Here is a 72,089-nt window from a genome sequence, read left to right on the forward strand (position 1 = left end):
TTTATAGTGTAGATCAGGGGTGTCAAACTCATTTTGGTTCATGGGGCCACATACAGCCTTATTAGATGTCAAGTGGGCCAAAGCAGTACAATCATAACATAATTACCTATTAATATTAATAATTATAATAAGTCCATGTTTTTTTCACTTGTTTCATGCAAAGAAGTACAATTCCATTAGAAAATCTTCATATTTAATCAGATATCCCTTTTCAAAACATATAACAACTTTTGCTTTCTTAATTCAAGTGTTGCACAAATACAAACAACTGACAACATAGTATTGCACTTTAACATTTATGGCATTGCACGAACAATAGGATGCCACCAAACCAAACTAATTTGTAGTAAAGCTGTTGACTTACATTAAATTTTATATTTTTGAACTTTTTCTACAGCAAGAATTCATTTTCACAGAACTGTTTACTTTAGTTGGCGTCTGAAGCAACATCTCAGATTCTAATCTGCAGTGATGTTAATATAACCAGGGAGTGATGCAGGGTCACGATAGAGCTGTCCGTCCACGTAGAGCCCTTATTAATGAAGACTTAGGAACAGGACATTGCGTTGCTCCAGGATCTCTTTAGGGAAATGGTGGTTTATGCTGAAGTCCAAGTTGACGCAACTCTTCGCTGGTCTTTCTATTTGAAATGTCCGAATTTGGCCACAACAGGATGCTGTCTCCCGGCACCCTCTTAGGTCTGAGACGATGGACTCGATCGCAGCTTTTAATTAGTTGCTTCTGCATCCTCTTCAGCAGAACCCGAGATACCAGAAAACACATAGTTTTCTCTCATACTACAGGCCTGCATTTATTTTCTGTATTATGATGGGTCACATTCTCAGTTACAGACTTAACTCAGTCCCGTAGCGAGGACTTTTTAGCAGCGACCATTTCCACCTTATTCTGGCTGAAATCCAGAGATTTTTGCAGGGATTTAAATTGCTGGTGTAAAATCTTCAGCAGGGACAACATCGCATCCAAGCTGGACCATCGCCTATCAACTGACTCCAGGAGTTCGATAAAGTCGTTGTATTCTTGGAGAGCGTCTAATTTCTCCTCCCTGTGCTCCAGGCTGTTGGAGATGATTATACAAATTTGGTTTATTATTTGTCAATTGATTGTATACTATAACTGAAGCTTTGTGAGCTAACATTTAGAGGTTTTTTTTCTTGTCAACTCTCCAGCATCTAATGTGACCTACGGCATTTTCCGTCACTTCCCTCTCCTTACCTGGGTGAGGTAAGGAGAGGGAAGTGACTCATTACTTCCACAATAGAAGGATCTCACTTTAATTATAATCAGACAAAGTCAATCAAATGCAAACAACCACAATTGAAATATCAGAAACATTTCATATATGGAGTTGAACATGAATCATTGTTTAAAAATATATTTATTGTTGTCATAAAGAATCAACTGGGCAACAACAAACTGCTGCTCTCACTAAACACATGTCCGTCCATATCCCAGCAAACTAAATCGTCTCCATGTATTTCTTTAACTTCAGGAGCATTTTGAAACTGAACCTGACTGGATGCTGTCTTGTCTGACTAAAGCTAACAGACTACAATCCAGAGGAAAGTGGGATCAACTATTACAAACTCCTGCATTATCAGCCATGATGGACAATTTGTTTATGGTGTTTACACTTATTTGTGAAATATTGTTTCGTATTAACATTATTTATATTTTATCTTTAAGCTGGGCTATCCTGAGGCTCAGTGCATCTTTCGCTCTTAAACTCCTCCTACAAACTCAGACTGAGTTTGTAGGAGGAGTTTAAGTCTCTTCTCCTGCAAACCTCAGGTGGGCTTTGTTTCAATCTGGCAAAAGAATATTTGAATGTTTTGCATCTCTTTGTGCTTTGTGACATTTTTCTGTTGTGAAGACATGTGAGACTTTTTGAGTCAACTATAAAAACAGTTTAAGGCAAAATTACACTTCACTTTAGATGAGGTCACAAAAAAATGCTTAATAACTTGTAACTGTGGCAAACAATGAATTACAAAATTATATTTTAAAATAAGCATTTATAACACATTTATTAACACACAGACATGAGCTAGATGTGCATCTAAATACTTTATCACTTATTTAAAAATGATACAATGAACATGTTATATGGGGCTGTATTAATCAAGAATAAACATTTAGAAATGAACAGTAAGGAGAATTAATGCTTTATAAATGATGAAATAAGAACTTAATAATAGCTTACTAAAGCTTAATAGTTCACACATCAAATAGAAACATGAATCACTTGTAATGATTAGAAACTTGATAGAATTTCAAATCTAGTTTGGGGAGTCATTCAGTGAGAAACAGTGAAATGATTTTCCATGTGAAAAGGTGGACAGCAGAAACAGAAAGAAACAGTGAAACTAAAAGAGAAACAAAGAGCTTTGGAACAACGAGGCAGCAGGAGGACAGCTGCAGTTTAACAGCTTCAACTGACTGACAGGAATTGAAGCTGTTGGAAAGAAAAAAAGCGTCTGGACTTCTTTGAGTTGCTTGAAGACGTTTCACCTCTCATCCAAGAAGCTTCTTCAGTTCTAAGGCCAAATGGTGGAGAGTCCCAGATTAAAACCCTGTGGGAGTGTCCCACCCACTAAGAGGGACAAAGGACCTTCTGATGATCCTCTACCTAATCACATGAGCCAAGGTATGAAAGCGGGTGTGGGTCACAATCAGCCAGGGTTTCGGGTGAGCTCATTGTGAAACCTGGCCCCAGCCTATCATGCGAATTCCTGAGATCAGATGGCCCAGGATGTGAGTGGGCGTTAAGGCGTCTGGGAAGGAATCTCAAAACTGGATTATAGATGGCAGAGAGTTGGTGTCGTAAACCCCCGCCTCTGTTCAAAGATGGTCGCTCACAGTGGACATAGATGGCTTCTTTCACTCCTCTTTCAAACCATCTGTCCTCGCTGTCCAAAATGTGAACGTTGGCATCCTTGAAAGAGTGTCCTTTATCCTTAAGATGCAGATGGACTGCTGAGTCTTGTCCTGTGGAGGTGGCTCTTCTGTGTTGTGCCATGCGCTTGTGAAGTGGCTGTTTGGTCTCTCCAATGTAGAGGTCTGGGCATTCCTCACTGCACTGTACAGCATACACCACATTGTTAAGTCTGTGTTTTGGCGTTTTATCTTTCGGGTGAACCAGTTTTTGTCTGAGCGTGTTGCTGGGATGTCGTGCTTGGAGAAAACTCTCCTGAGTTTTTCTGATACACCGGCTACATAGGGGATGACAATGTTGTTGCGTCTGTCCTTCTTATCCTCCCTCGCTGGTGTCTGGTCTTCTTTCCTGTGCATCTATGCTGACTTTATAAACGCCCAGTTAGGATAACCACATGTTTTAAGTGCTTCCTTTACATGTGTGTGTTCCTTCTTTTTTCCTTCAGGTTGAGAGGGAACATGTTCTGCCCGGTGGTGTAGGGTCCTAATTACTCCAAGTTTGTGTTCCAGAGGGTGATGGGAGTCAAACAGGAGGTACTGGTCCGTATGTGTGGGCTTCCGGTAAACTTCGATGTTGAGGTTGCCGTTCTCTTCAATGTGCACGGCGCAGTCCAGGAAAGGCAAACAGTTGTCCTTTGTGTCTTCCCTGGTGAACTTGATGTTTTTATCCACAGCGTTAATGTGCGCAGTGAAGGATTCCACTTCTTGTGTCTTGATTTTTGACCCAGGTGTCGTCCACATATCTGTACCAGTGGCTGGGTACTCTTCCTTTGAAAGAGCCAAGAGCCTTTCTTTCCACTTCCTCCATGTAAAGGTTGCTACAATAGGTGACACGGGGGAGCCCATGGCACAGCCATGTTTTTGTCTGTAGAAGCCTTCGTTGTATTTGAAATATGTAGTGGTGAGGCAGAGGTCTAACAGTGACAGGGAACAACATTAGAAATATAATCATCCTCAACTCATCTGCCCCACTCACACTGAACCTTCAAAGGCAACACTTTAGCTTTATCGTAAGTGTTAATGTATGGAAACATCCTGTGAGTGAAAGTGTGTGTGAAGGTGTGTATGTGTGTGTTAGTATCAGGATCAGAGAACGTCAGCTGTCCTCTGTTCCAGTCCAGATTCACTCTGATCCTCTGGAGCTTCTTCTGGACTGAGAGATCAGTGATAGCTGATGGTGAAAGTGTGTAGTATTTACTTGCACTGCACCCTATTCTCCATAAAACAGACCCTATGACTCCCTTCCTCTGCCCAGACTCTGCAAATACACCCAGTGCCCACTGTATACTGTCTCCAACCTCAACATCCCAGCTGTGACTCCCTGAGTTAAAGCCCTCAGAGCCCAGGACACAGCAGGAATGATCAAACCTCTCTGGATTATCAGGAAGCTGCTGCTTCTCTCCTCCTCGTCTCACACTGGTCAGATCTTCAGACAGGATGAGGTTTGGATTTGCAGTGTTTGGGTCCAGAATGAGAGGAGTGTAGGAGACCATGTCCTTCATGTTGTTCCAGATGTTGAAGGTCAGGTTGCCCAGGTGTTTGGCCTGGTCTATCAGAGCTCCTGAGGGCAGCTGTGGATCATCCAGCAGGGGGCAGCGCTGGACTCTTTCCACTGCAGCCTTGTAGTTGTGCAGGAATGAGACGTCTTCAGCTCTCAGCTCCTCCTCTGTGGCTCTGACTGTGTCTGAAAGAGCTGCTATCTCTCTGCTCAGAGCCTCCATCTTCTCCTTCATCATCCCACTCTTCTGCTCCTCTTCCTCCCTCAGTGCAGCCAGCCTGGCCTCCTCTTCCTCTGCTAGAAACTGGTGAAGCTTCTTAAACTGCTCCTTAATCTGCCTCTCTGTGTGTCGGGCCTGGACCTTAATGTGTTCTGCTGTTTGATCAAACTTCACTTGAACTTCTTCACAAACCTTTAACTTCTTCTTTAAGGGCTCCAGAGTTTCCTGAAGTTCCTTCTTGTGTTGTTGTGCAGCTTCATCGATGGGTCTGAATCTGTGATTGGTGTGTTTTTCTGAGTCTCTGCAGACGACACACACTGGCTGCTGATGGTCCAGACAGAAGAGTTTGAGTTTCTCAGAGTGCAGACTGCAGAGATCCTCTGAAGCTCTCTCCTGTAAGAACGACTCACACAGGTTCTTTAAAGCTCGGTTTAAAGGTGGATGCTTCTTTGAAGATATTTCCTTACAAACTGGACACTCACGTTCCCCTTTCTCTCTCCACCATCTCTTCAGACAGTCTTTACAGAAGCTGTGGCTACATGACAGAAGAACAGGATCTCTGAAGACCTCCTGACAGACCGGACAGCAGAGAGCCTCCTCTGAGCTGGAAGCCATTGAGTCTGTGAGTGAAGCTGAAAACAGCAGACAGGAAGTACAGTCAGTCCTGGTTCCCCTCCCTCCTCTACCACCTTCACTGAAACTTGCTTTGAGTCGTGTTTTTGCTCAAACTCACATTCAGTGTGTGGAGCGTCAGCAGCTTGAAGCAGCAGTGTTGGAGTTTTCCACTTTTCTCTCCTGTAGCTGGACTCACTCAGAGGAAGCTGCTAGTTTGGTCTGAGCTCAGTCTGATCGTCTGTGCGTCTCTCTGCACTGAGGACAAAGAACGGCCAGTTTCTTCTTCTTCTTTCTTACAGTTGTACTGGCGGTTGGCAAACAATTGAAAGGTGCATTACCGCCACCAAGTGGTATGGAGTATGGTCTGGAACGACGCTCGAAAAAAAAAAAAAACTTTATATAAGCAGGTCCTCTTAGCGTGGACCCTCATTTATAAACACAACTTCTCACCTCACAAATACCTCATCTGGAACAAAAGAGATATAAAAATTAATCACTTTTCCTGGAAACTTGGGTCCAAAATGGGATCCTATTGGTGGCTCAGCTGGTTAATAAAGAGGGACAACTACTTACTTACAACGACTTTATTGCACTATATAATTTTCCAATGAGTGTTCAGGAATTCTCAATGGTGCTTGGTGCCATACCCTCATTGACTTTAATATTATATAAAAACACTGACAGCTCAATATCTGCCTCAGTCACTCTCCCTGATCCAGCTGAGTCACCAATAGGAAAAATCTGCTTTTCACAGGAACTTGGTAACAGCAATAAGAGAATACGTAGTTTATTCCAAGAAGATATCGTCTCTCTCCCATATATAATATCTTATTGGAACCGATATGTTCCAGATATCAAGTGGAAGACAGTCTGGATGGTCCCCATAAATATTTGATTGTAAATAAGGTAAAAGAAGTCTCATTTAAAATTCTACATAAATGTTATCCAGCCAGTCACTACATGGTAAAATTTAAAAGGGACATTAATACTAATTGTACTTTCTGTGGGGATCATCCAGAAACTGTGACACATCTTTTTTGGTACTGTTCTTTTACACAGAGATTCTGGAAGGAATTTAGCAGGTTTGTTATTGTCCATATTTTAAGGGAGTTTTCTTTACGATGGGAAAATGTTTTATTCTGTTTCTTTAAGTTCCCCAAGAAGTATGATAAATGTTTTTATATGATAAATTTGTTAATACTTTTAGCTAAATTTTTTATCCATAAATTTAAGTTTACTAACAAAACACCATATTTCTGTCATTATTTTAAGGATGTGGAAATGTACATACAATCAATATCAGACTCCACCAACAAAAAGGCTCTCAAAACAATATATGTATGTGAATTTTTGCGTGTATTCTTATAACTGTTACCTTTTTCTTTTACCCTTGGCTTTTTGTGTTAATGTTCTGTTGTTTTGTATACTTCATCTGTTCGTATGTTGTATACTCATTGTTTGTTAAATAAAAAAAAAAAAGCCAGTTTCCTGGTTTGTTGCGTGTTAAACACGTGGGGGGGGGGCGGAGCTTCATTCAACTTCCTCTTATAAATGTGTGAGTGTGACAGCAGAGCGCAGACTGTCACCGCAGGTCAAAAATTAAACATTTTGTGAAGTTCAGAAAATAAAGCATGACTCAGTGTTGCAGCTGTTTGGCAGTTTTTCTTTCAAACTTTCTTCTGATTATTAGAAGGGCTCACCCCGCCCGCAGACTGTGGACCAATAGGAGAGCTGGCCCACTGTAGACTACCAATCGTCTGTCGACGGAAGTTGCGTCACCAGAAAACAACAACGGCACCTCCGCTATGTTTGGAAAGTCGCTTTTCGTTTATCTTTACAGTAAGTTATCCACTTTAAGATATTTGGATCTGGATTTAGCTGAAATGACACCAGGATGAAAAGCTCATTCAACCCTTTACGTCATGGCCAATATCTAACCTATTACTGCCATTTCTAGTCTTTTCAGTGGCGACACCAGCAATTCGCGTTGTTAATCCCGATGCACGTCGTCACTCGGCCCTACTTAAGACAACCAAAGAGGCACGTTACTGTGGGAAGTATGGTCTTCTCCAAACCTCCACTGGAGCTGCTCAGCCAAATCACTGCGTTGACTCACGCAGAGAAGCTTCTCCGAGCAGATTGTATCCACGCGCCTTCACGTCAGCAGTGTCTGGGAGAGCTGGTGGTGCCATTAGGACAATATGAAAAGGCACCGCTTCGGTGGCTCGTTACAAACGATGTCGGATATATGAAGTAGTAAGTGTATCATATATTTAATATCATACTAGGCAGGATTACTAAACCATTAATACTCATTTACCTGAGAATGGCTATTGTCAGCATATGTTGCTCGTTGTAAACTTTCTTTAAGTGTGTAACATTCACGATGATATTGCTGACGGTATGCATGATTCCAGCATACTTGACAGGCGCAGAACGGAGCTGACAAATAGTGATGGGCAGATGAAGCCTCATGAAGCACTGAAGCTTTTCATCCAATTGGTTCACCCCAACGCGAAGCTTCATGAAGCTTCATTTGCTCTAGTAGGACACCTACTGGACGTAAAAATATTAGTTGGCATGAATTTGAAGAGTGTGGCATTTTGCACACAGCCTGTAAATGTCAACAACAAAAGGAGTGTGTAAAACACCTATATTGTAGTGATGGCAGTATACTGTGTATATTTATGCTGGCAGTATGGAAAATGATCATTTGCGGCAAAGTTCGAACTGCTTCCTGAACCAGTCACGTGGTACAGCCGGGCAGCGAGGCTTCGGACGTCATCATTTTCAGCTCCTCCCATAAATGAAGCAAGCCTCGATACGCGCTTCGCGGAAACGCCCCCTCCATTACTCGACACACGCTTCGAAGCCTCGATACAGAACGTCCCATCACTACTGACAAACCCACAAAGAAACGGAGAGATGGGGAACCACCTTTTTCTACAAAGTAATCGTAATTACAAAACTACTTGTTCATCCCATTTATAGATGTACTAAAGTCCCAACACTCCTCGTCCTGGAGTGAAGTCTGACAAGCGGGGAACTGGGCAGACCTCAGCTTTCCTGTCCAAGGAGTTTGAGACCACTGTACAGTCACATCAAAATAATTTTGAGTCCACAGAGGCTGCTGTACGGTCCAAAAACATGACACAGTTTGACTGAGTGAGTCACCTGCATCCCAGGGTCATGATCATGCCATACAATTACCTTTGAGTCACTCACCTGTAAGTGCTGTTTATTTGAAATCCAAACAATTTCAGTTAGAGCATTTGTATGTGTGTGTTGTATTCTATGTTTTCTGTGTGTGTTTCAAGTGGAGACAGAGGGATGGGCGTGTCTCTGGGAAAATCCTGATATATCCCATCTGGTGACTTTTCCTGGCTTAAAAAGGACACTGACAGAGGGCTGTTCACCCCTGTTCAGACATACAAGGACACTACTGTTGTGTTAAAGAGGCGACGGGTGATGAAATCACATCACATTTGTTTTTACCCACCAGAACCTCCTGAGGTAGGGATGCACCGATACTGTAAAATGTGTGTGTACTCATACTCGTAAAAGTTAACCGATACCAACTTATTTCATTAATCAGAGGGTGGCTTGTCATTTTTGTTGTCGTTTTTTAGATTGGCCACTAGGGGGACATCCCGCGCTAAACAGGCACAGGGTTAGGGGAGTGAGACTGACGGCTCCAGATAAAAAAGAGAAACTGGAGGCTGCTGTAGCTAGGCTAAACAAAATGTCAGCAGTGTGGACCGGAACAGCCAACTTTAACTCAGGTTTTGGAAAAGCAATGAAAAATGTCAAGAGAGAATCCACGGGCAGTTAAAATAACAGAGGCTCTGACTCATTTTATCGCTGAAAACATAGGATTGCACCATCTTCTCAGCATACTCGAGCTGCGATATGAAATTCCCAACCGCCCATACATCAGGGAGATAGTGGTGCCAAAACTTTCTGAAGAGGTAAAGACAAGCAATGTGTGCGCGACGGCACAACGGACGCCAAATACTTTCGTTATTTTGTTTGTTTGTTTACAATATGGACACTCTGCAACAATTTAAAAGTTTATTTTATTCTCAAACCTTATTTGTATTTCTTTTATTCCAAACAGAAGTGTTTATTTATTATTCTGAAAGCTCGAGACAGTGCCAATAATTCAGTGATATTTTGTAAAATTACAATGTGGAGACTCTGCAATAATTTAACAGAAGTGCTTATTTTCCACTTGAAAATTTTTTGTGGTCATTTTTATTAAGATTTTATTTTTTATCGGCATGGAATATAATAAAACCTGTCTTCCAATTAATTGTATTTGTGTGTGTGTGTGGTAGAAGTATCGATTTTTGTACTCTGTATCGGCAAGTACTCAGATCCAAGTATCGTATCGGTTTGAAAAAATTGGTATCGTTGCATCCCTATCCTGAGGTGCTGTGATCAGTGTACAGCTCTTTTTTTCACAGCCGCATATTTTTTGTGGCACTCTGTTGGAGTGTGAAAGTGCTCCTAGAAGTATCCTCAAGCTGATGAGTGTGAGGAGGTTCACCTATATAAGTCTGGCTATCACCACCGTGTAATTTCACATTAATATTTTACTCCAATGTAAACAGTAAAACCCCTATCCTGGATTCATATTTACATTTTCCCTCTTTTTCCTTATATACTTAAGGTACGTCACACCTGTGATGTGTCCAACTGGTGCATGATGCTTACTGAGGTCCTGTGCTGCGGGCCATGGACAAAGGCAGAAGTGGCAGAGGAGGGTTGGTGGCTCGCCTGGAGTTCAGGAATTTAATCACAGCTCAGTGAGGGACATCAAGCCATGTTCCCTGCCATCTTGACTAGCAAGTGAGTAAAATGACCATCATGTTCATGTGTATTTTAAAAGCTTTAAGTTTTTTTTAATTTTTCAATCGCTCACTCAATTTAACATCAAGATCTTAATTGTGAGAGTCCTTGCAGGCGTGGTGTGGATAAGAATGTTGCACGCCTTCTGAGAGACAGAACCGGCAGATAAAGAGAATCACATGAATCGCACTTTGTGCTAACCTGTGAGGAGTCCTTTGACAAGCTGGAACCAATGTGATGTGGAGTCATTGAGAGGTTTCACTTGGCCAATCAGCCTGTTCCCAACATTTTGGATGCTTGTTGTCGTGCAAAGGGACCATCAGTAGTAGAGGCCTTGTTTCAGCCTCGGGTGGACTGTGGGATGGTTGTGTGTCTGGACATCTTTCACTGGATCCCCTGGTTTGACGCAGCCATCCGTACAGAGTCTCATGCAAAGTACTCAGCATTTAAGTCTGCACTAGCTGGGGCGCTGCTGCCTTAAAACCGCGAAGACCTCGAGCTGCTTATAAGGGTCGCCAGAGCAAAGGACCCAGTAACAATGCAGTCTGTGTCTGCAGTTGTCTGCCTGTACATTTCCAGGGACAGGTAAAACAGCATGTGCGGAGGGTCACACTGACGCCCGAGGAAACATTTCGGATCATCCATTTGGTTATTGAGGAGCTGAAAGTTCCAGCTGGGCTGGATGAGGGTGGAGTGAGTCTGTTCAAAACACCTGGTAGGAAAGTCCTCATTCCAGAAGGTTATTAAAACAAGAATTTAAATTGTGACAAACTGAAGATCACATAAAGTTTGTCTGTTTATTTCCAGGTGTCATTGTTGAGGGCAGCACAGCAGTGACACCTGGAGTGCATTCAGGACCCAGCAGACACAAACATGTACAGGGTGGGTACCACAAGAAAAAACAACGTGGATGTTCCCGATTAAAAATGTCTGCGTGGAAGCAACAGCCTGGAAGGTTTTCACGAATAACTTCCTAACATGATTTCAGGTACACGGCTGTAATCTGTATACTTGTGACAAATTACACTTGTAGTCATGTCATTGACATTTCCATTATTATTGTTGTTTTCAGGTCCTCACTGATAAGTGGCTTTGCAAGGTGGAAGGAGGAGCTCAGATGCTGTATTTGGTGGTAAAGGATTTACTCTGCAGCACTGATCAATTGCCTCAACACTTGCTGTCAGCAGCTGTTTGGAGAACCTGTAGAAGTAAACATCTGTGGCCCAGCTGATCTCACATCCACTGAATTACTCAGACTGGAGTACTTGTTCAGCCAGAGCAGAGGAGACTGTAATTTTCTCTCTGTAGGACATCGTCAGTGATGGACCTGGTTCTGAGGAGGAGGTGGTTCAGCCTGAGCAACCCGAGCCAGATGATCCCGGTGAAACATTGCAGAGTGACGAGGAGGTATGTGACACTGTGCTGCATGCTGTCCTTCCCCACATTACACTCACCAATTATAACCTCCACTGTTCACCCTCCAGTCTGTGTGAGTAGCTAGGTTTACTTTTTATATGAGGGACAACATTTTTACATTAAAGCAAGGATTAAAACACACACTGCTTGTCTGAAAACAAAGACAATTGTTTATATATTTACCGACCAAGTTTGTATGGGATTCATTTTACAGGAAGATGCCTGCAGTACAAAAGCCATCCTGGATTTGAAAAGCTGGAAATGTTCTGCTCTGTGTTTGTGGAGATTAGCCTGATAGAGGACAAATTATCACTTACCGCTGAGCAGAGGAACAAGGTCCTTCAGTGTGGAGGGGCATGACAAGCAGCCACAATAGTTTAACCAGCTGTACAAGACCCACTGGGACAACACCCTCTACTGCCACACTGACAGGGATGACCTCGTTGATGCTGCTCTTATACAGAGAGTAAAGATGACCAAGTGCTAGGGACCCGCACAACGTGACATCAGCACTCGGAGCAACAGTTAAACTAAACACTTGTGGTTATGCTCACCTCAGGGTACTCACAACAGTCCAGAGAAAGTCTCTATTTTAGTGGACGGACAGCTGTACCGCGACCCCGGCACCACACCGTGGTTATACTGACTGCACTCCAGATAAGAACCCGCTACACTCTTTTCTTATTCATTCACACTTTCTCCTTTAAAATGTGTTTAACCTAGTAATATCAGTAGGATGTCATAGCAGATATAACACCGTCACCCTCCGTCATTGCTTTAATTGGAATGTTTCCGTTTCGTTTCCTTTTTTTTTTTGTTGTCGCTCACAGTTCATGTGGTTTCTTTCTTTCTCTTGTCTTTCACTGCTGTGGTCACCTACTTCCCCACTCACCTACAAACAACACCCTCTATTTCTCCATATTTTCACAACACGATCACGCAAACACATCAGCTCAACGGCAGCACATTCACAACAGCCTCACAGCACGCACAGACTTGCAGGACACATAAGCAAGCCACGCTTGTTCATATTAGTGAATATTCACACACATAGTCAGACTTATGGAGTCTCTCACCACACTTCTTTTTCTCTTTCTATTTACAAACAAGGGATGTTTCCATATTCTCTCCACCTGTCTAAACGAAACACCCAGCATACATCATTAAACATACACGCACAATTAAGGGCATGCTGAGGTTTGTCACATGGAATGTAAATGGAGCTGGCACCAGAGGAAAGAGGTTAAAAATATTTAACCAGCTTAAAAAACTACAGGCAGATGTTGTTTTATTACAAGAAACTCACAAACCTGTCACAGGTTTAAATGAACTTAAAACACCTGAGTTTCCTAACGTGTTTGCAGCCGGTTATAATTCTAGACAACGGGGAGTAGCAATTTTAATACATAAAAATGTTAATTTTACAGTACTCGATACAGTTATAGATCCAGAGGGTAGATTTCTAATTATTAAACTATCAATATTGAACAAAAAACTATGTATTGTTAGTATATATGGTCCAAATGTTGATGAACCCTCATTCTTCCACGGTTTTTTTAGTGCACTCTCTGAACACCTTGATTGCACACTCATTCTTGGCGGTGACCTCAACCTTGGACTAAATGAAGAAATGGATAGGCTCAACACAACAGGAACTCAGCGTAATTGGCAGTCCACAAATATAATCAAACAGTATATGAACGACTTTGGTCTTTGCGATGCATGGCGCTCTCTTCACCCCACCAGTAAGGAATATACTTTTTTCTCGCATGTTCATCACTCTTACTCTCGTCTGGATTATTTTTTGGTCAGCAGCTCACTGCTGTGTGACATTTCAGACACTGAGATTCATCCTATAGCTGTCAGCGATCATGCTCCTGTATCTTTAACACTAATGCACAAGAATAATACTACGCCAAGTAAAAACTGGAGATTTAATATATCACTACTTAAAGATGAAGACTTTATTAAATACTTTAAAAAGGAATGGACTTCATATTTAGACTTTAATGACACTCCCGGAATATCTGCTTCTGTTCTATGGGAAGCAGGGAAAGCTGTGATGAGAGGTAAAATAATTTCTTTCTCATCACACAAAAAGAAAGAAGAAAACAAAAATATTCAGGAATTAGAAAAAAACATCAAATCACTAGAAGAAGCCTACGCGTCCCACCAAGATCAGGAAACATTGAACAAAATATGCAAAACAAAACTAGAATTAAATGAAACTATTAATAAAAAAACACAATTCCTTATACAAAGACTTCGCTTGCAGAATTTTGAACACAGTAACAAATCAGGTCGATTTCTAGCTAACCAGCTAAAAATAAATAAAGAAAAAACAACTATATGTGCTGCTAAAGATTTATCGGGGAACACAATATATGATCCTGGAAGAATAAACAACATTTTTAGGGATTTCTATGAAACTTTATACTCACCACAAATAAACCCATCTAAAAATGAAATTGATCTGTTTCTTGACAACGTAACTCTTCCAAAATTACTAGACAGTCAAGCAATGGAATTGGATTCGCCACTGACGCCAAGTGAACTCCAGGAAGCCCTGATAAGTATGCCCAATAATAAGGCTCCAGGTCCAGACGGCTTCCCTGCAGAATTCTACAAAGAATTCTGGACAATTTTGGCACCAGTATTCCACAGCATGTTGCAGGAAATCGAGGAAAAGGGCAGACTACCACCAAATATGAATTCTGCCAACATTAGTCTCCTGCTAAAACCAGGCAAAGACCCTTTATTTCCCTCAAGCTATCGTCCAATTTCTCTTTTAAATGTAGACCTTAAAATAATCTGCAAAGCTCTCTCAAAGAGATTAGAGAAAATGACCCCCCTCTTAATTCATCCTGACCAAACTGGTTTCATAAAAGGTCGGCACTCCTCAACAAACACTCGTAGATTACTTAATTTAATAGACTACTCATACGATAAAAACATCGAAGCCATAATATTATCTCTAGATGCAGAAAAAGCATTTGACAGAGTTAATTGGAAATTTTTATTCGCAACTTTACACAAATTTGGTTTTGGAAACTCTTTCATAAACTGGATAAGAATATTATACAATTCCCCAACGGCTCGTATCAGAACAAATGACCAGACATCCTCCAGCTTCTGTCTCCTGAGGGGCACCAGACAGGGATGCCCACTCTCCCCCTCACTTTTTGCAATTTTTATCGAACCTCTAGCAGCAGCATTTAGACAGGCTACAACAATTAAGGGCATAAAATGTAAGAACATAGAACATAAAATCAGTCTCTATGCGGATGATGTGTTGCTTTTTCTGCAAAACACACAAACCAACCTCTCTGAGGTAATTACTTTAATAAACTGGTTTTCAAGAGTTTCAGATTATTCAATTAACTGGCCAAAATCTACAGTTCTCCCCATTAACTGCTCCTTCCATAATTCTTCCTCTGCCCCACTGCAATCCGGAAATATTAAATATTTAGGTATTAATATCTCTCCTAAGCTTTCAGACTTAACTAAACTAAACCACATCCCACTTCTAAAGAAAGTAGAAGGCGATCTGACTAGATGGAAATCTTTACCCATATCACTCATGGGAAGGGTCGCCACTATAAAAATGATGATCTTGCCAAAAATAAATTACTTATTTTTGATGATCCCTAACAAACCATCACAAGATTGGTTCAGATCTCTGGATTCATATATTTCCAAATTCCTTTGGAAAGATAAACCCCCGCGTATTAGCTTAAAAACGCTACAAAGAACCAAGGATAGAGGAGGATTAGATCTGCCTAATTTTCACCAATACTTCTTAGCCAACAGGCTTCAGTTCATCTCAGAATGGTTAAAACATACCTTCTTAGTTGAGCCCTGGCTAGATGTTGAACAGGCACTATGCAAGGATCTAGAGATTTCAGACCTACCATTTATTAGCTCAAACATCAAAAGACATGAATGCTTTAAAAGTATCAACATCAGCTTTTCTCTAACAGCATGGTGGGAGTTTCTAAAAATAACGGAGTCTTCATTAATTCCATGCAAACGTACACCTATCTGGAATAACCCTGACATATTACAAAACAATAATATGATTAATTTCCCAGAATGGAGTTGCAAAGGAATTAAATACTTAGAACATATATTAGAGGGAACAGAATTTATTCCATTTGACAGACTAGTTAAACAATATGGGATCAACAAGACAAGGTTTTTAGAATATCAACAAATTAAATCCATAGTAAAAAAGAAATTTAACCTCAGTCAAGTTGAATTACAAACACCACTAAGTGCGGCACATTTTCTTACTCTTAAATCCCCCAAATTATTATCTAAAATATACAGAACACTTTCTAAATTAGATGAATCAATATCCCTTCCTACTGCAAAGTGGGAAGCAGATTTATCAGTCAACCTAGACCAAAACTTCTGGTCTCAGATTTGCTTAAAAACTTTTAAATTAATTAAAAATCCCAGTCTGCAATTAATACAATACAAAATACTTCATAGAGTGCACTATACAGGTCATCGGATGTTCAAGATGGGCTTTACATCTTCCAACAACTGCTCACACTGTCAAGGCAATACACCAGACAATTACATCCACGCTCTTTGGTTCTGTCCACCAGTGCAAAAGTTTTGGCGCGAGATATGTGAAGATTTATCAAAATGTCTGAAATGTAACATTCCAACCTCCCCCTTAGTGTGTTTGTTGGGCAGCTTAGATAATGTCACTTCAGAAAAGAATATAGCCCATATGATCTTCACTGCCCTATGCATAGCCAAGAAAACAGTCCTCATGAACTGGAAAAATAAAAATAATCTTAATTCTAACCAATATAGAAATTATCTATTAGATTACATTAGTCTTGACACAGCCTCTGCCACCACATCAGATCAATTGCTCTGGGCCCCTTTTATCAGCTCCATCACCTAGTGGGGGTGGGGGGTCATAGTTTGGTCCTACCTTCACTGTTGTGATTGGTGAGGGGGTAGGGACAGGCTTAGGGCGTCGGGGGGTTCCCCGGAGGCATCTTCCTTGGGGGGCTCAACCCGGGGTAGCGGTCACGTCCGGTTGAGGGCTCTGTTGGCTCTCAGGTGACTGTTTCCTCGCAGCTGCGTGCAGCGGGGCTAGGGGAGGGTCTGTGCTGACGGACGTGGGTTACTGACCTGGCAACCTGGCTGCCCCTGGGTGGGTCCGGGATGGGCGTGAGGTTCTGGGGGTGCTCCGTCTCTGGGCGGGGGCCCGGGCCGGGCCTCGGGGGCTCGGGTCCTGGTTGGTGTGTTGCCGGGGTTGTGGGCGGGTGGGTGCATGGGGGCCCGGCCCTGGAGCAGGGTGCCGCCGGTGCATCGAGCCGCCTGGGGGGCTCTTCAACTGGTGGGGGGGATGGTCACATCTGGCAGGAGCTTTCTTCTCTCAGGAACTCTCTGCAGGAGGGGGAGATACAGGAGAGGTGGAGGAAGATCTCAGCCTGGGCGTTTACCGTCTTATGTAGTCTGGAAGATGTGTGGTTGGTGGGGTGGGTGCAGTTTTCTCTGTGGTGGGGTTGGGTGGACTGTCCAGGGCTCTGTGGAGCCGGGGGGCGCTACTGCACTGGGCCCCGGTCTGATGGGCCTGGGCCCCCCTTCCCTGGCGGGTCGCGGAGGGTGGGAGTGCCTACTGGGGTCAGCGGGGGAGCTGGCCCCAGGGAGGGGTTACCTGCCCCTCCCTTCCTTCCCTCCCCATCTCCAGCTGCCTCCCTCTTCCCGCTCCTCCACAACCACCCACACATGCAGGGCCTTGGAGTGGGGGTATGTCACCAGGGTGCAGAGGAGGCTACCCCCCCCCCCCCCCCCCCCTGTCCCCTTCTGGCTGCCTCTGCCTCAATTTTATCCCACAACTTAGACATTCACATTATTCACACTCTCATTACACATACATATAGGATCTTGGGGGTGGGCACAATCACGGAGTCCAAATCACCATCAGGGTGTATACCTCACCCCTGACGTCGTTGCCCACCTCTCAATTTTAAATACACTTAGTCATTGAGGGTTAGCAGGAGGGACTATGCGCTTACCTGCTGCTCCTTGGCAGGTAGCTCCATGCCCTCCTGGGTTTTAATTGCACCTTAGAACACATATGCATCAACACTACAATGAGCGGGTGGAGGGAGGTTTGGAGTCTTCTCCCACCCCCATTCTCTGCGGCCTGCTGGAGCGGGAGGGCTAGTAGGAGGAGTTGGCCGTCCGACTGCGGTCTGGGGTGTGGGGCCTCCCTGCTGCTGCGGAGTCGGGGTGGTCTGCCTCTCCCCACCGCAGGGAAAAGGGTAACACCACCTGGGTCTGGGTGCAATTCCCCCCTCCAGGGGCAAGGGTACCTAGACCCGGTTTGTAGAGTACGCTTGGGGAGTGTGATTGTGTGTACAGCGTCTCTTTATGTCTGTCTCCACGTTGGTTGAGTGTGGAGTGAGTGCATATGAGAGCATGAGGGTGGGAATGGATGTTTGTGTCTGTGTGTGCCTGTATGTCTGTGTCTATATGTCAGGTTGGGTATCAGACGCCACCTCTCTGGGGACACCTCAGGCCCTCCAAGGTTTGGAGGCCTATCTCCACCCACCACCACTTCCCCTGCCGGTGGCGGACTCCCTCAGGTGTCGGTGTGTTGGTGGTTCTTTGTGTCTGGGGGTGGGCGTCCGGGTACACACCGGCTCACTCCTTGGCGGCCGCTTGTCGGGGCCTGGGGCCTGGGGCTCGCTCGGGCCCCTTTGGAGGTGGGGTGCCCCCGGCCTCTCGGCCTAGGGCTCGGTCACTCAGGCGCAGCTGGGGGCCGGCGGAGCTCACGGGCGCGTCACTGCAACCCCCCCTGGCTTCTGCTCCGCGGCTGCTGAGTGAGCCCTCATCTGGGACTCTCCTCAGCTCTTACTGGAACAGTGGCGCGGCTGCCCCTCTGTTGGTCTTCCATGGTCTCTTGTGTTCTGGGGGCCTCTGGATGTCTGGAGTTTTGATCTCCTCCATACCCGCTTCACACCCTGGAGGACGGGGCTGTGGCCCCCCCACACTCCCTAGCAGATCATTACATGGAGAAACCTTTGGAATGCAAGCATGCTGATCCACACAGGTATGCACACATGGGTATTCACAGACGCGGACTAAAGCTTTCTTGGCTGCTGCCTCAAAGCACACTGTGCGCTGTCTATCTTGCGTGCTGCACAATATCGTTTATTACTTAGTAAATACTGATATTTATGACTAGCTAGTTTATTGTGATGGTGCTTTGTTTTCTCTATTATTATGTTGCTCTTTGTTGTTTGCTGTCTCCTCTGTTTGTTTGTTTGTTTGTTTGTTTTTTCTCCATACAGGTGACCCAGGAGTTTTTTTTTTGTTTTGTTTTTTTTTGTCTCTCTTCCCCCCCCTTCTCACCGTCTCTTCTCCCCTTGGGTTTTCTTTCTTTCTCTCCCCCTCTCTCTCTCATTCATTCCCCCTGTCCTATTTATTAAAAAAAAAAAAAAAAAAAAAAAAAAAAAAAGTCTCTATTTTAAAGGCCTGTGAGCGAATCCAGCATCGTGTTCTGGTGGAAGATGCGGTTCTTTCTAAAATAAACATCAAGACTATGCGGGACTTCAACCATCAGCAAGAAACTATCCTCAATCTGCATGCAAGAAAACATACATAGGATTCAGTGCATGAATAAGTTCCTGAATCCTTTATCATCCACAGCTAAAATGGTTGGAAATCAAGTGCAATCATTTTGGACAGGTCTTTATCAATTAAGTTCTGTCTTGCTGGGGTCACAGACCTCTGCAAAAACTTTCTTATAGAGCTCTGGGTTGGTTTAGGTGGTTGTGGTGGTATACTGCATGATGCTGTAGATACTGCAGCAGCTAAAGTTGCAGTAGACACACTGGCACCTTCATTAATATCACTCTCATTTGACTGTGTTTTATCTTCCCAGTGCACTGATGGGTGGACTGTTCTCAGGTCTCTGTGCAGGTTGTTTGAGTTCTGTGATATCTCTGTGAAGGTTCTCAGTCATCGTAGTCAAAGGAGCTTGCAAAGAAAAGCATCTGGACTTCTTTAAGTTACTTGAAGACGTTTCACCTCTCATCCGAGAAGCTTCTTCAGTTCTAAGGTCAGAAGGATAAAGGACACTCTTTCGAGGATGCCAATGTTCACATTTTGGACAGAGAGGACAGATGGTTTGAAAGAGGAGTGAAAGAAGCCATCTATGTCCACTGTGAGCGACCATCTTTGAACAGAGGCGGTGGTTTGTGACACCAACTCTCTGCCATCTATAATCCAGTTTTGAGATCCCTTCCCAGACGCCTTAACACCCACTCACATCCTGGGCCATCTGATCTCAGGAATTCGCATGATAACGTGGGGCCAAGTTTCACAATGAACTCACCCGAAACTCTGATTGGGACCCACACCTGCTTTCACACCTTGGCTCAGGCGATTAGAGGATCATCAGGGGGTCCTTTTGTCCCTCTGTGGGGGGATACTCCCACTAGGTTTATATCTGGGACTCTCCACCATTTGACCTTAGAACTGAAGAAGCTTCTCGGATGAAACGTCTTCAAGTAACTTAAAGAAGTCCAGACGCTTTTCTTTGCAAGCTCCTTTGACTCTATGTGATATCCTTTTCTGGCACACTCTACACTCTGCCTTTGTATTGTCAATAAAATTGAAGTGGTTTCAGATTTTGCTTCTTTTCTTGGTGTCACTTATTTTCTTTATTATACCTTTCTAATGTGTCGATGTTGTCTCTTGTTGTTGCCCCTGGATCCCTCTCTATCTCGATCTCCTCCTATGAACGTAACTAACACCACTGGTGATGTTTTTTTTTTTTCCAATTCAGGAATGTTTTTGTTCTTTTTTTCATTAAAAAAAGAAGAAAGAAATAATTTTACCTCATCGCAGCTTTCCCTGCTTCCCAGAGGACAGATGCTGATGTTCCAGTCAGGTTATTATAGTGTATATCAGGGGTGTCAAAGTCGTTTTAGTTTACGGGGCAACATGCAGCCTAATTAGATGTAAAGTGGGCCAAAGCAGTACAATCATAACATAATTACTATGTTATGCTATGTGGGGGAAAAAATCGATACTGTGTAGTATTGTGATATTTTGTTTGCTAATAATGTATCGATACAGGGACAGCAGAAATCGATATTTTGTTACAAAAAAGGTTTTTGTGCTCTGACTTCAGAGCGTGTTGATCCTTTTTCTGAGAAAGGATCCTGACATTCCTTCACTGTCCAAATGTCAGTTTACTTATTTTAATTTAAGACACGTTTTATTTTAATTACGTTTAAAAAAATTTTATTTAATGTAAAATTATATTTTGTTTTAATTTACTTTCAAATTCTTCAGTTGCTGAATGGGCTGCATAGTTTTCATAAATTGCATAGTTCAGAATAGCTATAATTGTACCAGATGGTTGCATTCAGTTAAGTTGGACTAGACTGTAATACAAACCGTTCAGTTTGTCAACAATAAAACTGACTGAAATGAGAGAAAGACTGAGTGTGAGACTTTGATATTAGATAAATGAATTTTGATAAAGTTTACCTTTATGTACAGAATCTGAATATCGCTAAATATTTTTAAAAATTGCAATAATATCGTAACGTGCGTAAGTATCGTGATAATATCGTATCGTGGGACGTATGGTGATTCCCACCTCTAATAATTACCTATAAATAATAATAATACGTCCATGTTTTTCACTTTGATTTTATACAAAGTACAACAGCGTTACAAAATCTTCATATTTAATCAAATATCCTTTTAGTGAAGCTGTGAATATTGAATATTTTTCAACTTTTTCTACAGCAAGAATTCATTTTTACAGAACTATTTTCTTTAAGTGTAGTTGGTGTCTGAAGCAACATCTCAGATTCTTATCTGCAGTGATGTTAATATAACCAGGGAGTGATGCAGGGTCACGATAGAGCTGTCCGTCCACGTAGAGCCCTTATTAATGAAGACTTAGGAACAGGACATTGCGTTGCTCCAGGATCTCTTTAGGGAAATGGTGGTTTATGCTGAAGTCCAATCCTTTCACCTCCTTGATGCAACTTTTCGCTGGTCTTTCCACAACAGGATGCTGTCTCCCGGCACCCTCTTAGGTCTGAGACGATGGACTCGAGCGCAGCTTTTAATTAGTTGCTTCTGCATCCTCTTCAGTAGACCTCGAGATACCAGAAAACACATAGTTTTCTCTCATACTACAGGCCTGCATTTATTTTCTGTATTATGATGGGTCACATTCTCATTTACAGACTTAACTCAGTCTCGTAGCGAGGACTTTTTAGCAGTGACCATTTCCACCTTATTCTGGCTGAATTCCAGAGATTCCCGCGGGGATTTAAATTCCTGGTGTAAAATCTTCAGCAGGGACAACATCGCATCCAAGCTGGACCATCGCCTATCAACTGATTCCAGGATGTCAGTAAAGTCGTTGTATTCTTGGAGAGCGTCTAATTTCTCCTCCCTGTGCTCCAGGCTGATGGAGATGATTATACAAATTTGGTTTATTATTTGTCAATTGATTGTATACTATAACTGAAGCTTTGTGAGCTAACATTTAGAGTTTTTTTTCTTGTCAACTCTCCAGCATCTAATGTGACCTACGGCATTTCCCGTCACTTCCCTCTCCTTGCCTCACCCAGTTCTCTCAGAATTGGTAACTCTCGTAATCCTTGATGAGTGACAAACTACAGATAAGTGTGTAAGCACCAGTGATCTACACACTGCTTCTTACACTTTGAAGTCTTCCTATTAAGTTCATAAGAGCTTGTACTGTCAGTCCATCAAGTGTTCGTGAGCTCTCTTAAACACTGTTAAACTTTCATGGGTTTCTGTATGTATGCGTTCTTAAATTGGTCCCAATTCATATTGTTGTAATGTTAACACTTCTAATATAGAGGACAAAAAAGAAAACGCCTGAAGGTTCAAAAAAAGCACTTGATTTTTTTAAATTTTTTATTATTATCTCTTTTATTGGGACAGCTGTTGAACATAACAGTAGTTTGCCTTTTTACATTTTCTTTGCTGTCAGATTTTAACTTATAATTGAAAAATAAAGAAGACAGAAAAAGAAGAGAAAAGAAAAGAAAAGAACAAAAACAATCCCCCCCCCCCCAAAAAAAAAAACAACAACAAACAAACAAACAAACAAACAAAAAAAACTAGGGTTAGGAGGCAGCAGGGCAGGTAGGTTTACGTAGTACTCAGGGTTGTAACATCATACACAAAATCACACCTCATATGCTTAACATAGTCTGTCCATTTAGACCATATTCCGTAGAAGGTATCCCTCTGAAGTTTAAGAGAAAATTACACTTTTTCCATTGTATAGATCCCTTGTACAGAATGTATCCAGTCTTCTATCGTTGGTGGTTCAGGCTTAAGCCATCTTCTCGTAAGAGGCTTTTTACTTGCGACCAGAAGGATATACAGGAGTCTTCTGTCGTTGGAATTCAGTTTATCCACTGGTGCATTGCACAAAAAACGATCAGAGGAGTATTGGAAGAAGAATGGTGCATTTTATGGACGATTTTGGACTACTAGATGTGTGGAGAGATTTACACCCAAATGACAGAAAGTATACCCACTTCTCAATTCCGCACAACGTATATTCTAGGCTATATTATATTGTCATGTTTAAGAATGACCTATTTAGAATTAAAAGCTGTGAAATAGGCGCTTGTACCATCTCAGATCATAACCCGGTTTATCTTGAGATCTGCCCGAATAGCAAAAATAGATCAACCTTATGGAGGCTGAATACAAACATTTTAAATTATCCAAATATTAAAGAGAGTTTGAAAGAGGAAATAGAAACTTATTTAGAGTATAATGAAAATGAGGAGGTATCTCCAGGAATATTATGGGTTGCATTGAAGGCAGTAATTAGAGGAAAAATAATTAGTATATCCTCTTACCTGAAAAAATCTAGGTGGGAAAACCGTTGTCAATTAGAAGACAAATTGTTAGAGCTACAACATCTACATTCTGTGACGCTGGATGATGATATCAAATCTGACATAATAAAACTTAAGAAAAAAATAGATGATTTAAATATGATGGATATACAAAAGAAAATCGTTTTTATTAAACAACAGCAATGCGACGTAGGGAGGAAATCACTAAGACTTCTGTCTCTTAAACTTAGGAAGCAACAAGCAGAGAGGACTATACATAGAATAAAGAATCCTTTTAATGGACAAATAGAAACTGAACTGGGGAAAATTAAACTATGCTTCCAGAATTACTACAGAAAACTTTACTCCCAATCTCCTGTAGATAACAACTCTAGTGTCAATATTTTCTTGTCAGGTCTAAAGTTGCAAGGTGTGACAGAGGAACAAAATAAAATGCTGTTGTCCACAATAACTAAAGAAGAAATTTACTTGGCAATTAAAAGATTAAAGGGAGGGAAAATGGCGGGGCCAGATGGGTTCGGCCCTGAATGGTATAAAATAATGCAGGATCATTTGATCCCCACCATGATAAAGACATTTAATTGGGTAATGGAAAAGAAAATTATCCCTCCTTCATGGAGGGAAGCAATAATTTCCATTATACCAAAAGAAGGAAAAGATAAATTAGAATGTAGCAACTATCGCCCAATCAGTGTATTGAATATTGACTACAAGTTGTTCACATCTATTATCTGTAAGAGACTAGAAATGATATTACCTAGGTTAATACATAATGACCAAACGGGTTTTATTAAACATAGGCAGGCCCAGGACAACATCAGAAAGGTTTTGCACATATTGCGGCAAGTTGACAAACAAAAATTAGAGACCTTAGTGTTAAGCTTAGATGCCGAGAAGGCGTTTGACTCAGTGAGATGGTCCTTTTTATACAAAGTGCTTGAGAAGTTTAATTTTGATAAATCTATAATTGATATTATCTCAGAGCTATACAACAAACCAACAGCTAAAATCAAAATCAATGGGGACCTCACCGAATCATTTATACTGGAACGAGGGACACGACAGGGTTGCTGCATTTCACCGCTGCTTTTTGCTTTGTTTATAGAACCACTTAGTCAGTGGATCAGGCAGAGTCAGCATATAACAGGAGTACAAACGCCAGGAGGGGAACAGAAATTAGCATTATTTGCTGACGACTTACTTTTAACATTAACCTGTCCCTCACAGGCACTCCCCCATCTCATGGAAGCACTATCACAGTATGGTTCTTTATCGGGATATAAGGTCAATATAAATAAAACGCAGGTATTAACTTTAAATTATGAACCACCAGTCGAAATTAAGAATCGTTATAAATGGAAATGGGATGCAGATAGCATTAGGTATTTAGGGGTGGTAATACATCGTGACTTCACAAAAATGTTCAATGCCAACTATGCCCCTCAAAATGAATCCATAAAATCAGATATACAAAGATGGAACACTATTCCATTTCTGGACCTACACTCCAGGATTGAATCAATCAGATTAAATATTCTTCCCCGACTGCTGTATTTGTTTCAGTCTCTACAGATTACCATACCACAAAAACAGTTTGTGGTATGGGATAGAACATTGTCAAAATATATCTGGAATGGGAAAAAAGCTAGAGTTAAATATAAAATGCTTCAATTAAAGAAAGAAAAGGGAGGTCGTGGGCTTCCCTGTCTACGAGAATATTATTGTGCAGCTCAGTTAAGACCACTGATTTGTCTCTGTTGTCCAAACTACACTGCCGGATGGAAAGATGTTGAAGGAACAATAGTAAAAGAAATACCAGTTTCAGCTTTAATATCGGACATAAAATTGCAGAATAAAATACATATGGCAGATAAACCTATACTACAAATAATGATATCAGCTTGGAAAGAAGTAATAAAAATTGGTGGTTTGGAAAATGCCTCTAAGGTTTTAAGATGGTGTGCATATTATTCAGATTTTACTCCAAATCAATATGATAATAGATTCAAAAACTGGATTTCAAAAGGTATAACCAATTATTATTCATTTGTCCATAAGGGTGCATTTCAAAGCTTTGAATCTTTAAGGAGTAAACATGACTTGGGATCTGATGATTTTTTTTAGATATCTACAGATCAGAAATTATTTTAATCAAAACTTAAAAGTGAACCTAAACGAATTACAATTTGTAGAAACATTCTTATTACTAACCAAATCTGAAGTGCAAAGCAAAATTATTTCTAAATTATATAACAGCATCCGGCGGTGTAAAAACGACAGCACTCTGTATATTAAAGCGAAGTGGGAAAAGGAGGGTAATTTGACAATTACAGAGAAGTGTTGGGCTCACGCATGCAAGATACAGTGGGCTACCACTGGGTCTAATGTTTGGCGTGAATTTTGCTGGAAAAGCATTATGAGATTTTTCATTACCCCTGCTCAACAAAGATATCGAGGAATAGGTGATAAATGTTGGAGATGTGGGGGAGATGGAGCTAACCATTTCCACATCTTTTGGGACTGTAAAGATATTCGCCAGTATTGGTCTCTAATCCATGATAATTTACAAAATGTTTTTTCATTTGTTTTTCCTTCAACTTTTGAGACCATGATCTTTTTGTTTTTTAAACAGGTTTTGCCTAAACATGATTTCATTTTCATTTTGCAGTTTGCTGACTCATTACTTCCACAGTAGGAGGATCTCAAATTCATTATACCGTAATTGTCGGGCTATAAGCCGCTACTTTTTGCACAAGCTTTGAACCCTGCGGCTTTTAGTCAGGTGCGGCTTTTCTATGGATTGTCCATGAGCGGATTTGTTTTGTTTGTTCCGCTGTTGTACGGCACTACGTTGCCTGGCGGAAGGATTGGGGTTCAAGAGTGGTGTGTTGGTCACATGTCCATCCGCCAGGCAACGTAGTGCCATACGAAGTAGCGCGAAAAACAAACTTCAAAGTAGCGCTACGCGTTCAGCTCGAGGCGTGGATGATGAGCGGCGATAAACTTGCAAAAAGCAAGTTATGCCCAACTCCACCAGTGGATTCTGACAGCGTGGAAAAGTGTGAAAACATCCACGATCACCAACTGATTTCGAAGGGCTGGATGCAAGTGTTACTGGCTGCTGCATGATGGAGAGGAGGACACCGCCACGGCCCTTCTGAGGGTGTTCGACTCTGACACTGACAACGAGGATTTCTTTGGTTTTGAAAGTGACAACGAAGGAGAGAAGCTGAGAGTGGATGACGAAGCCACCCTGAGCCTGTTCGTATCCGACACTGGAGAAGAGGACTTTGGTGGTTTTATTGCGCAGGAAGAAGAGAAAGATGGTGAATGACTGACTTTTCTTCTTGTTAAAGCCGTGTCACTGCACCTGAGCCTAATGGGTAGTCCAAATCTATTTTTCTGGTGTGCTGTAGGTTATTGTTATGTACTACATTTGTTACTCATTTATGAAGCACAGTACATGTTTCGTACTTGTAATTACCGCTACTTGTACATATACCTAAAAAGTTATGCAAATATGTACCCATAACTTGTTTTTCAAAATATTAATAAAAGGGATGTCTCCAAACAGCCATCTCTTTCCTGACAATTCGCTTTGTGCATATTCTCTTACATATGATAAGTCAACATTGAAACACCTGCGGCTTTTAGTCAGGTGTGGTAATGTATGTACAAAACAGGATTTTCCCCTGATTTTAGCTTGTGCGGCTAATATTCAGGTGCGCTTTGTAGTCCGGGAAATACGGTAATCAGACAAAGTCAATCAAATGCCACGATGGATCATTTGTTCATGGTGTTTACACTTATTTGTGAAATATTGTTTCGTTATAACATTATTCATATTTTTAAGCTGGGCTATCCTGAGGCTCAGTGTATTTTTCGCTCTTAAACTCCTCCTTTTTGAGTCACGAGCTACTTTTATTTTCATTAATAAAAAAACAGTTTATGTACTTAATAACTTCTAACTGTCGAAAACAATGAATTAAAAAAAGATATTTATAAAATTAGTATAAAGAATATATAAAGAAGAGTATATAAAACATTTATTAACACACAAGCTTGGAGCTCATATGTTTTAATTAAGCTCCATATAACTCAATAGACAGACAGATAAAAAACATGAATCACTTGTAATGATTAGAAACTTGATAGAATTTCAAATCTAGTTTGGGGAGTCATTCAGTGAGAAACAGTGAAATGATTTTCCATGTGAAAAGGTGGACAGCAGAAACAGAAAGAAACAGTGAAACTAAAAGAGAAACAAAGAGCTTTGGAACAACGAGGCAGCAGGAGGACAGCTGCAGTTTAACAGCTTCAACTCACTGACAGGAAACAACATTAGAAACATCATCATCCTCAACTCATCTGCTGCACTGACACTGACACCTTCAACGGACACACCTTTGCTTTACCAACAGTGCTAATACATGGGAACATCCTGTGAGTGAAAGTGTGTGTGAAGGTGTGTATGTGTGTGTTAGTATCAGGATCAGAGAACGACAGCTTTCCTCTGTTCCAGTCCAGATTCACTCTGATCCTCTGGAGCTTCTTCTGGACTGAGAGATCAGTTTTAGCGGATGGTGAGAATGCAAAATATTTACTTGTATTGAACACTATTCCCCAAAATCCAGACCCTATGACTCCCTTCCTCTGCACAGACTCTGCAAATACACCCAGTGCCCACCGTATACTGTCTCCAACCTCAACATCCCAGCTGTGAGTCCCTGAGTTAAAGCCCTCAGAGCCCAGGACAGAGCTGTAATAATCAAACCTCTCTGGATTATCAGGAAGCTGCTGCTTCTCTCCTCCTCGTCTCACACTGGTCAGATCTTCAGACAGGATGAGGTTTGGATCAGCAGTGTTTGGGTCCAGAATGAGAGGAGTGTAGGAGACCATGTCCTTCATGTTGTTCCAGATGTTGAAGGTCAGGTTGCCCAGGTGTTTGGCCTGGTCTATCAGAGCTCCTGAGGGCAGCTGTGGATCATCCAGCAGGGGGCAGCGCTGGACTCTTTCCACTGCAGCCTTGTAGTTGTGCAGGAATGAGACGTCTTCAGCTCTCAGCTCCTCCTCTGTGGCTCTGACTGTGTCTGAAAGAGCTGCTATCTCTCTGCTCAGAGCCTCCATCTTCTCCTTCATCATCCCACTCTTCTGCTCCTCTTCCTCCCTCAGTGCAGCCAGCCTGGCCTCCTCTTCCTCTGCTAGAAACTGGTGAAGCTTCTTAAACTGCTCCTTAATCTGCCTCTCTGTGTGTCGGGCCTGGACCTTAATGTGTTCTGCTGTTTGATCAAACTTCACTTGAACTTCTTCACAAACCTTTAACTTCTTCTTTAAGGGCTCCAGAGTTTCCTGAAGTTCCTTCTTGTGTTGTTGTGCAGCTTCATCGATGGGTCTGAATCTGTGATTGGTGTGTTTTTCTGAGTCTCTGCAGACGACACACACTGGCTGCTGATGGTCCAGACAGAAGAGTTTGAGTTTCTCAGAGTGCAGACTGCAGAGATCCTCTGAAGCTCTCTCCTGTAAGAACGACTCACACAGGTTCTTTAAAGCTCGGTTTAAAGGTGGATGCTTCTTTGAAGATATTTCCTTACAAACTGGACACTCACGTTCCCTTTTTTTTCTCCACCATCTCTTCAGACAGTCTTTACAGAAGCTGTGGCTACATGACAGAAGAACAGGATCTCTGAAGACCTCCTGACAGACCGTACAGCAGAGATCCTCCTCTGATCTGGAAGCCATTGAGTCTGTGAGTGAAGCTGAAAACAGCAGACAGGAAGTACAGTCAGTCCTGGCTCCCCTCCCTCCTCTACCACCTTCACTGAAACTTCCTTTGAGTCGTGTTTTTGCTCAAACTCACATTCAGTGTGTGGAGCGTCAGCAGCTTGAAGCAGCAGTGTTGGAGTTTTCCACTTTTCTCTCCTGTAGCTGGACTCACTCAGAGGAAGCTGCTAGTTTGGTCTGAGCTCAGTCTGATCGTCTGTGCGTCTCTCTTTACTGAGGACAAAGAACAGCCAGTTTCTTCTTCCTCTTTCTTACAGTTGTACTGGCGGTTGGCAAACAATTGAAAGGTGCATTACCGCCACCAAGTGGTACGGAGTATGGTCTGGAACGACGCTCGAAAAAAAAAAGCCAGTTTCCTGGTTTGTTGCGTGTTAAACACGTGGGGGGGCGGAGCTTCATTCAACTTCCTCTTATAAATGTGTGAGTGCGACAGCAGAGCGCAGACGGTCACCGCAGGTCAAAAATTAAACATTTTTGTGAAGTTCAGAAAATAAAATATGACTCAGTGTTGCAGCTGTTTGGCAGTTTTTCTTTCAAACTTTCTTCTGATTATTAGAAGGGCTCGCCCCGCCCGCAGACTGTGGACCAATAGGAGAGCTGGCCCACTGTAGACTACCAATCGTCTGTCGACGGAAGTTGCGTCAGCAGAAAACAACAACGGCACCTCCGCTATGTTTGAAAAGTCGCTTTTCTTTTATCTTTACAGTAAGTTATCCACTTTAAGATATAAGCTGGAGGAAATAGACATGAAAGGAAATATTATATGGTGTGGGCATTTTAATGCACACCATTCGTTATGGGTGAGTGAGAAAACAGACAACAATGGTAAAGTGTTAGAGGAATTTCTGCTTATATGTTTATTATATGTTTATCAAGGATGCAACGATACCAATTGTTTCAAACCAATACGATACCGATACTTGGATCTGAGTACTTGCCGATACAGAGTACAAAAATCGATACTTCTACCACACACACACACACACACACACACACACACACACACACACACACACACACACACACAAATACAATTAATTGGAAGACAGGTTTTATTATATTCCCTGCCGATAAAAAATAAAATCTTAATAAAAATGACCACAAAAAAATTTCAAGTGAAAAATAAGCACTTCTGTTAAATTATTGCAGAGTCTCCACATTGTAATTTTACAAAATATCACTGAACTATTGGCACTGTCTAGAGCTTTCAGAATAATAAATAAACACTTCTGTGTGGAATAAAATAAATACAAATAAGGTTTGAGAATAAAATAAACTTTTAAATTATTGCAGAGTGTCCATATTGTAAACAAACCATCAAAATCACGAAAGTATTTGGCAAACTCCTCATCAGTCCACTGTGCCGTTAAACTGAGGACTGACATCGCGCACACACTGCTTGTCTTTACCTCTTCAGACAGTTTTGGCACCATTATCTCCCTGATATGTGGGCGGTTGGGAATTTCATATGGCATCTCGAGTATGCTGAGAAGATGGTGCAATCCTATGATTTCCACGACCGGCATTGGCTGGTCATCCAGAGCGATAAAATGAGTCAGAGCCTCTGCTATTTTAACTGCCCGTGGATTTTCTCTTGACATTTTTCATTGCTTTTCCAAAACCTGAGTTAAAGTTGGCTGTTCCAGTCCACACTGCTGACATTTTGTTTAGCCTAGCTACAGCAGCCTCCAGTTTCTCTTTTTTATCTGGAGTCGCCAGTCTCACTCACCTAACCCTGTGCCTGTTTAGCGCGGGATGTCCCCCTAGTGGCCAATCCATGAACCGATACCAATTTACTTCATTAATCAGAGGGTGGTTTGTCATTTCTGTTGTAGCTTTTTGGTATCAGTTAACTTTTGCGAGTATGAGTACACACATATTTTACAGTATCGGCCCAGATGCTAATTGTATGAGCCACTTCATAGTGAGTTTAAGTTGTTGCCTTCCGGCCGCGTACCTGTGAGGAAGACCAAAAGACTCCAGGTTTCTTTTATCCCTACTGCATCCCGTCTTCTTAATGGCAAATAACCATCCTGTGACTTTCTATTACTATTATTGTCATTATTATTTTATATTATTGTTTTGTCTACTTTTATGTTGGCTGCTGCTAAACTAATTTCCTCTTGTGGGACAATAAAGAATTTAATTTAATTTAATTTAATTTAATTTAATTTAATTTAATTTAATTTAATTTAACTGACAGAGGGCTGTTCACCCCTGTCCAGACATACAAGGACACTACTGTTGTGTTAAAGAGGCGACGGGTGATGAAATCAGATCACATTTCTTTTACCCACCAGAATCTCCTGAGGTGCTGTGGTCAATGTACAGCTCTGTTTTTTCACAGCCGCGTCTTTTTGTGGCACCCTGTGCTGGATGCTTTCCTTCCCCACATTACACTCACCAATGATAACCTCCATGGTTCACCCTCCAGCCTTTGTTAGTAGCTAGGTTTACTTTTCACATTAGGGACAAAGTTTGTACATTAAAGCAAGGATTAAAACACACACTGCTTGTCTGAAAACAAAGACAATTGTTTATATATTTACCGACCAAGTTTGTATGGGATTCATTTTACAGGAAGATTCCTGCAGGTTAGGGAGGCAATGTTGGAGGTGAACTTGTTTCTATTAACAGAGTCCTATGAAATAAGTAAAAGCCATTAAAACACAGAGCCAGATACACCAGCCAAAACCTGAAGTCTATTAAGTAGGATTTTATGGTCAATATTACAGAAAATGATTACAGATAAAAATCCCTGCATTTGAAGCCATTAAAAGATCATTACAGACCTTCAAGAGAGCAGTCTCAATGGTTAGGACTGAACATGCAGTTTGCCCTTCATGCCTGAGGGTCATCACCTCCATAAGGGGAGCAACTGGAGGAGATTTGGGATCTCAAGTCAATCAGCTTGTGTAAAAATGGTTTGAGAAATGTATCGCACTCATCATCAGAGAGAAACTCATGATCCTGGGTCTTTTGACCCAGCGTTTTAAGTTTTAGTTTATGTTTGATGTTCATGGTTTATTTTTAAGTTCATTAGATTATCTAAGCTCATTTGTCTATTTCGATTCCCCTTGTGTCTTCTACCCCTGTGTTTTAGTCTCCCTTTGCCCTTCATGTGTTCAAGCTGCATGTCTTATTTTGTCAAGTTTGTATTATCAAGTTTATATGTCTGCACCTCATGTTTCCTGTTTCCTTGTGAAAGTCTGTGTCCTAGTTCAGCATAGTCAGCTTTGCTTCCTGTGTCTCGTAATGTCAGATTAGTGTCAGCTGTTTCCCCATGTGTTTCCACTTCCCCTAATCACCCTTATGTGTATTTAGTCTGTGTGTTTCTGTTCATTCCTTGTCAGGTTGTCTGTTCTTCACATCACGTTTTCCATGCCTTGTTTCCAAGTTTCATGTCCAAGGTTTTTCTCATCGTTTATTTAGTGCTCCCTGTTTAGGTTGATGTTAGTTTACTTCAGTTTGCCTTGCCCTTCCTTTGTACCTTTTTTACCGGCCTTATTAAACGGCTCGCTTTTTGTTGATATTCAAGTTTTGGTCCAAGTTCCTTGTGTCTGCATTTTGGGTCCTCCATGTCAAATGCTCCTGCAGACTGTGACAGTAACACAGGATGCTGAGGTGGAGGAGAAACAATACTTCTGACTATTTATGATTTTATTGAAATAAGAGGATCTTGCCTCTTTCACTGACTCATTATAAAAGTGAAGAAGCTCTTTGAAGTATTCACGATGAAAAATCAGACCCGTGGACTTCCATAGATGTTCTGCTTTTTGACAGGAACATCAAAGACCACAAGTTTAATTATTTAACCATAAAGAGTTTGCAGGAACTGACAAAGCAAAGCTGGTTTTGTACAGAGCGACTTGATTGACAATTGGAAGACTGTGTTCATTAAAAGAGTTAACAAGGAGTTTAACGTCACCAGAAAACGTTGTAAAAATAAAATTAGAAATAAAATGTAGAAACTTTAGAATTTTTTTAATGTCTTTTATTAAATTAAACATTTTATATATCAAACATCCCATCCTGCACCACACACACCACTACATGTCTCATCAATACACTGATTAGACTTATTTTTTGATTTATCTTTGATTAATAATAAATGATTTTTACAAAATAGAGAAAAGCTCTGTTTTAGCCATTTTTCCTCACAGAAGGCGAGATATTAAGACCTTCAGCTGTGATTTAAAGGACACCTGAGGGAATGCAATCTCTTTCTACACCAGGTGTCATGACAACAGTAACATGGAGCAATTTTAAGTAATAGTTTAGTGATACACTAACAATGACATCATTGTTCCAGCAGGAGGCAGTGATACACTAAACTGCACCTGTTGTGCTGAAAAGGTGTGAGCATGTGCAGTAACCCAGTATGTTACCTGAATATCTCACACACACACACACACACAGACTCTGCTGTTTCTGTATACCTCAAATTCTTGTGTTTAGTAAGGTTTACTAAGAGATGATGTTCCTTTGGTGTAACTGAGCTGCTCACACATCTTTGATTTTACAGTTTTTCTCGATTGCTTGAACATATTTCTTGGAACTATGCCTAATATTCCCAAAACAGTAAACACAAATCCATAACGTGTCACCCAATTTTCCAAACATCATGTTAGGTCAAAATGAAGCTCTACACTCAAAACCATTCACTCTTGCTGAAAAACCAAACTTTGCCCACAGACATCACACACAAGGCCTCAAAAACACACACACTACAACATAGTCCTACACATCGCTGCAACAAATATTAAACAATATTCCCAAAACTGGCAAGTTATGTTGCTTGTGGTTCTTCCCTTCAATAACCTTTTCACATGATGAACACAAATCATGTAACCAATGTACATACAGTGGCACGTTTTTATTCATGTACCATACAGTACAACACACATCAAAAACATTATTCCACCTCAGCATCCCGTCTGTGATCTGAGTCAGGCTAGAGAATCTCATCCACATCACAGGCTGTATTGGTCCTGGCCAGGCAGCGGGGTTAAAATCCTCTTGCATGCCTGATCCACCCCTGACATGCATCTACTGATATGTCTATGCAGGCTTCTTCCATGACCTGGAGGAGGTGCACACGGACATAAGGTTCTCTATCGTACACCTTCCACCGCCAAGTCAAAAATAACTCCTCTATCGGGTTTAGAAAGGCCGAATATGCAGGCAGAAAGATATTAGAAAACCTTGGGTTATTGGTAATCCAGTCATGAACCACAGCAGCGCGATGGAAGCTGACGTTATCCCACACAACAACGTAGTGAGGCTGTCTGGCTGTGCTGGTTCCCTATAGTCCCGCTGGATCATATGTTGTCTCAGACCATCAATAAAAGCAAGGAGAAGCATAGTGTTATAGAGTCCTAGAATGGCATGGAGGTGGAGCATCCCTCATTGGCTGACGGCTGCACACAGAGTGACATTCCCTCCACGCTGACCAGGGACATTTAGACAGGCCTCTTCCCTTCCTGTTTTTAAGTCACTCCTGAAAACTCACCTCATTACCCTGACCTTTGACACCACGTGACATGTTGGTTTTTATTTTTTTTTAGTTTTATTTCAGTTGTTTTAGTTGTTTCTATGCTGTTTTATCTTGTTTTCTTTTCTTTTTTTTTTCTTTTACAGTTTTTCCCAATTGTTTACACAATTTTCCTGAAAGCATCCTTCATATTGTCAGAACTCTACACACAAATAAAAAAAACGTAATGTAAAACACTGTGGCCACTTCTTCTCCAGTCATCCTAATGAGTTACTGGAAACCTTTTCTGTTCAATGTTACACTTATGAAGACAGGACATAGGCCTACATAAGTGCATTGTGAAAGATTTCAGAATGTTTGTATACAAAGAGACAAATACACGGTACCAAATATATTTTACTATATTTTTCCCACTAAATCAATGTACACAATGTTCATCTCAACCAACACAAAGTTGCACATACCATGGTCTACATATACAAACAACAGAAGAATTTACTGACTACAGTTACAGTCAAAACAAAACAAAAAGACTGCATCCTCTCTTCTGTTTCCATCTGGCCACAGCACACAAGCAACTGATCAGCAGGGCAAATGTTGCCTAGCAGGACAAATCCAGCCATGAATAGCATCAACTGCTAAATCTCCACATGTGTCTTCCATATTTTGGGGCAGGGGTATATGTGTGTGTGGATTTTGGTCATACACTTTCCATCTCCAGACAAAAAAAGATTCTTTATAATAGGATTGAGGAATGGAGAATATGGGGGGAGATAAACAACTAAAAAGCGTGGCTGGACAGTGAACGAGTGACGGACTCTGAAACACACATGATAAGTAATACAGACTTGGAGTGGTCTCTATTGTGAAGCATAATCAGAGTACGATTACTGTACAGTACTGTAATTTATACAGTGTTGAGAGTTTGCATCAATTGTGGGATTGTGTGGGACTTACGTGCACATAGTTGTTTTGTAATTCTTTGACTCTTTCTGAATTGCATTCTAATGGCGCCCTCTAGAGCTGCTTCATCCTCAGATTATTTCTGTACAAGAAATGATCCACTGTTGATTAGCTGACCCTATCAATATTTTGAAATATGTTGAAATATGAAAGATGTTCCCGACAACCTCGTGTTGGTAAACTTTCAGCTCTGCAATACAAATAGTATATTGTAAAATACTGTGAATAGAAATCCTGTGCGGGAATACAAAGTAGGAATACATTTCCCAAATACGTGAAACATACTTTACAGTATTTTCACGGTCTACAGAACACAGTCTACAGCCACATAGTCAACCAAAATCCCACAATTGATGCAAACTCTCAACACTGTATAAATTACAGTACTGTACAGTAATCATACTCTGATTATGCTTCACAATAGAGACCACTCCAAGTCTGTATCACATATCATGTGTTTCATGTGTTGAATGACAGTGTGTTCCTTGTGCAAACAAGAGATTTTCTTCCTGTAAATTGTGCCAAATGCAGAAAATTTGTGTAGTGTTTTGAAAATAGTGTTTTAAAACTGCAATTTGAGTGTAAAGCAGGAATTGTGCTTCTGGTTTAGCAGAATTGGTTCAGGGAGTCGGTGGATCAGTTACATGTTGTAGTCATTGTGTCTGAAGTACAAGTAATTGTGTGTAAACAACTGGGAAAAACTGTAATATGGCTGTTTTAATCTTTATGTATTATGTGTTTTATTTATTTATTTTGCTGTTTTCTGTTATTCTATTGTTTTTAAATTATTTTCTGCACAGCTCTTTAGTCCTGTACTACATATTTTAAAGGGCTTTATAAATAAAATTGGATTGGATTTAGAAAACCTCAATGTCCATTTATGTTCCTCCACCTCCTCCACGCTGGTGTCCTAGACCTCCTTCCTCTCCCTCCACCTCTTCCTTTGCATGTCTTTGGAACCATTATTTCAAAGCTGACTTTGGCTGTTTTGTCTCTCCATCAAAGTTTCAGATTGGTGTGTGATACGATTTGACTCCCAGTGTTTCCACTTCATTAATTGTGCTAATTTAGCTGAAGCTGTGCTGATGTGAGTTAACATTATTAACTGCTAGTGCTTTCTAAGTGACCACATGGCGTCAGCACTGAAAAATTTAGATATTTGTGTGTAGAAATTTGCAGTAACAATTCATCACATCTGACTCATGTGGTAAAGCAGGAGCATAGCGTTTATAGTTCATGGAAATGGGTGTTCATTTTGGAAAGTGGCATTATGGTTTCGAAATTCGGTTCACAACACTGGTTAAACAATCGATAAAAGCTGTAATAAACAAACTGATTAGAGAGAAATACCAGGTGACTCAAGACTTTTGCACAGTAATGTCTGACTTACAGTGATTTTTCTGGGAAGAGCTCTGTGTGAGGAAGTGTTGTAGATCTACACCTGTGTGTGTGGATTGTGATTATTGATGTGTAGCTGGGCCCAACATGCAGTGAACACACCAGTCAAACAAACTGAAGGTCAAAAGAGCTCGAGCACAGATCAAATCAAAATCAAATCAAAAATATTTATATAGCACATTTAAAGACCGAAGTACACCAAAGTGCTTTCCAGTAAAACCATGATACAGAGAAAATCACAATATAAAATATATAATAATTACATAATCTAAATGCAGAGCCAGATGTAAATCACACTAATTAGCCTCAAATGAAGACTTAAAACAGAAGAGAAGAAAAGAAAATCTAAACATTACACAAAGAAAATAAAAGAACTAAACTCTATAAATTCTAAAAATGTCTTTTCTTCTGGCACTCAGTACAACAATTGATGTTCCTTCGGGTGGAAGACAGCTTTTGAAACAAAATAAAGCATGGATGATTTTTATGGAACGCCAGGACTGCCATAATGAATTAATTAAATATACCATTAAATAATTAATTAAATGTGTCAATAATTAATTAAAATTGGAATTAATTAATTAAATATGTAGTTATGACACATGCAATTAATTAATTATTGACACATTTAATTAATTATTTATGCATTTCACATTTTAATTAATTATTGACACATTTAATTAATTATTTATGCATTTCACATTTTAATTAATTATTGACACATTTAATTGATTATTTAATGATATATTTATTTATTTCATTTTGGCAGTCTCTGATGACCTCTCCTGGACTGCAAATACCCCGGCGGTGGTAAAAAAGGCCCAGCAGCGTCTCCACTTTCTGAAAGTGCTCAGGAGGAACAACCTGGAGGAGAGGCTGCTGGTGACATTTTACAGAGCCACCATAGAGAGCATCCTAACGTACGGCATAACAACATGGTATGCAGGGTGCTCAGCTGCAGACAGGAAAGTACTGCAGAGGGTCATCAACACAGCCCAGAAGATCACTGGCTGCTCTCTGCCCAGCCTGGAGGTCACTGCAAACTCTCGGTACCTCAGCAGAGCTGGCAATATCATCAAGGACCACTCTCACCCCAGCAACCAACTGTTTGAACTATTACCGTCAGGCCGACGGTACAGGTCACATAAAACCAGGACAAACAGATTCAGGGATAGCTTCTTTCCCAGAGCTATCACCGTAGTAAATAAGCACAAAAACAATTGAACCTATTCCATACCGTCACTGTCATTATATTAATGCTGCTATCCTGTATATATTGTACATACTATTGTTTGAGTACTTACGATTGTCTTTTTGTACTTTTTATATTTTACATTTATATTTATTATTGAAACTTGCACCAAGGGAGTGGCACTCCAATTTCATTGCACTCTGTACAATGACAATAAAGACTATTCTATTCTAAACTACAGATAAGTGTGTTCAGCCCAACTAGTTTATCTCATTACAGCAGTTTGATGTTTCCCTTTGAATCCCCCTGAAGATCCTGACAGTGAAGCACGTACATAATACTCCAGCCTTTCAACTCTGAGCTTATTTAGTTCTATTAATACACTGAAATCTCATTTGTGTCATGAAGAAAGTCTTTAATCAAACAGAATTCAAAGATCAGAAACATTTCATATATGGAGTTAAACATGAATCATTGTTTCAACAACATATTTATTGTTGTCATAAACAGACAAGAAGACAACAACAAACTGCTCCTCCCATTCAACACATGTCAGTCCATATCCCAGCAAACTAAATCATCTCCATTTACACATCAAATAGAAACATGAATCACTTGTAATGATTAGAAACTTGATAGAATTTCAAATCTAGTTTGGGGAGTCATTCAGTGAGAAACAGTGAAATGATTTTCCATGTGAAAAGGTGGACAGCAGAAACAGAAAGAAACAGTGAAACTAAAAGAGAAACAAAGAGCTTTGGAACAACGAGGCAGCAGGAGGACAGCTGCAGTTTAACAGCTTCAACTCACTGACAGGAAACAACATTAGAAACATCATCATCCTCAACTCATCTGCTCCACTGACACTGACACCTTCAACGGACACACCTTTGCTTTACCACCAGTGTTAATGTATGGAAACATCCTGTGAGTGAAAGTGTGTGTGAAGGTGTATATGTGTGTGTTAGTATCAGGATCAGAGAACGACAGCTTTCCTCTGTTCCAGTCCAGATTCACTCTGATCCTCTGGAGCTTCTTCTGGACTGGGAGAACAGTGAAAGGAGCTGATGGTGAGAGTGTGTAGTACATACCTAAACTGCACACTATTCCCCATAATCCAGACTGTATGCGTCCCTTCCTCTGCACAGACTCTGCTAACACACCCAGTTCCCACCCTGTACTGTCTCCTACATCAACATCCCAGCTGTGAGTCCCTGAGTTAAAGCCCTCAGAGCCCAGGACAGAGCAGAACAAATCAAATCTCTCTTGATTATCAGGAAGCTGCTGCCTCTCTCCTCCTCGTCTCACACTGGTCAGATCTTCAGACAGGATGAGGTTTGGATCAGCAGTGTTTGGGTCCAGGATGAGAGGAGTGTAGGAGACCATGTCCTTCATGTTGTTCCAGATGTTGAAGGTCAGGTTGCCCAGGTGTTTGGCCTGGTCTATCAGAGCTCCTGAGGGCAGCTGTGGATCATCCAGCAGGGGGCAGCGCTGGACTCTTTCCACTGCAGCCTTGTAGTTGTGCAGGAATGAGACGTCTTCAGCTCTCAGCTCCTCCTCTGTGGCTCTGACTGTGTCTGAAAGAGCTGCTATCTCTCTGCTCAGAGCCTCCATCATCGCACTCTTCTGCTCCTCTTCCTCCCTCAGTGCAGCCAGCCTGGCCTCCTCTTCCTCTGCTAGAAACTGGTGAAGCTTCTTAAACTGCTCCTTAATCTGCCTCTCTGTGTGTCGGGCCTGGACCTTAATGTGTTCTGCTGTTTGATCAAACTTCACTTGAACTCGTTTGCAAACCTTTAACTTCTTCTTTAAGGGCTCCAGAGTTTCCTGAAGTTCCTTCTTGTGTTGTTGTGCAGCTTCATCAATGGGTCTGAATCTGTGATTGGTGTGTTTTTCTGAGTCTCTGCAGACGACACACACTGGCTGCTGATGGTCCAGACAGAAGAGTTTGAGTTTCTCAGAGTGCAGACTGCAGAGATCCTCTGAAGCTCTCTCCTGTAAGAACGACTCACACAGGTTCTTTAAAGCTCGGTTTAAAGGTGGATGCTTCTTTGAAGATATTTCCTTACAAACTGGACACTCACGTTCCCCTTTCTCTCTCCACCATCTCTTCAGACAGTCTTTACAGAAGCTGTGGCTACATGACAGAAGAACAGGATCTCTGAAGACCTGCTGACAGACCGGACAGCAGAGATCCTCCTCTGATCTGGAAGCCATTGAGTCTGTGAGTGAAGCTGAAAACAGCAGACAGGCAGTACAGTCAGTCCTGGCTCCCCTCCCTCCTCTACCACCTTCACTGAAACTTCCTTTGAGTCGTGTTTTTGCTCAAACTCACATTCAGTGTGTGGAGCGTCAGCAGCTTGAAGCAGCAGTGTTGGAGTTTTCCACTTTTCTCTCCTGTAGCTGGACTCACTCAGAGGAAGCTGCTAGTTTGGTCTGAGCTCAGTCTGATCGTCTGTGCGTCTCTCTGCACTGAAGAAGAAAAACAGCCAGTTTCTTCTTCTTCTTTCTTACAGTTGTACTGGCGGTTGGCAAACAATTGAAAGGTGCATTACCGCCACCAAGTGGTATGGAGTATGGTCTGGAACGACGCTCGAAAAAAAAAAGCCAGTTTCCTGGTTTGTTGCGTGTTAAACACGTGGGGGGCGGAGCTTCATTCAACTTCCTCTTATAAATGTGTGAGTGTGACAGCAGAGCGCAGACTGTCACCGCAGGTCAAAAAGTAAACATTTTGTGAAGTTCAGAAAATAAAGCATGACTCAGTGTTGCAGCTGTTTGGCAGTTTTTCTTTCAAACTTTCTTCTGATTATTAGAAGGGCTCGCCCCGCCCGCAGACTGTGGACCAATAGGAGAGCTGGCAAACTGTAGACTACCAATCGTCTGTCGACGGAAGTTGCGTCACCAGAAAACAACAACGGCACCTCCGCTATGTTTGAAAAGTCGCTTTTCTTTTATCTTTACAGTAAGTTATCGACTTTAAGATATAAGCTGGAGGAAATAGACATGAAAGAAAATATTATATGGTGTGGGCATTTTAATGCACACCATTCGTTATGGGTGAGTGAGAAAACAGACTACAATGGTAAAGGAAGATAAGATAAGATAAAACTTTATTAATCCCTCGGTTGGGTTCCTCTGGGAAATTTGGTTTCCAAAAGCACAGCACCGACAGAAGTTACAGAGCGTGAGCAGAATATTATATATATATACACATATATAAATACAGAGACATATATAAATAAAATATACAAAGAGGATAAACAGAATAAATAGGAATAAGAATACAAGTGAATTGCACATTTCAAGTATTGAGGTCTATTGCACCGTTGATTATTAACAAAAGTATTGCACAAAAATTATTGCACAGTGAAGTGAAGAGGAACTACAGCTTAGTTGTTCCCCCCTCCTTTGTCCTCCTGTCTCCCCTCCCTCTCCCCTCCAGAGAGGAGTTAAACAGTCTGATGGCGTGTGGGACAAAGGAGTTTTTAAGTCTGTTAGTTCTTATCTTTGGGAGAAGCAACCTGTCACTGAACAGACTCTTCTGGTTGTTTATGGCCGTGTGCAGAGGATGCCCAGCATTGTTCATAATGCATAGAAAAGTACTCCAGCAACCACTGAACTGCGTATAAAGTAAAGGCTTTAAAACAAAGTAAACGCTGAAAGTACAAACATCGCTAATGTCACATAACTTTGCCGGCATGTGGCCAACAGTAATGTTTTAATGTTCTTCATTATTAAACATTTGCGATTAAGTGACCTTAAATGAATGCCGTCTTTTTAATTCTGCTCCGGACTCGTGAATCTCAACCCAGCAGCAGCGGTAACGTTTGCACGTCCTTTCCCGTTAATGCGGCAGGTAAATAATCAACTGATAGTGCTAATAATACTAATAATAATAATAATAATAAGGGGCAGTATTATGTTAGCGCGACCTGCCTTATTACACAACCTGCCATTACTGTGCATTTAGGTGACCATGATGAGAGAGACAGAGTCTGGCTCAGATGCTGGCAGTTTTCGCTGCAGTCTACCGGTAGAGTCTCCTTTCAGGCCAGGATGTCACCGAGCAGTGACTAAGTTTGTGGTAAAAGGCATTTGCCACAGCAGATGCCCCCGATTTCCGGTAAGTGAATGTGTTTAATTGTAGGCAGGGAGATTACTGGATATTCTTGTGTAATTGCTACAGAATAATTTATGTTATACTTTGTTATTGCTACAGAAGAATATTTATTTTATTATTTTACATATACATTTTTTTTCCTGGGGACCCTGTGACACCCCATTGAAGAGCCGTAGGCTGTGGATCTCTTAAGATCTCACTGTTGGGTTTGTAAGGCCATGTTACTCCTAAATTTCTATCTCGTTCAAAGAGAAGATATAAAACAAAGTTCTAAGCTAATCAACCTTAGTGTTCTCCTTTTTCAAAAGAATCGATAAAGAATCGAATCGTTAAACAGAATCGAAAATGGAATCTGAATTGTGAAAATCTTATCAATACCCATCCCTAGTACTTACTTTTGAAAGTTTACTCTTTGGCCGCCCCGCTTCCACTTCTTTGAAGTGTCTCCCAGTCCCAGTGCACTTGTTAGCATGTTTTGGTTCATGCAACTGGTCCGTCGGGTTATTTTCTCCCCAGAAACATTTCCATTGTGTCTTGTGTACTTTTGCAGCATTTTCCTTTTTGCAGCGTTTTTCTTTTTGCAAGTGTTTTTCTTTTTCTGGGGCTCAGTCACTCAGGCACAGCTGGCTGCCGGCGGAGCTCACGGGCGCGTCACTACAACTCCCCCTGGCTTCTGCTCCGCGGCTGCTGAGTGAGCCCTCATCTGGGACTCTCCTCAGCTCTTACTGGGACAGTGGCGCGGCTGCCCCTCTGTTGGTCTTCCTTGGTCTCTTGTGTTCTGGGGGCCTCTGGATGTCTGGAGTTTTGATCTCCTCCATACCTGCTTCATACCCTGGAGGACGGGGCTGTGCCCCCCCACCCACACACACCCTCTAGCAGATCATTACATGAAGGAACCTTTTAAAAACAAGCGCGTCCATGCTCACAGGTGTACACACGGGTGATCACACCCACAAACTACACCCTTTTTGGCTCCTACCTCAAAGCACACTGTGTTCTGTTGATCTTATGTGCTGCACAATAATGTTTAATATTTAGTATTTACTGTCATATTCCCATATATCATTGTGATGTTGTTTATTCTATTACTCTTGTTTTCGTCTGCTTGTTCTCTTTTTTCTTTCTCAACAGGTGATCCAGGTGATCGATATATGCATTTTTTTTTCTCTGCCCATTCTGTTGGTTTTTGTTTTTTGCCCTTCTCCCCCGTCCCTCTTCTCAGCTGTTTCTCTTTCCCTCTTTCTTTCTCCCCTTCTTTCCCCCAGTCAAGTCTGTCCCGTATTCAGCAAGTGAAAATAAAATAAACAATAAAAGGTGAATCAAATGGACCATTATGGCAAGGCTGGGATGGTCAATTTGGTAAAGTAAATCCGTTGGGCATCTTTCTTTGCCTTTAGACAATAATTCTGATGGCAAAAGAGCCAAACGGGACAGGCAAAAAAAAAAAAAAGTGTTTTTCTTTTTGCAAGTGTTTTCTGAAGTTGCAGTCCGTTTGCCTCTCAGGGCCACCGTAGGAATGCAGTGTGGCATGATTAAAGTCTCCAGATATAATAATGAAAGTGTTAGAATTTCTGCTTGTATGTTTATTATATGTTTATGTTTAAAATCTTATATATTTAAACGACGGGAAGAAGACAAGAATTTATATTAGCTCTGGCAAGGATTCCATATTAGATTTAACTTTTGCTTCTAGTTCTTTAGCACCATTATGTGAGTGGCAAGTAAAGAATAAGCTTTTTGGTAGTGATCATTATCTGGTAGTAAGGATTGGTCAAATACAGGTACCTGAAGCATTTGGAGGGAAGTGGGTGTTTGGGAAGGCAAATTGGGGGAAATTTAGTAGGTTGTGTGAGAGGAAGCTTTTAGAGGTTCGTAATCATTTGAGTGTTGAAAGAATGAATCAAGAAATTAGTCAAAGTATTTTAAGCTCTGCTGAGGAGGCTTTTTCAAAGACATCAGGAAAAGTTAGGGGGAGATCAGTTCCACGGTGGAATGATGAATGTAACCTAGTAGTTAGAAAAAGAAATGGCGCATTTAAGTTGGTCAAGCGGGATCATAATTTTCAACATTTAATTGACTACAAAAAACCACAGCCAAAAGTCAGAAGTACAGTAAGAAGAACAAAGAACGTATTGGAGAGATTTCTTTAATACAATTGGCAGTAGGCCTAATATTCAAATAGGGGAGGTTTGGGGGATGATCAGGAAAATGGGGGGAGACAAAAGAGAATGGAGTTATCCAATAGTTGATAAGAATAATCAAGTAGCTGTAACTGATAGGGGAAAAGCTGATTTATTGGCAATTACTTTTGTTGATATACATAGTGGGAGAAATTTATCAGATGAGAGTAAACGAGGAAGAGAGAGGACTAAAGGATACAATTTTGAAGCTTTAGGGAGGAAGGAGAGTACTGAAGATGTAATGAGTTGTCCCTTTTCTATTGGAGAACTAAAAAAGAGCTCTGGGTAGAACCAGGAGTACAGGGAGTGCAGAATTATTAGTCAGATGAGTATTTTGTCCACATCATCCTCTTCATGCATGTTGTCTTACTCCAAGCTGTATAGGCTCGAAAGCCTGCTACCAATTAAGCATATTAGGTGATGTGCATCTCTGTAATGAGAAGGGGTGTGGTCTAATGACATCAACACCCTATATCAGGTGTGCATAATTATTAGGCAACTTCCTTTGGCAATTTTTTTATTTATATATATATATATAAAAATACTAAAAGGATCAATATCTGTGGTGCCCACTGATACAGAAAAAAATTAAAACAAAAAACAAAACCATCGACAGCCGCAACAGTCAGTCTGTCGACTTACACCAGTTTAAAACAAATTAAAACACACTGATGTGTCGGGTCCTTTGGCCGCAGCCAGAAATCCACCTGGCAAAGCAGCAGCTCGGTACTCTGTGAATAAAAGGCAGGAGATCACTAGCTGGACAATAAAACACAGGAATATTCCTCAACGGAATTGGTTTTGTTACCTGTCCACACGTTCGTGTCACACCCTAATAAATGTGGGTCAGTGGCGATGAAGTCCACTATACCGTTCTCACGGGAGCAATGTTTCCCACCTACAAAGGTGGAAATAACTGTAAACCTCTGCCAACAGCCAGAGCTCACGTGGTACATTTTTGTGTAACCTACCGTTCTAACAGAAGTTTAGGGGATGACCCGTATCAGACTTTCATAGACAGGAGTTAAGAAACACCAACTTGCCCAACTCGGACCAAGCACTCGCAGCTTCAGGTTTGCAGAGGAATACCCAATTGCCCACACCTGTGCTTATGAAAGGAGCAAAGACCAGCTCCGCCCACCAGGGGCGGTCCCAAGTCTCCAGGTCTCACCTGTCACACATACTCACCATAAAAGTTCTGTCTGAGAAACAGGAAGTGAACCAGTTGTGTACAGCACCAGAGAGGCCCACCATGTGTTTCAGCCTGTTTAAAAGAATAGCGTGGTCTACTGTATCAAAGGCTGCGCTTAGATCCAGTAGCACCAGGACTGAGAGCTTTTGGGAGTCCCAGTTACATCTAAGATCATTTAAAACCTTTAGGAGAGCCGTCTCTGTGCTGTGGTTCACCCTAAATCCAGACTGGAATATCTCCAGGATCTGTCTATCATTCAGAAAATCATTAATCTGAGTAAAAACAAGTTTTTCTAAGATTTTACTTAAAAATGGTAAGTTGGATACAGGTCTGTAGTTATTAAAATCATTACAATCCAAATTGCTCTTCTTCAGAAGGGGCCTCACTTTCTGAAGGTTCTCAGCATTAACCAGGACAAAGCTGTCCAGTGTCTCCTCAGGTACAATCGAGCCCTCAGATGTGTTTAAAATCATATCACAAGAAGATAAAATATCAGATCTGATGGCGCTGATCTTTCCCCTGACGTGGTCTGCAAACTGCTCACAGAGCGAGTCTGTGGGGGTTCTTTGGGAGCTGTTAAAATCAGGGTTAAATAAATGATCTATGGTGGAAAAGAGGACCTTGGGATTATTTTTGTTATTACTGATTATTTTGGCAAAGTATGAATTTCTTGAATTCCTTAATGTATTATTGTACATTTTAAGTTGCTCTCAGAGTATTTGATGGTTGATTACATTTTTATTTTTCCTCCATCTCCTTTCTGCTGCCCTGCAATTTCTTTTGAGTTTTTTGACTTCTTCGTTTCTCCAGGGTGATGCACGTTTTACATTAATCTTTTTGGTGGTGAGTGGAGCAACGGAGTCAAGGCTTTTCTTCAGTTTGCTGTTGAAATGATTAAAAATCAAATCACAGGGTGCAGGTAGAATCACAGGGGGGCATTCGTCTAAAACCCTGGTAAGATTTGCAGCCTCTTCAGAGGTTAGATAGCGCCTGCTCACAGTTCGCACCGAGGTCTCCCGCTGAATAAAACTGGTGATGTTAAAAACACACAGTAGTGGTCAGAGACAGCCAAGTCAACAACAGAGGACACGCTGGTGGACAGCCCATGGGTGACGAGATCCAGAGTGTGTCCTCTGTTGTGAGTCGGCTGTGTGACGTGCTGGGTAAAATCCAAACAGTGAAGAATGTTTAAGAATTCTTTTGCTGCATGGTCAGAAGGATTATCTATGTGCAGTTTAAAATCACCGGTTAAAATTATCATATTATATTTTGAGTGAATGTTTGTTAAAGATTCTGAGAATTCCTTGATAAAAGCAGCGCTGTCTTTAGGTGGTCTATAAATTGTGACAGATAAAACTGGAGGGCTGCAAAAAACAATAGCATGGAATTCAAAAGTGGTAAAATGATCAAATAAAATTTGTTTGGAGGTGAGTGTGTTGTTGGCCAAAGATGCAGTCCCACCACCTCTCTCACCACTTCTAATAGAAAAATAGAAATTAAAATTTGGTGGGGAGGCCTCAGTGAGAACAACTGGTGCATCCGAACCCAGCCATGTTTCAGTTAAAAATAAACAATCAAGTTTATTATCTAAAATTAAATCATTAATAATAAAAGACTTGTTCCACAGAGAGCGGACATTTAAAAGTGCCATGCTGATTGAGACTGGTGGATTTTTGACAGAGTTCAATGAATGCTGACATTTTTGAAGAGGCCAGAGGTTATTAATGTTTTTGGAGTTACTGGATTTATGATAATTCTGTTGCTCTCTGTTTGTGATTATGACAGGTATTGTGTTGACTGTGGGAGAGAGAGGACCGATTCCAGAGTTTAGTGTATTACTGTTAAAAGTGGAACAGATATAGGAGCTGGGACCAGGGGGACATCAGTCAGTGGCGGACAGATCAGCAGGTAATGTCGGTTTGGGGTAGTGACAGGGCGGTGTGTGGGAGTGCTGTACGCCAAATGTCAAATTGGCGGACAGCAAACGGCGTCCCCAGGCGTTGAGGTGGAGCCCGTCTTCCCCAAAAAGATGCCTCCTCTCCCAGAAAGCATCAAAATTGTTAATAAAACCCAGATGTGACACAGGCGGAGGAAAGTCAGGTGTTAAGGCTGAGCAGCTGGCTGAAACGGCCTATCCCTCTGCTGCAGGTGGGGGTGTGGAAAGTTTCCCTCGAATCTCCGTAGTCCTCAAGGCCAACATTTATGGGTGCATCTATGAGTACAGCAGCCAAAAAGACAGACCTGAGAAGTACAGTGATAAGCATTCAGAGGGCACACAGTTCTGTGAAGAGGTGGTTGAACACACCGGTGACCCACATCACAAGGTTCAGAAAATATATATGCAACAAGGAACAAGTAAGTGCTCTGGAGCAGGACAGACAGCAGAACAGGGTAGTAAATGATTTGGTTAAAGATAGTGCTATGTGAATAATCTTGTCAAAGTGTGCATGTGTTATTTTCTGGTGTGTTTTGGCAAATAAAATTTGTATGTTATAAATCAAGGTACTCACAATAAACTGTATTGTTTAGCAACGGCTGACAAGTACCCCCAGGTGTGATCCTTCATTGTGACCAGGTGATGATGCTGAACTGTTAGCTGCATCCCAGTCTGTTTAAATATGTGAGAGTCAGAGTTAAGACCACAACCAGGCTCCGCCATCAGCCAGCAGGCCACAGCCAGGGTCCATCAAGAGCTAGTGAAGCTACAGGAAAAGGCAGGCCCAGAGTTAAAAAGCCTAAGGATTGATTGAGGCTGCAGTAAAAAAGGGGCACAAGTATTGAGAAGATGCTGCCTAAAAGAAGCAATGTCAATGAGAAAGGAAGAAATCTTTGAACTTCATGTCAGAAGAAATAACAATCATTGCAAAACAACAAAAAAAGGACAAGAAAATTGCTATGTTGGAAGGATGAGTGGCAGAGTTGGAACAATATTCAAGAATAACCGATGTGATAGAAACGGGTCTGGAAACCAAGCACCAGACATATGCATGGGCAGCAGGAGAAGAGAGAGGGCAGCCACCTGAGCAAGAGTTGCGCTGCCTGGAAGAACAGGTAATGGCCTTTTTCAATAGTTGAGACAACGCCGGTCTCTGCGATTTTTTTGGTCCCGGTAGAGATCACGCTGAGATGTTTCCATGTTTTACACAATTCTTTTATTACCCATTATTCTTACAGATGCATCTGGAGATCATCACACTGCATTCCTATGCAGTCCTATGCTAAAGGCTGATCTAAAGAACTCCACACAACAGTTACAGTTATAACCTCTGGTCTCCTCCCCTCTACAGTAAACACCCCCGCAATGGAAATACACTAGTACAGTGGCCAAGGGTGCTGACACCCTGACCCCCATCTCCTTTTATTGTAGTGCCCGTTTGCCCTTTGTCTGCTCCTCACCCTCAGTAACTCTTGCTACTGTCCTGGGGGTGGGGGTTGATTGTCCTCCTGCCCTGTACCTCAGTTCTTTGTTCCCATCCCAGGCCTTTTTTTTCTATTTTGTATTCTTACACTCATTAACCGCAATATTATAATGTTGCAAGCAATCACAAACTATATTCTCTTTAACTTTCATGTACATTAAGGAATCTATTCTCAACAATAGTAAAGGCATTGAAATGGATATTAAGGACATTGAGGGATGCCATACTCTTCCAAGGAAAAACAAGAATTAAAAACCTGCCATTATTATAAGATTTGTTAATAGGAAGCAGAAGAAAGAGCTACTGAAGCAAGGAAGAAAGTTGAAAGGAACGGATGTGTATGTTAATGAACACCTAATCAAGAAAACAGAAGAAAATACAGTTAAGCTGGACAACAGATTGTAAGGTGTTCATTAAGTTAAATGGAATACCGGAGCAGGCAAAGGTCTTAGTCATTAAAGAGCTGACAGAATTAGAAAAATACGGCTGATAAAATGTAAGGAAAGGCATTGGTCAATGGCACTTTCAATGCACTGTCAACTTGGTGGTTCTTGACTAAGACAAAGTATTGTTAAAGGTGATGGTGTGTGGATAAGATGTATAATGAAGTCAGATGTCTGATGAATTTCAAGTAACTGTTGTGGAAATTTTAATTACCAAAGCCTGCAGACACGATGAGTTGTAACAACACCTTTATTTCAGCTCTCTCATGCATAATGAGGGACGTCAGTCAGGGGGCACTGAAAGTCATCTCTGACAATGAACAATTCAGGTCCCTTTTATACACAGTCGTAGAACAAAAGGCTTTTACAGTTGCAGTTCACGCCTTGGCTCTAAACAGAAAGACTCTCTATCACTAATATGAATCTCCCCCACTCTGGGGTCAAGCCAGGGCTCTAGACTAACTTTTTGCCATGGTTGCACTGGTGCGCCTAAAAATAAAATTTAGGCGCACCAGCACAAAATTTAGGCGTACCCAAATCTTTTAACTGCATTACTTAACACCGCAGTAAATGCAGTGCATCATATTGTCAGCTTGGCTGTATCTTAGCCAGGGAAACTGGTCAAGCCACTCGATTCGAAATTTATACATTTTCTCACTTTTACTTTCAGTGGACTCCGGCTGGGAGTCGATCGTATGTGGCTCATTTTCTGATGCCGTCTCCGGACCAGTGTTTGACAAAAACAGAGAGGTTGATGGCTCCGTGTCAGAGCGCTGGCTGAGAATTTTGGACTGATCAGGTCTTAACTTAACGAAAAAGTTATCAATTGTTCTTTTCATATTTTCTCAATACCAACTTCATAAACTTCTGACCTGGGCTACTCACCCTTCTCTATCTGCCCGCACTTTCAAACGTAAACACAAGTAGGTCTGCAGGAATATCTGGACCACGGCCAATCACAGAGGTCCCCGCCTCTGAGTATCTCTGATTGGTTTAGAACACGACATGGGCATAATGTGTGTCTGTTGTTGAACACACGGAGACTTTCAGGGTTGCTGAAACTTTTTTTCCGAGAAAATACTTGGTTGCATCGGTGCAACCAAGTATTTTTTTTACTTGGTCGTACCGGTGCAACCAAGTATTTTTTATTAGTCGCACCATGGAGAAATTTGGTCGCATTTGCGACCAAATTGGTCGCACTCTAGAGCCCTGCAAGCCCTCCTGGGTGAGCTTCCGTCTCCTGGCTTCCGTCTCCTGGGAGACATTCACCAGTTTCTCACCGTCTGTTTCCCAGCGTGAATGAGGTGTGAACCAGACGTACTAAACTAAGGAACATGAAAGCATTTCATCAAGACAATACATCGAAGGACAATACGCTAAAGAGAAATCCCACAACATAACAAATCAAATGGATGTTGAAAGTGGCACACTGAGGTATGATAGCAATATAGATCCTGACTGTAATGTTTTTTTTGTTTTTTTACCAAAATGTTAAAAGACTGTAATTATTATGCAATGGAACAATTTAATAGGAACATAGAGCGGGGTAAGAATATAACGATGGTTCATTTTAATAGTAGAAGTCTATAGGCAAACTTTCAATTTATTAAAGAATATATGGCACAATTGAATCAACCATTTGACGTGATATCAATATCAGAGACTTGGATAAACACTGGAAAAGAAGATTTTGAGATAGAGGGATATGAATTCCTCCACTTAGATCGGACTAATTAAAAAGGAGGTGGGGTGGCACTCTATGTTGATGAAAATCTAAGGTTTGAAAAAATGAGAAGAATGATGAGGGTGGTAGATGGAGTGATGGAATGTATAACAGTGGAAATAAATATGAAAAAACAGAAAAATATAATTGTCAGTTGCATATATAGAACAGATCAGTATAGACTGATACTTTTAAGGACATTGTGGAGGACGTATTTACAAATCTGAATCAGAAAAGAATTGTTATTTGTGAAGACTTTAATATTGATTTATTGAACCCATGTATTGTATGGGATTATTTTCCCTTATAATGAGACCGAGGAGAATAACCACTCGTGGTGCAACTCTACTAGATAATATTATTTCCATTTTTGTAATGGAAGAAAATATAAAAGGGGGGATATTGATTAATGATATAAGTGACCACTTACCAGTTTTTGTAACTTATGACTGTTGTTATAAAGCTCATAGAAATGAACGTAAGAGAATATATAAAAGAATTAGAACAGAAAATACATTATTAACTCTCAAAAGTGAGTTAATAAAACAAGATTGGAGTATTGTATGTAAACAATAGGATGACATAGATGACAAAGGGACTGCAAAATGCCTGTAAACAAACAAACAAAACAAAAAACAGAAGTATAGAATCTGAAAAGAAATATAAAAAGTATAACAATAAATTAACTAACATAATGAGAACTTATAAAAGAGAATACTTCATCAAAAAGTTGGAAGATAAGAAAGATAACATGAAAGGGATATGGAAGGTATTAAATAGTTGAATAAAAAATGGACCAAGGAACAATGACTACCCTGGGTATTTTATGGAAGGGACAAACACTATTAGTAAAATGAATGAAGTAGTAGATGGATTTAATTAATTATTTGTAAACATAGGGCCAAATCTGGCAGTGGAAATAAAGGTTGATATGATAGAAAGGGAGACGGGTGGAAATATTGAAAGGGATGCAAGTTCCATGTTTTAAGAGCAGTGGAAGAGAAGGAGATATATGATATTGCAGTGGACTTAAGAACAAAATGGGTACTGACTGTCATCATATTGATATGGTAACGGTAAAGAGAGTAATTGGTGTTATTGTAAAACCGCTACAATATATTTTTAATTTGTCTTTCCAGGAAGGGGTTTTTCCACAAGAAATGAAAGTTGCGAAAGTTATTCCCATTTACAAATCAGTTGAAAAGCATTGTTTTACAAATTATAGACCAGTGTACTCTCCCAGCTTTCTAAGATACTGGAAAAACAATTTATGAAAAAGATTTGATAACTTTGTGGATAAACATGATTTGTTGACAAATCGGCAATATGAGTTTTGAAATAATAGATCAACAGTTTTGCCATTAATGGATTTAATGGAAGAAATAACAGAATGTATGGATAACAAGATGTACAGTATGCACTTGGAGTCTTTCTAGATCTAAAAAAAAGCATTTGATACTGTTGACCATGAAATTCTAAAAATCAAACTGGAAAAATATGAGTTTAGGGGTGTGGTATTGGATTGTATAAAAAGCTATGTGATGAATCGACAGCAGTATGTACAAATAAATGACTTTAAATCTAAATTGATGGATATTGAATGTGGAGTACCTCTAGTCCAGAAATTTTTATTATGTATATAAATGATATTTGTAAAGTATCTACGATACTAAAGTTTGTAATTTTTGCAGATGATACCAATATACTTTGTTCAGGTGTGAAATTCCAACAGATTTTGGACGTGATGGCACAGGAGTTAAAGATATTAAAGAAATAGTTTGATAAAAACAAATTGTCATTAAATTTAAATAAAACAAAATTCATGTTATTTGGGAATTATAAGTAAAAACATTAAAATAGAAATTTGTATTGATAATGTATATCTAGAAAGGGTTAATACCATAAAATCTCTTGGTGTGATCATTGATCATAAGGCCTGTTGGAAATGACATTTGACTTATGTGAGGGGAAAGTTCGCTCGGCGCATTGCTGTCTTGGGGAAAGCAAAACAATTTCTGGATAGGAAAACATTGTATATGTTATATTGTGCTTTAGCCTGCAGTGCGAGAGCAAAGTGCTCTAATAGGGTGATGTGGTACTACAAGGTCATTAAGATAAGATGGGGCCTGATTATTTAAGACCTTGTATGTGAGGAGCAGGATTTTGAATTCAATTTGGGATTTAACAGGAAGCCAATGAAGGGAAGCCAAAACGAGAAGTATGCTCTCTCTTTCTAGTCCCTGTCAGGACTCTTGCTGCAGCATTTTGGATTAGCTGAAGGCTTTTCAGTGAGTTTTTAGGACATCCTGTTAATAATGAATTACAGTCGTCCAGCCTGGAAGTAATAAATGCATGAACTAGTTTTTCAGCGTCACTCTGAGACAGGATATTTCTAACTTTAGAGATGTTGCGCAAATGGAAGAAAGCAGTCTTACATATTTGTTTAATATGTGTGCTGAAGGACATGTCCTGGTCAAAAATGACTCCAAGGTTCTAACCAGAGTAAGAATCTGGTTAGATACCATATTTCTAAGCTTTTCAGGGCCGAGTACAATAACCTCAGTTTTATCTGAATTAAGAAGCAGAAAGTTAGCGGCCATCCAGGTCTTTATGTCTTTAAGACATTCCTGCAGTTTAATTAATTGGTTTGTGTTATCTGGCTACATGGACAGATAGAGCTGGGTGTCATCGGCATAACAGTGAAAATGTATGCTATGTCTTCTAATGATGCTGCCTAAGGGAAGCATGTATAATGTAAACAGAATTGGTCCTAGCACTGAACCCTGTGGAACTCCATAATTAACCTCAGTGTGTGAAGAGGACTCTCCATTTACATGCACAAATTGGAGTCTATTAGATAGATATGATACAAACCACTGCAGCGCAGTACCTGTAATACCTAAAGCATGTTCTAATCGCTCTAATAGGATATTATGGTCAACAGTATCGAAGGCTGCGCTAAGGTCTAGCAGGACAAGCACAGAGATGAGTCCACTGTCAGAGGCCATAAGAAGATCATTTGTAACCTTCACTAAAGCTGTTTCTGTGCTGTGATGAGCTCTGAAACCTGACTGAAACTCTTCAAATAAGCCATTCCTCTGCAGATGATCTGTTAGCTGTTTGACAACTACTCTTTCAAGGATTTTTGATATGAAAGGAAGGTTGGAGATTGGCCTATAATTAGCTAAGACTGCTGGGTCTAGAGATGCTTTTTGAGTAAAGGTTTAACTACAGCCAGCTTGAAGACCTGTGGTACATAGCCGATTATTAGAGATAGGTTGATCATATTTAAGATCGAAGAATTAATTAATGGCAGGACTTCTTTGAGCAGTTTTGTAGGAATGGGGTCTAAAAGACACGTTGATGGTTTGGAGGAAGTAATTATTGAAGTTAACTCAGAAAGATCAATTGGAGAAAAAGAGTCTAACTTAACATCAATGGTACTGAGAGTAGCTGTAGATAATATTATCTCCTTAATAGCTCCTTAACTACAGGACTACAACGCCTGTGGATTTATTTCCAATATTTGTCGCATCTGCGGCAGATTTACTGCTGACTCTGACCAGGAAAGCGAGACGCCGAAAGAGAGGGAAGCGAGCCGGCGCACTCGTGCGTTTGAGGAGACGCGGACTGCGAACTGCTCTTCCTGGGATCTTCCTTTCTAATGTACGCTCACTCGGGAATAAGATTGACAAACTGGCCCTGATGAGAAGCATGAACAGAGACTTTGCCTCCTCCTGTGTCTTATGTTTTACGGAGTCGTGGCTCAGTGAGAACATCCCAGACTGCGCGCTCAAGCTGGAGGGCTTCCATCTGCTACGCGCGGACCGGCAGGCCGCTCTCTCCGGTAAGTCCAAAGGTGGAGGTGTCTGCTTCTACATCAATAGTGGCTGGTGCACAGATGTGACAGTGATTGCTCAGCACTGCTCTTCCTCTCTGGAATATCTTTTTATCCACTGCAAACCGTTTTATTCTTTGCGGGAGTTTGCTTCATTCATCCTGGCCGCTGTTTACATCCCGCCAGACGCAGATGCGCAGGCAGCTCAGTGCGCACTCGTGGAGCAGATTCTCCACATGGAGCGGACATTCCCGGACTCTCTCATCATTGCTCTTGGGGACTTTAACAAAGCCAATCTGAGCCATGAGCTTCCGAAATATAAGCAGTATATTAAATGCCCGACCAGAGAGGAGAGGACATTAGACCACTGCTACAGCACGATCAGCGGGGCCTATCGCGCGGTGCCCCGCGCTTCACTCGGACTTTCTGACCATGTCATGATCCACCTAATCCCCGCGTACAGACAGAGGCTGAAGCTCTCCAAACCTGTCGTGAGGACCAAAAAACTGTGGAGCAACGAGGCTGTGGAGGAGCTTCGCACGTGTTTGGAGACCACAGACTGGGACACATTGAAGGCTGCTTCTAACAGCTTGGACGAGTTTACGGACACTGTCACCTCCTATATCCACTTCTGTGAGGACAGCATTGTGCCATCACGCACCAGGGTGAGTTATAACAATGACAAACCCTGGTTTACTCCTAAACTCAAAAAGCTGTGGCTGGAAAAGAGAAAGGCGTTCAGAAGCGGAGACAGGGACTGCTACAGAGAGGCCAAGTACAGGTTCACTAAAGAAGTGGACATTGCTAAACATCAGCACTCTGAGAAGATGCAGCAGCAGATCTCAGAGAATGACTCGGCCTCTGTGTGGAAAGGTTTTAGGAATATCACCAACTACAAGCCTAAAACCCCCCACTCCACTGATGACTTGCTCTTGGCCAACACCCTCAACGACTTCTACTGCCGTTTTGACGAGCCATCAGGCAGCCTTCACACCTCCAACGGCCCCAACAATAGAGACACTTTGGACACTAATTCCCCCACCTCTCCCCCCTCCATAGAGCCATCACCACCTTCAAACTGTTCACCTACAACACCCCACACAAAAGAGGATTTCACACCACCTCCTCCCACCACAACTCTTCATATTCATGAAGCAGATGTGAGGAAGCAGTTTAAGAATCTGAATGCTCGGAAAGCTCCCGGCCCAGATGGCGTGTCTCCTGCCACCCTCAGACACTGTGCAAACGAGCTGGCCCCAGTGTTTTCTGGCATTTTCAACTCCTCACTGCAGGCATGTCATGTGCCTGCCTGCTTCAAGTCCTCCACCATAATCCCTGTCCCCAAGAAACCTAGGATCACTGGACTAAATGACTACAGACCCGTGGCTCTGACATCTGTGGTCATGAAGTCATTTGAGCGCCTGGTTCTCTCCTATCTCAAGACCCTCACGGCCCCCCTCCTGGACCCCCTGCAGTTTGCATATAGAGCCAACAGGTCTGTAGACGACGCCATCAACATGGCCCTACACTTCATCCTGCAGCATCTGGACTCCCCAGGAACCTACGCCAGGATCCTGTTTGTGGACTTCAGCTCTGCCTTCAACACCATCCTTCCAGACCATCTCCGAGACAAGCTTTCCCAGATGAATGTGCCTGATCCCATCTGCCGGTGGATCACTGACTTCCTGACGGACAGGAAGCAGCATGTGAGGCTGGGAAAGAATGTCTCGGACTCCCGGACCATCAGCACCGGCTCCCCTCAGGGCTGTGTTCTTTCTCCTCTGCTCTTCTCCCTGTACACCAACTGCTGCACCTCCACCCACCAGTCTGTCAAGCTAATCAAGTTTGCAGATGACACCACCGTTATTGGACTCATCTCGGACGGGGATGAGTCTGCCTACAGGAGGGAGGTTGAACGACTGGTGTCCTGGTGCAGCCACAACAACCTGGTGCTGAATGCCCAAAAGACAGTGGAGATTATTGTGGACTTCAGGAAGCACACAGCCCCACTCCCCCCCATCATCCTGACTGACACCCCCATCACCTCTGTGGACTCATTCCGCTTCCTGGGTACCACCATCACCCAGGACCTGAAGTGGGAGCCCACCATCACCTCCGTCATCAAGAAAGCCCAGCAGAGGATGTACTTCCTGAGGCAGCTGAAGAAATTCAACCTGCCAACACGGACGATGATGCAATTCTACACTGCAATCATCGAGTCCATCCTCACCTCCTCCATCACCGTGTGGTACGCTGGAGCCACTATCAGGGACAAACAGAGACTGCAGCGTGTTGTGCGCTCTGCTGAGAAGGTGATTGGCTGCAGACTCCCATCTCTGCAGGACCTGTACACCTCCAGGACACTGCGGCGTGCAGCTCGGATCTCAGCTGACCCTTCTCACCCTGGACACAGTCTGTTTGACCTGCTCCCCTCAGGCAGGAGGCTCCGGTCCATTCGCACCAGAACCTCTCGCCATAAGAACAGTTTCTTCCCCTCTGCTGTTGGACACATGAACAATAACCATATGACTGTCCCCGCCACTAACACATGACCCTACGCTGTGTCACTGCATCATTCCATGTTTGGCACTGATCACCACCTGCACTCATGTATATATCTTTCTACGTAGCACTCTTAATTCTTATTCTCATGTATATATCTCATGTATATCTTATGCACATATCTTTCCACGTAGCACTTTTAATTCTTATTCCTACTTTTATTTTTTCCATGTCTATTTAAGTGCTATTTATGACACTATGTTTGCACTGAAGCACCGCAGCAATTTCCTAATGTTGTAAACCTGCTCAACATTTGGCAATAAACCCCTTTCTGATTCTGATTCTGATTCTGATTACATCTGTGGGATGATTATTGGTAAATTTTTCTCTAATGATAAAAATTTTATTTGTGAAGAAATTCATGAAGTCATTACTAGTTAACGTTAAAGGGATTGTTGGCTCAGTAGAGCTCTGACTGTTTGTCAGCCTGACTTGTGATGTGAAAACATGGCACAAAATTTTACATTCATTGTAATGTACATTGTAACATTTTAATGTTAGCGATGTGTTAAAGCTACCTGATGTTGTAGAGGGCATGAAAATCACAGGCAGTGGCATGTTAGATTGTAATGTGTGCACAGAAGAGAAATTCACTAACAACAGAAACAGACAAAGCGACCCAAAAGCGAGTGAGCCATTACAGTTGGTGCACACTGATCTAGCCAGCCCCCTTTGACCAAGTGGCCAAAGTGGTTATAAATATGCTATATTATTCACAGATGATTTTTCAGGGGCAGTGTCAGTTTACTTTCTAAAACAGAAAAGTGACACCACAGAGGCCACAGCAAAGTTTCTAGCCGACTGTGCACCATACGGCAGTGTTAAGTGCATTAGATCGGACAATGGCACCGAGTTCACAAGCAGTTCATTCCAGTCTCTTTTAAGGGAAAAGGGCATAAAGCATGAGACATCTGCATCATATTCTCCTCATCAGAATGGCACAGCTGAGAGGCAATGGAGAACTGTCTTTGAAATGGGGAGGTGTCTTACTAGAAAAATGTCTGCCAAAAGGATTATGGCCTTATGCCATTCAAAATGCAGCACACACCCACAAGAAATGCTACAGTAACAGGACTAAAAGTACACCCTATCAGATGTTAACAGGGAAAAGACCAGATCTCTCAAAACTGTGGATATTTGGGTCAGACTGTTATGCATACATACATGATCACAAGAAACTTGATCCCAGATGTGAAAAGGGAATATTTGTGGATTATAGTAAAAATTGCCCAGCATACCTGGTTTATAACCCCCACACAGGAAAAGTGTCAAAACACAGACTCCTGAGATTTATCAAGAAGAACACTGTTAAACAACACAGACTGATGAATATGACACAGAGATTCAGACTGATGAGCATGTAGTGCCTTCAAAAGAAAGTACAGAACAACAAAATGAAAATGCAGCAGAGAACAGACCTCCTAGAGAAGAGGAAACCAACACAAATGAACCAAACCCTGACATAGAAAGAAATGAGGGTGATGAGCAAAACCAAACTGAACGCTATCCTAACAGAGAAAGGAAACCTCCTAAATATTTAGCGGATTACACATCTAACTGCAAAGAGTTAGCTAATGTAACCTCTGTAAGTGTTGATAATTGTTACAGAGCAACCTGTGGAATCCCCCAAACCTATAAAGAGGCGCTGATGTCACCAGAGGCACCAAGGTGGAAACAGGCAATAGCAGAAGAAATCAACTCTCTGAAAGAGAATGACACATTCATATTGGCTACTTTACCTACTGGTAGAAATACCATTGGAGGAAAATGGGTCTACGCCCTCAAGGAAAGTGAACAAGGACAAATATTCAAAGCCAGGTTTGTAGCAAAAGGTTACAACCAGACACAAGGAATAGACTACCAAGAGACATTTGCACCAACAGCAAACATGACATCTGTGCGAACCCTAATGCAAATAGCAGTCCAGAATGATCTTATTACCCACCAAATGGATGTTAAAACTGCATATTTGCATGCTCCCATTGAGGAAGAAATATACATGGACCAACCAGAAGGTTTTGAGCAAACGGAGTTGTTGTGTTTTAATAAAACATCAGTAGTAGTGAGCAAGCTTCTTTATTTTAACGTGGCTCACATCCATGCATGTAAACATAACCTGCCGACACAGTATATATCACAATTTGGTTTAGACAGCCCCCTAGTGGTGAAGCTGAACTAACCCACATAAGTCCTATCAACACAAGAGTCAGGAGAAAGTTTGGTGTACAAATTAAAGAAATCCCTTTACGGGTTAAACAATCAGGTAGAAACTGGTTCAAACTCTTGAATGACTACCTTGAACAAAAGAAACCTTTCTGATCACTGTGTATACAGGAAGGACATTGAACATGAAACTACTGGTTATCATCTGGGTAGATGACTTGATCATTGCGGCTAGCAATACTAACTTGTTAAACACATTCAAAGAAACAATGAGGTCAAAGTTTAACATGAAAGACCTGGAAAAAATATCCAGTTTTCTTGGGATACAGTTTATACATAAAGAGAGTGAAATCAGGATGAATCAGAAGAGGTACATTCAAAGAATGTTGGAACGCTTTGGGATGTCTGAATGCAAACCCAGATCCACACTATGTGAACTAAAAACGGACACTACTACATGTGGAGGAAGTGATGCAAATGAGACTGTTAACTCAAGGGAGTACAGAGAAATAGTGGACAGTCTGATATATGCCATGACGTGTACGAGACCAGATATAAGCTGTGTTGTTAGGAGACTATCTCAAACACTAGCTCAACCCACGAGAGAGGACTTAGTAACAGCAAAACAAGTCCTCAGATACCTAAAAGGCACAAATGACTTTGAACTGATCTTTAAGAAAAGCAGTGAGGATCTAGATCTAATTGCTTACAGTGGCTCTGACTGTTCATCCTCTGTAAAAGGTACACATGTACTAAACTGCTTGGGGACAACCAAGGGGCCATTGCTTTAAGTAAAAATCCAGTGAACAGAGAGGTCAAAGCATATTGATGTGAAATATCACTTCGTGAAGCGGTAAATGAAGGGAAAATCCGCATTGAACACTGTCCATCAGAAGAAATGGCTGCAGACATACTAAGATAAGATAAGATAACCTTTATTAGTCCCACACGTGGGAAATTTGTTTTGTCACAGCAGGAAGTGGACAGTGCAAAAGTTATGAAGCAAAAATTGGAGTAAAATAAAATAAGAATAAATACAGTACACAACTGTACAGAATAGAATAAAATTAAATACTATATACAGTAGAATAAAATAGAATAAAAATATACAATAAGATAAAAATAGAATACGAATGCTATATACAACTGAGTAAAAATACAACGATGCCAGAAAAGATTATTGCACTTAGTGTTATTGCACATGTGTGGATGTGTGTGTTTGTTCAGTTAAAGTCTTTGTTGTGGAGTCTGACAGCAGTGGGGAGGAAAGACCTGCGAAATCTCTCTGTCCCACACCGTGGGTGCCGCAGTCTCCCACTGAAGGAGCTGCTCAGTGCTGTCACAGTCTGCTGCATGGGGTGGGAGATGTTGTCCATCAGGGATGACAGCTTAGCCACCATTCTCCTGTCACTCACCACCTCCACTGGGTCCAGAGGGCATCCTAGAACAGAGCTGGCCCTGCGGATCAGCCCGTACTTATGTGCCGACACCGGTGTTTTAGCAAAGCGGCGTGGCTGATGTGGAGTGAAGCCACGATAATGACAACGTGTACAAACATTGGAGATGTGAGCAGGACAGACGGAACAATTGACGGAAACAGTTTGGACTTTATACCAGTTTTTAAATTGTGTTGATCGGCCACGTAAAACCAGAGTTATGATAAAAATATCTGCAATGTTTGGTTTTCTTCCTGAATACTGTCGTTGTTTATATTTCCTGCGGGACGAAACGTTTTACAAGAAGAAAGGCTCGAAAGCACTCTCCGCCTGTGAGCAAAAAACAAAAACACCCCCACCCTTTCCTATTGGTCGAAAAAAGTACCATGTCGACCAATCAAAAAATGATATGGCAAGTTGTTAAGAAAACGTGGGGAAGTGTTAGGAGTTACTGCGGTGTTTTGAGATGTGAGAGATTTGCGACGTTTAGCACAAATCTTGTGTAGTTATTGTGTCAATAGTTTTGTTGTGTGTGTCAGAACAATGAGGCGACTGCTGAATGTTACAGGAGTTACAGCAGTGATACATCTGCTGTTGTCAGGCCTGCAGGTATCAGGCTGTTGTTCTCCTTTATCTCATAGTGGACAGAAATTATTTTTTTCAGTGGCACAAATAATTTGTGTGGCATCAGATTTGATGCAGAACAGCTGATTGTTCAGTAAATAGTTTGAAATGTTTATTTTAAAACGCCTTGGCTGCATTTAAAAAAAATAGCTGCAAAAAACTTTGTTGTTTGCCAAACTGAGTTACTTTTTTGAAGAAATAACTATATAATTAATTGCCCAACATTGGTCCAGCAGTTCTCAGTCCTTCAGACTACCCCCTGTTGAATTATGTGCCCACACCCAGCACTGCAGGGACCAAGGTTTTGAGGGGAAGGAAAGACTTGCTGATGCCAGTCTCATAGCCTCAGCCACCTCTTCCACCTGTGTCACTACCGCCCCCACCACCACCACTTGGTAAAAGCCCCACAACCTCTACAATCACCCAACCTTTGTCTTCACTGGCTGCTTGTACATCAACCTCTGAGACTGTTGGACCCTCCATACTGCCAAAAAAATCCTGCAGTCAGACCAACCCTGGTGATTGTGGCCCTCCTACATCACTCTCTTCCACAGTGGCCATAACACCCACAATTAGCAATCTAGACACTGCAGGCAGGGCTTCAGTCTGGACAAGGGCAACCCAGTATAAGCGTAAGCTGAGGGCTCACCCCTCAGATGTAGGAGCCGAAGTGTCATGGGTGCAAAACCTCCCCATTTGCAGAATGTGCAACCAGCCAACCCAAGGACATAAAAAGGATTTTCCATTCCAGTGCAGGACCCAGTATGGTAACCCGTACCACATGTATAATCATTCTTATTGTGTGATGGTGGTTTTAGAGGCATCTTGTCTTTTACAATCCAATGATCAAAACATTCTAATTTTCACTTTTTTTTATACAGTTGGCTTTTAAAATACCTCACATTACATTCAGAATCAAGTTCACTGATTGCAGTGCTGTTTTTTGTGCTTTGTTGTTTCATCCACTTTAATAAAGTGTTCTGTGATACAGCAACAGTGAGTTGTGGAACCACTTAATGAATGCCTAAGTTGGGCTTTAATCTGCATTCGACTTACTGACCTTCTTTCAATCAGCATCCCAATAGTCCTAAGTGCACTGTCAAAACATACAAGTATAAATAGATAAAATGCTGTTTTGGAGAAGAATCTCTCAGAGGGTATCGATGTTGCCACAATGCACAGTGTCTGTGTCGTCACTTTGGTAAAACCTGGATAAATTGAAGCCTTGGTATCCCACCAGCTCAGTGGGTCTGCACTTCTCTGGCAAAGGGCCCCATCAATGTAGGATCTCACTTCCAGTATTGCATCTGCTGAGGGATTCCTTCTGGTAGTGTCTGTACTTGCTTGTTCTTCAAAGAACCTCTAAAGAGCAGATGCTTGTTGCGCCTTCTGTTTACCCTCTTCTCCCTCTTGGTCCCCTGGCAGTGGAGTTGGTTTGCTGGATCTTTCTGCTGCAGTTATTCTCTGAAGAGCTTCATCCACCGCTCCGTTGTCATTAAAGACCAGCTTCTTGAATCCTGGATCAAGAATGGTGGTTTCAGAGAGAACAGCGTTATATTCCATTCTGTGGAACTTTCTGTCCATGGTGCACAGAGAGCATCCACCAACTACTTCACTTTTCCTGTAGTTACTCTGGTTTGACGCTCAGCTTCACTGTCTGCAGACCCTTGCACAACAATTTGGAGGCCGTGACATGACTGAAAAAGGGTAAATAATAAGTCTCAAAGTTATTTATGTTTGTTTTTTCAAAATTCAGCAGTATATTATAACCACCAGCAAAACCACTTTGTTTTCCACATCCCACTCTTTTGCCACTTTGAGCTGTTCTGCTAAGTTCTCAGAAGTGTGTCTGTTGCTGATCTCAAAACAATCTAGAAGACAGAACTCTGTTTTATAATTTGTGTCGGTGACACATAACTGACAAGAAGGATGTGGTGGTTTGGGATGTCCAGCTGTCAGTTGTTGGACAGACTGCTGTAGCTCTTTTAACCCTCTCGCAGTGATGCACGTTCTCTGTCATATCACACATAACTGACTGTGTTTTATCTTTCCAGTGCACTGATGGGTGGACTGTTCTCAGGTGTCAGTGCAGGTTGTTTGTGGAGTTACTCTATGTCAGCTCCTTTTCTTGCAGACTCTACACTCTGCCATTTGTTTTGTCAATAAAATTGAAATGGTGCCAGATTTTGCATCTTTTCTTGGTGTCGCTTATTTTCTTTGCTATACCTTTCTAATGTGTCGATGTTGTCTGCTGTTGTTACCCCCTGTCTCTCTTTCTCTCCTGGTCTGTTCCTCAGCTACTGCTGCTGTGTAACTACTGCCCCTCCCCCCTCTGCTCAGTGCAAACACAAGGCTCAGCGTGAGAGAGTAAGAGAAAGAACAAACAAACATGGCTCCAATTAAGGAACCGGCTCCTGTCGTTCACTTCAAAGATCGTGATCGACCCATCACTGCAGTTCATCGAATGATCTGAAAAACAAACCCAAAAAAACAATTACCCCAGAGAGAGGTTTGGGAGTTTGGGAGAAAAAGTAACACATCATCTGCCTGAAGACTGATTTTATGTTCCACATTCTTGCATCTTAAGCCCTCAATCACTATAGGTTGTCTAATTCCTGCTGAAGTTCGCCTGATATCAGCGGTGAATCCAGTGTTATTGCTCAATGTCTGTTTACTTTGTATTGAATATGAAGTTGTAAAAATCCCTAACAGTGTTGTTCATTCTTTCAGGGTCACACACACACTGTGTTCCCAGATAAATCTTTAACAGAACTTTTAGTCAGGGGTGCACATAAGTGGTACGCAGGTGCGCATGCACTGTCAAAACAAAAAAACGCACACCAGATTACCGGCAATTACTTTGGCGTATTTTCTGAGAATAGGCGCTTCTTTTGCGGTTCAGACTCCTTCTGACATTTCTTTGGAGGTGGAGGAACATCACAGTAATTGCTTAAAGGAGCTTGGTTCTTCGACATCTTTAAGAGTTCTAAACAAATCTCTGTCCTCCTCCAGAAAATCTTATGTACACAACGCGCGTTGCACATTTTTTATTTTGACAGTGCATGCGCACCTGCGGACCACTTATGTGAAACCCTGCTTATAGTTGTTTTTTAGTATTTATTTTTAACTGGTTCGCTAGAAATTGACCAGATTTGTTACCATGTTCAAAATTTTGCAAGCAAAGCCTTTGTGCAAAGAATTGTGTTTTTCTCATATTAGTGATTTCATTTCATTTAATTTTAGTTTTGTTTTATGTATTTTGTTCAGTATTTCCTGTTCCTGGTGGGACACATAGGCTTCTTTAAAGGATTTTATGTTTTTTTTTCCAATGCTTGAATATTTTTGTTTTCTTTTTTCTTTGTAAAATAAAATGAAATTATTTTACCTCATCATAGCTTTCCCTGCTTCCCAGAGGACAGATGCTGACGTTCCAGGCAGGTTATTATAGTGTAAATCAGCAGTCCCCCACCCCTGGGCCTCGGACCGGTACCGGTCCGTGAGTCATTTGGTACCGGGCCGCGAGAGTTGAGGCTCAGGTGTGAAATGTATGGTTTTCAGGATTTTTATCGTTTTTTATCGTTATTTTGTTATCGTTTTTATCGTTAACCCGGTTTTCCTTGGTGACTTCACGTGTGTCATGAATAAATCTTCTTTTTTTCGGTACTAGTTTTATTTTGTTGTATTTATCCACGACACCTCAGAGGCTGGTCTGTGAAAATATTGTCGGGCATGAACCGGTCCGTGGCGCGAAAAAGGTTGGGGACGGTCTGTGTCTGTGGTGGGCGTGGCCTGCGGTGCCGTGCAGAGGAGGCGGACGCAGCAGCACGGCATCCGCGATCATGATCCGCCGAATTAAATATTGTACTGGGTCTTATGGTTGGCGTTGTTGTTGTGGTCGTTATGTTGAGCTGGCAGCGGGAGAGCTGCAGCTCTGTGTGCCTTGTAAACAGCAACCGTGTGTCAATCAAAGGATTGCAAAGCATGTTGATGTCACCAGGTCTGCCGTGGTCGTTTACAGTGGTGCCGAAACCCAGGACGGGAGGCACGGCAGATCCAGGAGTGGGCCAGCAGAGGGAGGAGCTTTCGAGAATGGTGGCCGAGCTGGCAGCCACGCAGCAGGAGCAGGCAGCAGTGGAGGCGCAGTGCAGGGAGCTGCTCCAGCCGGGAGGGGTGGAGAAGCCGCGGGATAAGTCGGAGGTGCCCGTGCTAGGGGAGTCCGCACCACCATAGCCCGAGGTTAGCGGGCTGAGCAGAGCGGCCTCACCTCCACCAGAGGCCGGTGCCCGCCTGCGAGCGGCTGGGCAGAAAAACATAGTATTGCACAGTGGCGTCGTTAGGCCTATTTTAGGGGTGCTGAAGCCTCCCTAAAATATTCTTAAGCCCCCCTAAATAATTTGGTGGGTTTTTTTTTTTTTTTGTTTTTTTTTTTAACTTATTCGATTTTTTTTTTACAGAACTTGCAGACATATTCAATATAAAGATGCAGGAATATGAGTTTAAAGAAATAATAATATAAACCTGTCGCTATTCACACAAATATGATCATAACTCGGTTGGTCCCTTTCGCTTTACATTGTTAAGGTAGCGTCAGTGCTTCGTTATCCAATCCCTTCCAGTTGTTCACAGGGGACATCCACATGACTGAAAATCCAGTCCTCGTTTTCACTGCTACTTTACACTCCGCTCGTATACACCTGCAGAAACACTAGCGTGCATGTGGCAAACGGCAAGAAATCATGGATATACGCAAGTTTTTCAAGAAAGTAAGTCTTCATCACTGGCTGGTAGTAACAATTAGTTAGCTCCAGCTAACAGCAGAGAGTCCCATGTAAATAATGAACCAGGTGCTCCCCATTTTGTAAATAAAAACCTGGCTAGCGCACTAAGTTAAATTGTTAGCATAATGTTAATTTCTGTCACTCGTTTTAGCTCTGAAAAATCCAGCTGAGCTCATTCAGGTATGGTTATCATCAGTGGAAATAATAATAATCACTCCATCCCCATTAACCTGTAGGAGTCAGGGCAGAGGAGCACAGAGAGGCAGAGGGGGTCAAAGGATGGAGTCATTTGTGATGGAGACAGTCTGATTAGAATTTTATGGGACTCAATATGGATATGAAATATGAAACATTTCAGTCACGGTACAACATATAAGACCTGTTTAACTTGAGCTTTTATTTAGGAGAGTCAAGGTTAGAAAGTGGAGAGAGCAAAGAGAGAGATATGTATATACCGTATTTTCACGACCATAAGGCGCACTTAAAAGTCTTAGATTTTCTTCAAAAAGTGCGGCGCGCCCTATAGCGCAGTGCGCCCTATGTGTTGTAAGGAGGACGTAGTAGAGAACACCATGAGAACGTTAAAGGGTGAAGTGTGGGCGTTGATCGTATATACCGGGACAATCGCACATACCTGTATAAAAGAACAGGTATGTGCATTATGCAGGACATCGTTGTTTTAACAACCCTGAAAATGGCAAAGAGACACGCTTACGAAGCACAGTTTAAACTGAAGGCCATCAGCTACGCGGAGGAACATGGAAATCGAGCAGCGGCGAGAGAATTTAAGATTAACGAATCGATGGTTCGCAAATGGAGGAAGCTGGAAAACAAGCTCCGGCAGGTCAAGAAAACGCAGCTGAGTTTCCGCGGACATAAGGCGAGGTGGCCCGAGTTGGAGGAAAGACTCGAGCGGTGGATCATCGAGCAAAGAGCGAGCGGGAGAAGCGTTTCGACGGTCACCATTCGGCTAAAAGCAGTTTCACTAGCTGAAGAGATGAACATTGAACATTTCCAAGGAGGTCCGTCTTGGTGCTTTCGTTTTATGAAACGCTGCCATTTTTCCATCCGGACCAGGACTACGATAGCGCAGCAACTTCCAGCGGATTATAAGGAAAAGCTGGCCATCTTCCGCTCCTACTGCAGCAAGCACATCGGCGACAAAAACATCCAGCCCAGCCACATCACAAACATGGACGAGGTCCCGCTCACTTTTGACATCCCGGTGAGTCACACTGTGGAGAAGAAGGGGACCAGCACGGTAGCGATACGCACAACGGGGTATGAAAAGTCTTCTTTTACTGTTGTGCTTGGCTGCCATGCTAATGGACAGAAACTGCCGCCTATGGTGATTTTTAAGCGAAAGACTTTGCCTAAAGAGAAGTTTCCAGCAGAAATCATCATTAAGGCAAATGAAAAGGGCTGGATGGATGAGGAAATGATGAAAGAGTGGCTGAGGGAGGTGTATGTAAGGAGACCAGGTGGTTTTTTCCACGCATCACCATCGCTGTTGATCTGTGACTCTATGCGTGCCCATCTCACAGCCGATGTGAAAAAACTTGTGAAGCAAATGAACTGTGAGCTTGCTGTCATTCCGGGAGGCCTGACAAAGGAACTCCAACCGCTGGACATCGGTGTGAACCGCCCGTTCAAAGTAAGGCTGCGAGCGGCCTGGGAGCGATGGATGACCGATGGAGACCACAGTTTCACTAAGAGTGGAAGGCAGCGCCGGGCGAGTTACGCCACAATTTGCCAATGGATTGTAGATGCTTGGGCTAACATGTCTGCTGGCACTGTTGTTCGAGCTTTCGCAAAAGCCGGCATCGTTTCCGAGGAGCCGCACGGCACGGAAAGTGACTCTGACGGTGAAGACAGTGAACCTGGCATGTTTGATGGAGATTTAGCGCAGCTGTTCAATTCAGACACAGAGGATGAGGACTTCGATGGGTTTAATTGATGATAAAAATGTGAGTACCAAACTTTGTTTTGCTCCTGCTTTATTTTTAAATACGCACACTTGTATGCTTGTGTGTTGTTGATGATGACGATTATTGGTAATAAAAATGTGAGTACCAAACTCAGTTTTGCTCCTGCTTTATTTTTAAATATGCACACTTGTATGCTTGTGTGTTGTTGATGATGACGATTACCGGCAATAGAAATGTGAGTAAGGTACCGAATTCACGTTTGCTCCCGCTTTATTTTTAAATACGCATACGGTACTTGTATGCGCCCTATGGTCCAGTGCGCCTTATGTGTGTGTTAAATACAGTAATGGCACACATAACTGAGACTGCGCCTTTTAGCACAGTGCGCCTTATGGTCGTGAAAATACGGTAAGTCAAATTAGCCTGACTCACATATTTTTGAGGGTTCTATTTTAATATTACTTCAATTCAAGTAATTTAGTAATATTTTTCAGGGCTTTAAATTGCAACCATTTTAGTCACATGCGTGCTCAAAATATAATGGTTGTAACTTCAAAATATTTGGGAGCAACAAATTACTGTGGAAGAAGTCATGATATTAGCAATTTACATTACAATTCAGTATGTTTTAATGTATCTTGAAGGGTGAGGCAGAAGGAGTGGCTGAGGGAGAAAAAGGTCAACAGGCAAGTTCAAGTCAGAGAGAGCAAGGAGAGACAGAGGAGCTGCAGCAAATAGATCGAGAGGCAGAGGAAGATCAAGTTATTACAGAGAGAGGAGAGCAAACAGGCCAAGAGAGGGAAAATGATGAAGCAGCTGCAGCAACTCATTCTACTACAGGGTTTGATTTAGGTGACAAAGACACAGGGCCCAGACAGGTGAAGCTGAAGAGCTATCCACATGATACTTTTGGTACACAGAAGCGAGCATTTAACCACAGCTGGTTTGAAAAGCACAACTGGTTAGAATATTCAGTCAACCAGAATGCAGCTTTCTGCTTCCCATGTAGAGTGTTTGGCAAAAACATCAAACATGATAGTTTGGTCAGTAACGGTTGCAAGAACTGGAAGAAAGCTTTAGTCATCTTTGGCAAGCATGAGATGGCACAAACACATAAGGACAGTGTTGTTACATGGAAAAGCTACCAGGGAACTAGCAAACAGGGAAACGTTGCACAGATGATAGCAACTGCAAATGTGAGTGAGATAGTCGAAAGAAGAGAGTATCTCAGACGAATTGTTGCAGTCACCTCTATGTTAGGGAGACAGGGACTCCCTTTTCGTGGTCATGATGAAGGTGAAGACAGCCCAAACAGAGGGAATTTTCTTGCGTGCATGGAGCTTTTGAAGGAGTTTGATCCTTTTCTTCAAAAACATAATCCCCCATCAAATGCACAGTATATCTCACCAACATCCCAGAATGACATGATTGACTGTTGTGCCCAGGAAGTTACTAGTGTCATTGTATCTGAAATGACAAAGTCTAAAGTCTATTCCATCATGGTGGATGAGGCAAGGGATAAAAAGGCAGAGCAGTTAGCTGTTTGTGTCAGGTACGTGTCAGAGGGGGCAGTGAAGGTTTCCTTGCACTTGCAGAGATAAAATCATTTGATGCCCAGTCCATTGCAAATGAGATTCAGCAGCAGATCCAAAACTATGGTCTTGCAGAGCTTAAGTGTGTAGCACAAACATATGATGGTGCAGCCGTTATGAGTGGCTCCACTGGAGGTGTACAAGCACATTTTAGAAGGCTCCATCCTGAGGCTATCTATGTGCATTGTTATGCTCATCAACTCAACCTGGTTTTGTGCAATACTTGCAAGGCTGTCCCAGAGGCTGTGGAGCTTTTCAGCTTGTTGGAGTGTGTGTATTCTTTCTTCAGCACCTCCCTAGTCAATCATCATAAGTTCATGGAGACTCAGGCAAAGCTTGGATTGACAAAAACTGAGCTTGTGCAACTTTCAAACACTCGCTGGGCATGTCAGTTGCGATCAATCAGTGCAGTTCTTGAGACATTGCCTGCCATTTTGGAGTGCCTATCTGCAATTGGATCCCCCATAGCTGTTGGTCTCAGAGCAAAGCTCTACAAGTTCTCAGCAGTCTATGCACTACTGATGTTTCAGTCGATTCTGTCTGTAACTGAAGGACTCCACAAATTCCTGCAGAAAGAGACTTTAGACCTGGCAGAAGCTTTTATCTGCAAACAAGCTGTGTGTGACACACTTAAGGGCAAACACTCAGATGCATTTGCTACAGAGCTGTATGAGAAAACCAAGGCCCCGTGTAACACCCACAGTATCCCTGAACCAGGTGCCAAGACAAGGCACAAACAGAGGAAAATGGAGGATTTTGTCCTGGAGGCAACTGTGGGTTCACGCACTGAATTGAACAACTCAGACACATTGAAAAGAGAGTTACTTTTCCCTTGTGTGGATCGGATGGTTGGCGAGCTTGATCAAAGATTTTGCAGTGTAGATGCAGGGCTGCTAAAAGGCGTCCAGGCATGCAGTCCTAAATCTGAGAACTTCTTGAGTGAACCACACTTGAATGAACTTGCAAAGCACTACAGACTTGACCTGAAAAAAGAGGAGGTTCTGGTGGCCAGAAACTTTCTTACCCGGAAAACAGAGGCTGGATGTCCACCCAAAAATATGTTGTCTGTGTACAACCTCCTTGATTCAGACATGTTTCCCTCTCTGAAGGCAACCATCCAAGTTGCCCTAACAGTGCCTGTCAGCAGCTGCTCGTGCGAACGGTCCTTTAGTGCACTGCGTCGGCTGCACTCCTGGCTGCGTCAAACAATGGGTCAGAAAAGACTTCACAGTCTTGCAGTCATGTCTATTGAAAAAGACACGCTTCAGCATCTGAGTCACAACAGAGTGATTGACCGATTTGCCACTCTTAAAAACAGACGTCATTCTTTGATGCTTCCACCCACCAAGTAACTGGTGATTGCAGCCAGAAAAATGTACTTTTTTATTTTCAGTTTTTTTCTTGTTATTGATGCAGCAAACACATTTCCTCTGTTTTTTTGTTGTACTGTATTATAAAGCAGACTGAAATAAAACAATAGATCTATTGGTGGCCTAGGATGTTTAATCTGTCCAAAAAAGTAGGAAAACAATTTCTCAGTCTTTGTTTTCTGTTTGTGAAATTTTGTGCTCATTCACTACGTTCGTTCATGTCGTGTGCATCTCTTGGGGGCTAAGCCCCCCCTGTCCTTAAAACCTAGTGACACCCCTGGTATTGCACCTTAAAAAGTATCGCATTGCATGGAACGGAGAGTGTAAACACAGTTTGTTATCAAGAGAGATTATTTGTTATGTTCAGTTCCAGTCTTGAGACCGCAGCTGGTAGCCGCATAAAATTAAAAAACCACAGCAAATTAAAAAACT

The 72,089-nt window shown here is 41.8% G+C and overlaps 3 protein-coding genes, 1 long non-coding RNA gene and 1 pseudogene across 4 annotated transcripts; 1 reads left to right on the top strand and 4 right to left on the bottom strand.

The window, feature by feature from the left end:
* Positions 1–2,647: 2,647 nt before the first annotated feature.
* On the bottom strand, positions 2,648–3,885 carry LOC146634909 (uncharacterized; annotated as a pseudogene).
* On the bottom strand, positions 3,873–5,285 carry LOC146634910 (nuclear factor 7, brain-like). The gene has a single exon (XM_085342829.1). The coding sequence runs from the start codon at positions 5,283–5,285 to the stop codon at positions 3,912–3,914; it is 1,374 nt and encodes a 457-aa protein (XP_085198955.1). The 3' UTR covers positions 3,873–3,911.
* Positions 5,286–7,071: 1,786 nt separating this feature from the next.
* LOC146634911 (uncharacterized) lies at positions 7,072–12,136 on the top strand. Its single transcript, XR_014904986.1, has 8 exons — positions 7,072–7,124; positions 7,243–7,541; positions 8,277–8,512; positions 8,603–8,798; positions 9,958–10,136; positions 10,242–11,124; positions 11,209–11,543; positions 11,767–12,136. It is a non-coding gene; the product is annotated as an uncharacterized LOC146634911 (long non-coding RNA).
* A 15,687-nt stretch (positions 12,137–27,823) lies between these two features.
* LOC146634912 (nuclear factor 7, brain-like) lies at positions 27,824–29,206 on the bottom strand. Its single transcript, XM_085343299.1, has one exon. The coding sequence runs from the start codon at positions 29,201–29,203 to the stop codon at positions 27,824–27,826; it is 1,380 nt and encodes a 459-aa protein (XP_085199425.1). The 5' UTR covers positions 29,204–29,206.
* Positions 29,207–39,135: 9,929 nt separating this feature from the next.
* LOC146634913 (nuclear factor 7, ovary-like) lies at positions 39,136–40,506 on the bottom strand. Its single transcript, XM_085342841.1, has one exon. The coding sequence runs from the start codon at positions 40,504–40,506 to the stop codon at positions 39,136–39,138; it is 1,371 nt and encodes a 456-aa protein (XP_085198967.1).
* Positions 40,507–72,089: the final 31,583 nt, after the last annotated feature.

Source organism: Diplotaxodon limnothrissa, linkage group LG3, assembly GCF_057381915.1.
Source record: "Diplotaxodon limnothrissa isolate DT_005_m linkage group LG3, D_limnothrissa_male_GT1.1, whole genome shotgun sequence".
NCBI classification, from domain to species: domain Eukaryota; kingdom Metazoa; phylum Chordata; class Actinopteri; order Cichliformes; family Cichlidae; genus Diplotaxodon; species Diplotaxodon limnothrissa.

Excerpts from the sequence above, each read along its gene's own strand:
- LOC146634912 (XM_085343299.1), bottom strand. The coding sequence starts at position 29,203 with ATGGCTTCCAGATCAGAGGAGGATCTCTGCTGTACGGTCTGTCAGGAG.
- LOC146634913 (XM_085342841.1), bottom strand. The coding sequence starts at position 40,506 with ATGGCTTCCAGATCAGAGGAGGATCTCTGCTGTCCGGTCTGTCAGCAG.
- LOC146634910 (XM_085342829.1), bottom strand. The coding sequence starts at position 5,285 with ATGGCTTCCAGCTCAGAGGAGGCTCTCTGCTGTCCGGTCTGTCAGGAG.